The following is a 72,089-nucleotide window of genomic DNA, read 5'->3' on the forward strand; positions in this document are numbered from 1 at the left end:
TCCCTGGTGTATATATCCCTGGTGTATATATCCCTGGTGTATATATCCCTGGTGTATATATCCCTGGTGTGTATATCCCTGTGTTTCCCTGGTGTATATATCCCTGGTGTATATATCCCTGTGTTTCCCTGGTGTATATTTCCCTGGTGTATATATCCCTGGTGTATATATCCCTGTGTTTCCCTGGTGTATATATCCCTGGTGTATATATCCCTGTGTTTCCCTGGTGTATATATCCCTGGTGTATATATCCCTGGTGTATATATCCCTGGTGTATGTAACCCTGGTGTATATATCCCTGGTGTGTATATCCCTGTGTTTCCCTGGTGTATATATCCCTGGTGTATATATCCCTGTGTTTCCCTGGTGTATATATCCCTGGTGTATATATCCCTGTGTTTCCCTGGTGTATATATCCCTGGTGTATATATCCCTGGTGTACATATCCCTGGTGTATTTATCCCTGTGTATATATCCCTGGTGTATATATCCCTGGTGTATATATCCCTGGTGTATTTATCCCTGTTGTATTTATCCCTGTTGTATTTATCCCTGGTGTATATATCCCTGGTGTATATATCCCTGGTGTATATATCCCTGGTGTATGTATCCCTGGTGTATATATCCCTGTGTATATATCCCTGGTGTATATATCCCTGGTGTATGTATCCCTGGTGTATATATCCCTGTGTATATATATCCCTGGTGTATATATCCCTGGTGTATATATCCCTGGTGTATATATCCCTGGTGTATATATCCCTGTTTCCCTGGTGTATATATCCCTGGTGTATATATCCCTGGTGTATATATCCCTGGTGTATATATCCCTGGTGTTTATATCCCTGGTGTATATATCCCTGGTGTACATATCCCTGGTGTACATATCCCTGGTGTATATATCCCTGTGTATCCATGGTGTATATATCCCTGGTGTATATATCCCTGTGTTTCCCTGGTGTATATATCCCTGGTGTATATATCCCTGTGTTTCCCTGGTGTATATATCCCTGGTGTATATATCCCTGTGTTTCCCTGGTGTATATATCCCTGGTGTATATATCTAAAACACAACCAAATGTAAAACTGTAAGCTTCACTGTCCAAACACATATGGTGTGGACTATGTGTGTCTGGTAAACAAATGTGGATCTGGTGAACAGTTACCACTTGTTGACCAACTACAGGAATACTGACCTCAGAGTCTCCAGTTTACAGTGGGGATTCCCCAGTCCAGCAGAGAGCAGCTTCACTCCTGAATCCTTCAGGTCATTGTTACTCAGGTCCAGCTCTCTCAGGTGTGAGGGGTTTGACTCCAGAGCTGAGACCAGAGAAGCACAGCCTTCCTCTGTGACTAGACAGCCTGACAGCCTGCAAAGAGTCAAATCATATTAAAATCACACTGCTATTCTTCGGTGGTGAAAATAGTGACAGTATATTTGTTATCAAATGACAAGTCATCAAAGTGTTGCTTATAGAGAAAAAAATCTATGTTACAAATATTATCATTGCACAGTATTATCATTGCACAGTATTATCATTGCACAGTATTATCATTGCACAGTATTATCATTGCACAGTATTATCATTGCACAGTATTATCATTGCATAGTGTTATCATTGCACAGTATTATCATTGCACAGTATTATCATTGCATAGTGTTATCATTGCATAGTGTTATCATTGCAAAGTGTTATCATTGCATAGTGTTATCATTGCATAGTGTTATCATTGCATAGTATTATCATTGCATAGTATTATCATTGCATAGTGTTATCATTGCATAGTGTTATCATTGCAAAGTGTTATCATTGCATAGTGTTATCATTGCATAGTGTTATCATTGCATAGTGTTATCATTGCATAGTGTTATCATTGCATAGTGTTATCATTGCATAGTATTATCATTGCATAGTATTATCATTGCATAGTATTATCATTGCATAGTGTTATCATTGCATAGTGTTATCATTGCATAGTATTATCATTGCATAGTGTTTTCATTGCATAGTGTTATCATTGCATAGTATTATCATTGCATAGTATTATCATTGCATAGTGTTATCATTGCATAGTGTTATCATTGCATAGTGTTATCATTGCATAGTATTATCATTGCATAGTATTATCATTGCATAGTGTTATCATTGCATAGTGTTATCATTGCATAGTGTTATCATTGCATAGTGTTATCATTGCATAGTGTTATCATTGCATAGTGTTATCATTGTTATCAACAAAACATGCTAACCTCTCACCATTACCAATAACAGAGACTACAACAAAACATGCTAACCTCTCACCATTACCAATAACAGAGACTACAACAAAACATGCTAACCTCTCACCATTACCAATAACAGAGACTACAACAAAACATGCTAACCTCTCACCATTACCAATAACAGAGGCTACAACAAAACATGCTAACCTCTCACCATTACCAATAACAGAGACTACAACAAAACATACTAACCTCTCACCATTACCAATATCAGAGGCTACAACAAAACATGCTAACCTCTCACCATTACCAATAACAGAGGCTACAACAAAACATACTAACCTCTCACCATTACCAATAACAGAGGCTACAACAAAACATGCTAACCTCTCACCATTACCAATAACAGAGGCTACAACAAAACATGCTAACTTCTCACCATTACCAATAACAGAGGATACAACAAAACATACTAACCTCTCACCATTACCAATAACAGAGGCTACAACAAAACATGCTAACCTCTCACCATTACCAATAACAGAGGCTACAACAAAACATACTAACCTCTCACCATTACCAATATCAGAGGCTACAACAAAACATGCTAACCTCTCACCATTACCAATAACAGAGGCTACAACAAAACATGCTAACCTCTCACCATTACCAATAACAGAGGCTACAACAAAACATACTAACCTCTCACCATTACCAATAACAGAGGCTACAACAAAACATGCTAACCTCTCACCATTACCAATAACAGAGGCTACAACAAAACATGCTAACCTCTCACCATTACCAATAACAGAGGATACAACAAAACATGCTAACCTCTCACCATTAACCTCAAATAAAAGGTGACATTCTGTACTGTCCCCTAATATGAAACATTATATCTCAAACACAAAATGCTGGAGCACCAAATTTAAAACTGTAAGCTTCACTGTCCAAACACATATGGTGTGGACTATGTGTGTCTGGTAAACACATGTGGATCTGGTGAACAGTTATCACTTGTTGACCAACTACAGGAATACTGACCTCAGAGTCTCCAGTTTACAGTGGGGATTCTCCAGTCCAGCAGAGAGCAGTTTCACTCCTGAATCCTTCAGGTCATTGTTACTCAGGTCCAGCTCTCTCATGTGTGAGGGGTTTGACCTCAGAGCTGAGACCAGAGAAGCACAGCCTTCCTCTGTGACTCCACAGCCTGACAGCCTGACAAAGAGATCATCATGACTTCACAAACACACTGTTCATTTAACACCAGTAGTGTAGAAGGACAATGGGAGATGCATTTGGTTTATTCTCTCAAATAACATATAGATTAATCTTAGATTTCCTAGAATTGTATGGTCTTATTGTTACACTAATGTGAATTTGTTCAATATGTTTTTCAATATAATATTATATACACGTTATAATACATATTTTTCTCTAAACTGAATATTTCTTCCTGATGATTAGTTCTTATATGTCATTTTATTTACTCACAGAACAGCTCTGGAGGCTTTGACCACTGGCAGCAGCCTCAGAAGACCTTCCTCTGATCTGGAGTATTTCTTCAGGTCAAACACATCCAGCTCCTTTTCTGAAGTCAGCAACACAAAGACCAGAGCTGACCACTGTGCAGGTGACAGGTTGGCTTCTGAGAGACTTCCTGATCTCAGGTAGCTTTGGATCTCCTCCACTAGAGAATGGTCATTCAGTTCATTCAGACAGTGGAACAGATTGATGCTCCTCTCTGGAGAGAGATTCTCCCTGATCTTCTCCTTGATGTACTTGACTGTTTCTTCATGGCTCTGTGAGCTGCTTCTTGTCTTCGTCAGTAGACCTCGTAAGTGCTTCTGATTGGACTCCAGTGAGAGTCCCAGTAGGAAGCGGAGGAAAAGGTCCAGGTTTCCTGTCTCACTTTGTAAGGCTTTATCCACAGCACTCTTGTAGAAAATAACTGCAGACTCGTCGTTTGTTTGCAGTTTGTCCAACATTGATTGAGGTTCGTCCATTAGATTCTCATTGTTGTTGATGAATGAGAGGAACACATATACAGCAGCCAGAAACTCCTGAATGCTCAGATGTACAAAGCAGTACACCGTGTCCTGGTACAGCCCACATTCCTCTTTAAAGAGCTGTGTGCACAATCCTGAGTACACTGAGGCTTCATTGACATCAATGCCAGCCTCTTTCAGGTCTTCTTCATAGAAAATCAGATTGCCCTTCACAAGCTGTTGAAAAGCCAGTTTTCCCAGTGACAGAATGCTCTCTTTATTCCAGTGTGGACCTGTCTCTTCTTTCCCAAGATACTTTTCATTCTTCTGTTTGGTATGAAACTCCACAAGGTGTGTGTACATCTCAGTCAGAGTCTTGGGCATCACTTCTCTCTTATGTTTCAGCATGTGTTCAAGGACTGTTGCAGAAATCCAACAGAAGACTGGAATGTGGCACATGATGTGGAGGCTCCTTGATGTCTTAATGTGTGAGATGATTCTGCTGGCCAGGTCCTCATCACTGAATCTCTTCTTGAAGTACTCCTCCTTCTGTGGGTCATTGAACCCTCGTACCTCTGTCACCTGGTCAACACATCCTGAAGGGATCTTATTGGCTGCTGCAGGTCGGGTAGTTATCCAGAGGAGAGCAGAGGGAAGCAGATTTCCCTTGATGAGATTTGTCAGCAGAACATCCACTGAGGTTGACTCTGTGACGTCCCAACAGATCTTGTTCTTCTGGAAGTCTAGGGGCAGTCGGCACTCATCCAGACCATCAAAGATGAACAGAACTTTGTACTTGTTGTTGATGGAGATTCTTGATTGTTTGGTTTCCATTGAGAAGTGATGAAGAAGTTCAATGAAAGTGTGTTTGTCCTCTTTCATCAAATTCAGCTCCCGGAAAGGGAATGAAAATACAAATTGGACATCCTGATTAGCTTTTCCTTCAGCCCAGTCCAGAATGAACTTCTGCACAGAGACTGTTTTTCCAATGCCAGCGACTCCCTTTGTCAGCACAGTTCTGATAGGTTTGTCTTGTCCAGTTAAGGGTTTGAAGATGTCGTTACATTTGATTGCAGTCTCTGGTCTTGCTTGTTTCCTGGTTGTTGTCTCAATCTGTCTCAGCTCATGTTCATTATTGACCTCTCCTGTTCCACCCTCTGTGATGTAGAGCTCTGTGTAGATCTTATTGAGAAGTGTTGGGTTTCCTTGTTTAGCGATCCCCTCAAATACACATTGAAACTTCTTCTTGAGATTAGATTTGAGTTCACGTTGGCAAATCACAGCAAACTCATCTGAATGAAGAAATAACACAGAGGATATTAATATTAATCTGTTTTAATGCCTACAGTATTGTAGGACTGTTATAAAGTTGTACATTATAATAATTTATTCTCTTAACTGGCTGTATAAATGTGTAAATGTTTTCATAATGCATTACAGACTGGTGTGACTGATTATATTATTATTGGTATTATTGATGGTATTATTAATGTTCTCTCTCTCTCTAAATTAATCACCACAACACATCCCTGCTGCTACTTGATGAGGTCACTAGGTGTTGTGTTAAGGCTGCTACAATATCATTGAGTTACACAGCTACTTTAGCTGGACTTTAGCTACAGCTTTAAAATGTTATAAAACATCATTCAACATGAGGCAGACAGATCTTACATTTCTCCAGTGTGTCAGCAAGCTCCTTCTGGTTCATTTTCCTCAGGATGTGCAGTGTGATCTTCAGAGCCCCCTCTCTGGCACTGCTCTCCTGCTTCTCATCTTCAGCATCCACCACTTCCTTATCCTGCTTCTGACTCTCAAAGCCTTCTGGGAGTTCTGGACTAAGAATCCTCTTGAACATCTTCAGCTCGTTCTTCACAAATGTCATGATTTTCTCTTCAAGCATCTGAAATAAATAAAGTAAATAAGTTAAGCAAGAGAAGAAATGCTTTCTCATTAACACATGAATGAATGATTGACCGATCAACTTTACTTGAGGTAAACAAAAACAAATGGACACAACAGGACCACATACACTGAATATGGAGGCCAGGTCTGTTTGATGACTCTGGGAAGACTGACCACTGAGAATCTCTGACTCTGATCTCTCCTGTTGGTATCTGTGGACAAAACATGAGATTACATCTCCTCATCCAGGGAGTACACACACACACACACACACACACACACACACACATACACACATACACACGCACTCACACACAGGGAGGGAACATTGTGTTTGTTTAATATTGTTTTAGGACTATGAAAATGGACAAAATGATTAGCCTATGGATTCTGAAAACAACAAAAATAAATTACAAAATGGGAGAGGAGAAATGACTAGAGACAGTGTTGTTTAACTCACTGACCAGGACCCATGAGTTCTTCTTACCTTTGTTCAGTAGAAAAGTCTCCCTCTCTAAACTTTATAGGAGGATCCATAGACCCGTCACTCTTCATGGACACACAGCTGGGAACAGGGGAGGCTGGTTTCTCCTGCTGGATTGGTCTTCAACACAACAGAGACAAACATTACATCTCTCATCTACTCTGAGCTCAGATGGGGAAACATAAGAAGAGTTTCATTCCAAAACGATATATATCACTTTTCAGAAATGTTAGTAAATTAGCTTTTATTGTTTTAAGCATTTCTGAAAGAGTTTGGTGTGTTTTTTCACTATCTAATCATGGTATGGGATTGATATGTACAGATATGTATTTGTTTATAATCACTTGATGTCTTCATTTCAGAGAGACAAATAATCATTTTTTTTTCCGCTAAATGCTATATATTTGCCTCACTCTCAAATGTTACCGACCGGAATAATGAGGCTATAAGGAGTACCAGTACTGAGTCAATGTGCAGGGTACCAGGTAGTTGAGGTAATAATGAGGCTATAAGTAGTACCAGTACTGAGTCAATGTGCAGGGTACCAGGTAGTTGAGGTAATAATGAGACTATAAGGAGAACCAGTACTGAGTACTGAGTCAATATGCAGGGTACCGAGTAGTTGAGGTAATAATGAGGATATGAGGAGTACCAGTACTGAGTACTGAGTCAATGTGCAGGGTACCAGGTAGTTGGGGTAATAATGAGGCTATAAGAGTACCAGTACTGAGTCAATGTGCAGGGTACCAGGTAGTTGAGGTAATAATGAGACTATAAGGAGAACCAGTACTGAGTCAATGTGCAGGGTACCAGGTAGTTGAGGTAATAATGAGACTATAAGGAGAACCAGTACTGAGTCAATGTGCAGGGTACCAGGTAGTTGAGGCAATAATGAGACTATAAGGAGTACCAGTACTGAGTCAATGTGCAGGGTACCAGGTAGTTGAGGTAGTAATGAGACTATAAGGAGAACCAGTACTGAGTCAATGTGCAGGGTACCAGGTAGTTGAGGTAATATGTACATGTAGGTAAAGGTAAAAGTGACTAGAAAATCAGGATAGAGATTACCACTCCTCATCCAGGGAGTGCACACACACACACACCACACACACGGAAGGAATGTTGTGTTTGTTTAATATTGTTTTAGGACTATGAAAATGGACAAAATTATTAGCCTATGGATTATGAAAACAACACAAATAAATGGGAAAATGGGAGAGGAGAAAATACTAGAGACAGTGTTGTTTAACTCACTGACCAGGACCCATGAGTTCTTCTTACCTTTGTTCAGTAGAAAAGTCTCCCTCTCTAAAGTATAGAGGTTGATCCATAGACCCGTCACTCTTCATGGACACACAGCTGGGAACAGGGGAGGCTGGTCTCTCCTGCTGGATTGGTCTTCAACACAACAGAGACAAACATTACATCTCTCATCTACTCTGAGCTCAGATGAAGAAACATAAGAAGAGTTTCACAAATAGAACTGACTTCCAGACGTTAGTTAATGGCGCGAGAGCAGTGTGTCATTTTTAATAACGACATTAATTTAGCGTCGCGAGCGTTGTAGTCAGTCTGTCAGCCCCGCTAAAAGGCTGGTGTCGTTACTCTGCCTTCTCCGGGGGATGTTGAGGTAAATTTACTAACCGGGAGGGTTGAATGATGTAATTAATTGGAGGGCTGGAAGACGCACTCTCGAGGTTGTTTACTCACAATATCAGATAATAAGATGATTTTTATAATGAATGTATACTGAGGTTGAGGTTCTGACTAGTGATTATTTACCCGGCGTTCAATACCTGCTATTGAGGCGCCCTGAAAATAATATTCAAAAGTTCGGTCCTTGGACACAGACGGGTTAAACACTAAAGTTACCGTCCATCTAGTGAAGAGAGGAGAACCGGACAGAGGTAGACAGCATCCGTCAACGAGAGAGGGAGAAGCCTCACCGGGATTTAACAGGTGGAAGAAACAACCGGGGGGCTCCATCGGTCCACAAGAAATGCAGACAGCCGGTGACGATGTAGTGGTAGCTACGGTAACTAGGATGCTGCTGGTAGAGTAGCTAGCTAGCTTACCGAGCTGTACCGACTAGCTAGGATAACTAGGATGCTGCTGGTAGAGTAGCTAGCTAGATTACCGAGCTGTACCGACTAGCTAGGACAACTAGGATGCTGCTGGTAGAGTAGCTAGCTAGATTACCGAGCTGTACCGACTAGCTAGGATAACTAGGATGCTGCTGGTAGAGTAGCTAGCTAGCTTACCGAGCTGTACCAACTAGCTAGGATAACTAGGATGCTGCTGGTATAGTAGCTAGCTAGCTTACCGAGCTGTACCGACTAGCTAGGATAACTAGGATGCTGCTGGTAGAATAGCTAGCTAGCTTACCGAGCTGTACCGAATAGCTTGGTTAGTTAGCAGGTCGTTCGTCTGTCCCTCGTCTCGATGATGAATCCGGTGAACCACAAAATGAAACAAGGATAGAGAGTGAAAGGGATCTGGCTACACTCACACTGTCCCTGACCGTAAAGAAAAAAGCAAATTGAACAGTAAACTTCGGTGTCTCAACACTGTAACAAACTCCGTCGTTATTCCCCAAGATCACCTCAGTCCACTCTGCGCGTAACCGGCTTGGCGCCACACCGAACGTGGACGCGGACAGTTCTGTACGGGGACGCGGACAGTTCCAGAACGCGGACATGAGCAGTGCCAGTCAAACCCAGTCTTGACAGTGGGTAACATTGGTAATATTCATTTTTTATCATTATGTAAAACAAACATTCTGTTTTTTTATAACAATATGTTGAGATCAGGGACCATACCCACAAAGTGTCTCAGAGTAGAACATTGGTCGTATAAGTGCTGAGAATAAAGACAGTTTACACTTATGGGTATAAATTAAAGCTATGCATGAAGTCTCTAGTCCCACCTAGTCAGCAGATATTTAGGACACCACGTGAGCTGTCCTAAGTAGTTAAGAGTTAACAGCAGGTGTCTTGATAATACTATAGAATAATGCAGTGAGTCAGTGGTTCCTGAGCCACATGTAATTGCTTTGGAGTAGTTTAAAATAATGTTTTGATATTTGATATGATCAATCCATTAATAATATATGTCTTGTGCTTTTGGCAATGATTTATGTGTAATAATGATGTATAACAAGTGATACCATGTATGTCTGCATAGCATTTTGTCTTCATTTTGTCAGATTAACTCATGCTTATTCCCCAAGATTAACTCAGGTTTTCACCCAGTGGCTAAGGAGTTGGACCTGTGGCCTAAAGTTGGCTGGTTCAAATCCCGATGGAAAATTTGCTAACTGCTAGGGTTGCGTGATGTCATTTATATTCCGAGGTTGTTTACTCGCAATATTAGATATTAAGGTGATTTTTTATAATGCATGTATACTAAGGTTGAGGTTTTGACTAGTGATTATTTACCTGGGATTCAATACCTGCTATAGTCACTTGTTTTTCTCACCCAATAGCAACACAGCCCTAATAGGAGATATACAGCTAACTAAAGTAATGAGACCATTTTAGAAAATCATGAGACATATGGGCTGTGGTTGCTGCTATTTTATGTCAATCATATTGCTGCTTGTAGACTATAACTGATGCTTCATGGTCCATCATATTGCTGCTTGTAGACTATAACTGATGCTTCATGGTCCATCATATTGCTGCTTGTAGCCTATAACTGATGCTTCATGGTCCATCATATTGCTGCTTGTAGACTACAACTGATGCTTCATGGTCCATCATATTGCTGCTTGTAGACTATAACTGATGCTTCATGGTCCATCATATTGCTGCTTGTAGACTATAACTGATGCTTCATGGTCCATCATATTGCTGCTTGTAGACTATAACTGATGCTTCATGGTCCATCATATTGCTGCTTGTAGACTATAACTGATGCTTCATGGTCCATCATATTGCTGCTTGTAGACTATAACTGATGCTTCATGGTCCATCATATTGCTGCTTGTAGACTATAACTGATGCTTCGTGGTCCATCATATTGCTGCTTGTAGACTATAACTGATGCTTCATGGTCCATCATATTGCTTCTTGTAGCCTATAACTGATGCTTCATGGTCCATCATATTGCTGCTTGTAGCCTATAACTGATGCTTCATGGTCCATCATATTGCTGCTTGTAGACTATAACTGATGCTTCATGGTCCATCATATTGCTGCTTGTAGACTATAACTGATGCTTCATGGTCCACCATATTGCTGCTTGTAGCCTATAACTGATGCTTCATGGTCCATCATATTGCTGCTTGTAGCCTGTAACTGATGCTTCATGGTCCATCATATTGCTGCTTGTAGCCTATAACTGATGCTTCATGGTCCATCATATTGCTGCTTGTAGACTAAAGCTGATGCTTCATGGTCCATCATATTGCTGCTTGTCAACTATAACTGATGCTTCGTGGTCATATGCTCCCATCTATTGGACATTTTGCAATTAAAAGTTATTAATTCACCTACAGACATTGGTGGGGCTGCTGAGAAATAAAGTGTATTTTTCTGGTTAATTCCTTAGATCTCAAACCTGCCCCACCTTTCCCAGGCCAATTGCTCGACTTTCACATAGAGGTTACCAGGTCACCCAGTTCAAACCACATTTGAAAAATAAAACACGTGACTTGTTGATCAAGTGTTCTGCCTTGCAATAATAAAATAACAAAACAAAAACAGCAAAATGCTGAGACAGGTTTTGATTAACAAAATAATCTAAATGCTATTTAGTACCATAATGGTATTTACTAACATAATATTATTACTAAAACAATTTCTAAAATAATTTGGGTTAAGGTTAATGCTAAAATAGGTAATACGTAGGGTTATATACTGATGTAAAAAGGGCTTTATAAATACATTTGATTGATTGTTAGGTTCAGGGTTTATAAGGAAAAAACAGTATGGGTTTATAGCTCTCTTGCTCCTCCCTGTGGCCTCTGGGTACTACATAACTAATTCAAGACATAATCTGAGGAAGCAACTGCTTCAGATCTACAAATCAATGAGCGAGACCTGCCCATTTGTTTTCTAACTCAGTGAAACTGCGCAGCTTTCACTCAATCCGATGTCTACGAACGAACATTTCGATGCATATCAAATTACCCAGCAGTCATTTAGTAACAACAAGTCATCAAAAAAAGTGTTGTTTCTTAATTTAAAAAATGTCTTCTGGATTTTTAAATCGGCCACGTCTTGAAAAAGAGGACAGGGACATATGTTTTAGTTAGGTGGTATACCTTTTCCTGAAAACAAATATGGTTAACCATGACCAGAAAATGTTTAAGGTTTAGCACTGTGCGTCACCACAACGTGTATCCAGGCGAACGGTAATCACGCTCACCAAGTAGCTGTAACCCTGTTGATAATAAGTAACCTGACGTCAGCGTTCAAGCTTCATGCCGGCAGGTGTCACTGATAAAATAGTGAAGCTGCCATTGTGACGCAGAACAATGAGTTGGGAATAGAACGTTCAGAAGGTGAGTTGATTCCACGGAGCTCAATAGAACTAATAGGAGCTGGCAGGAAGAAGAATGACCTAAAATAACGCCTGTTTTTTTAGCGATACTATATAACATAACATAATATTATGAAACTGGGCACCATGGCGGATGCAATTAACTAGTTATCAGGAAAAAACGTTGTTGTAAATGTCATGTTTCCAGCCTACTTAAGGTGCAACGAAAATAATATTCAAAAGTTTGGTCCTTGGACACAGAGGGGTTAAACACTAAAGTTACCGTCCATCTAGTGAAGAGAGGAGGGGTTAAGAATGGAGCAGAAGAGACATGTTTGCTGTAACTAATGGTCAACGTTGTATTATAATGTATGTATTGTAATGCCAGTGTTGACATGGGCCATCGTTCAAACAAAGAGATGCCTCCCTGACCACCAGTGTGTTTGGATATAATGAAGATCAATTCAGTGAAGAAGAACCTCTAGAGTTCTGACCAAAGAGCCCTATAAAGGGTTAAATATATACTGTATACTCAGACACTACCTAACCTCCTATAAAGGGTTCTATATATATTCTATATATACTGTATATTCAGACACTACCCAACCTCCTATAAAGGGTTCTATATATATTCTATATATACTGTATACTCAGACACTACCTAACCTCCTATAAAGGGTTCTATATATATTCTATATATACTGTATATTCAGACACTACCCAAACTCCTATAAAGGGTTCTATATATATTCTATATATACTGTATACTCAGACAGGCTAACCTCCTATAAAGGGTTCTATATTTATTCTATATATACTGTATACTCAGACAGGCTACCCTCCTATAAAGGGTTCTATATATATTCTATATATACTGTATACTCAGACACCTCCTAACCTCCTATAAAGGGTTCTATATATATTCTATATATACTGTATACTCAGAGAGGCTAACCTCCTATAAAGGGTTCTATATATATTCTATATATACTGTATACTCATACACTTCCTAACCTCCTATAAAGGGTTCTATATAGAACTTTAGTGGTTCTGTATATTGTAGGAAGATAGAACCCTTTTTGGTTTCAACAGGAGTGAAGAGTGTGTTGATATAACGGATATATTGTCAGAATTCAGCTTGTAACAACGATCAGAATAAAAACTAGAAAGTTATGCCTGCCAACATATTAGATCATAATTAAGAGGCTAAATGATTGTGTCATGCTAAAATTTTATAGAGGTGTGTGTGTGTGTGTGTGTGTGTGTGTGTGTGTGTGTGTGTGTGTGTGTGTGTGTGTGTGTGTGTGTGTGTGTGTGCGTGTGCGTGCGTGCTCGTGTGTGTGTGTGTGCGTGTGTGTGTGTGTGCGTTTTGCGAAACAAAAATTCATACAAACAAACATTGTAATCTCACCTCTTAGCTTTGGTGTCATGTTCCCCAGAGAGTCTCATTTTAGAGGCAGGGCCCCCCTCCACTCTCTCCCCAGAGAGACTCATTTTAGAGCACTGACCCCTAAACAGAGATACAACATGCTGGTTGTGGTTAACACAGTGACAACTAAACAGAGATCCAACATGTTGGTTGTGTTTAACACAGTGACAACTAAACAGAGATCCAACATGTTGGTTGTGGTTAACACAGTGACAACTAAACAGAGATCCAACATGTTGGTTGTGTTTAACACAGTAATTCTTGAAGGTCATATCTTCTCTTTTAATCAGTATCTCTTAGAAAACAAACATTTACTAACAGACACATCTAGACAGTCAGGTGATTTAATGCATCACATGAATATGTAGTCGTGATTTATATTTTTCACCTTTTGTCCATAATAATAATAATAATAATACAATAATAACAATATAATAATATTATTAATAATAATAATAATATAATATATAATAATATTAATAATAATGTAATAATAATAATATAATATATGATAATATTAATAATAATGCTATATAATAACAATAATAATAATAATACTATAATATATAATAATATTAATAATAATGTCTCACTTTCTATTTTAATGATTTCTCTCATTCTAGTGTGTTGCTGTGTTCAACAGGTATGATATTATGATGCTGTTACTGAACTCAGTTCATAATATTAATGTTAAGAAAAGTCTGTTCAGTGGTTTCATACCAAATTACACAGGAAGCAGGAGCTCATTGGAATTTAGAAAACAACTAATGTTTTGATATTCTGAAAGACGACTTACAATTTTTACATAAAACATATACAAATTGTAAAATAACCGCGATATAGGAATATATGAACAACATGTTATTGAATGTGACTTGACTACACCCAGTTAGCTATATGAACAATATGTTTTTGAATGTGACTTGACTACACCCAGTTAGCACCATTTTGTATGATTGAACTGTCACGTAGCTGTCCCAGGTGAAATGGACTGTTAGATCTGAGTGTTTTACTGTCATTCACAATACTAAAATAACACCGGACATTTAATTTCTCTACACACTTTACAATAATCACTGGGAAGATTCTTACCTTGCAGCCTGAATTCACAACCAGAACATGTCAAGTCATTGAGATATTTTCCGTTGTGCTGAGAGATCACCTTCCTGATGACAAGTGTCTCTGTATCTATGTTCTAGGTTCAGTTGATCTTTGGATGCAATAATATCTGGTCAAAGTCTAGTGACACAACACCATAGTATTTCATAACCATAACAGCAGTTTAACCTTTGGCCAGTAAAGGCCATGGCATATTATAACATGTAGAGTCATTATGATGATCCAGGTTCATACTATAACATGTAGAATCATTATGATGATCCAGGTTCATACTATAACATGTAGAATCATTATGATGATCCAGGTTCATACTATAACATGTAGAATCATTATGATGATCCAGGTTCATACTATAACATGTAGAATCATTATGATGATCCAGGTTCATACTATAACATGTAGAATCATTATGATGATCCAGGTTCATATTATAACGTAGAATCATTAAGATGATCCAGGTTCATACTATAACATGTAGAATCATGATGATGATCCAGGTTCATATTATAACGTAGAATCATTAAGATGATCCAGGTTCATACTATAACATGTAGAATCATTATGATGATCCAGGTTCATACTATAACATGTAGAATCATTATGATGATCCAGGTTCATACTATAACATGTAGAATCATTATGATGATCCAGGTTCATACTATAACATGTAGAATCATTATGATGATCCAGGTTCATACTATAACATGTAGAATCATTATGATGATCCAGGTTCATACTATAACATGTAGAATCATTATGATGATCCAGGTTCATACTATAACATGTAGAATCATTATGATGATCCAGGTTCATATTATAACATGTAGAATCATTATGATGATCCAGGTTCATACTATAACATGTAGAATCATTATGATGATCCAGGTTCATATTATAACGTAGAATCATTAAGATGATCCAGGTTCATACTATAACATGTAGAATCATTATGATGATCCAGGTTCAACATATCTCTAACTTTGAAGTATACAATGGGGTCCCACATTATTGACCCTCAAACCAACTCTTAGTTTCCTGATTCAGATCTGTCTAAATCAACTCTTAGTTTCCTGATTCAGATCTGTCTAAATCAACTCTTAGTTTCCTGATTCAGATCTGTGTAAACCAACTCTTAGTTTCCTGATTCAGATCTGTTTAAACCAACTCTTAGTTTCCTGATTCAGATCTGTTTAAACCAACTCTTCGTTTCCTGATTCAGATCTGTTCTAACCAACTCTTAGTGTCCTGATTCAGATCTGTTCAAACCAACACCAACTCTTAGTTTCCTGATTCAGATCAGTTTTAACCAACTCTTAATTTCCTGATTCAGATCTGTTCAAATCAACTCTTAGTATCCTGATTCAGATCTGTTTAAACCAACTCTTAGAGTCCTGATTCAGATCTGTTCAACTCCTCTGACTGTCATTGTCATGCCCTGTATATCTAAAGGAGTTGTCTAAAGCACACACAGCTCTGGGACCAGACTAATGTATCCGTGGCTGTGTCTAATCCTTCTACCTGCTGTTTTCCCTCATTATCCCTGAAATTCTTATGCATTTGTCTGATCATGGCATCTAACTGATCTGTGTCTAAATGTGCAGTGAACCCGTACCTCTTTCTCCATTTGGGGCCATAATATACATGTTCCTATTATCCTTGGATTCCATATAAAGTACCTCTCATCCCCGGTTAATTCCAGAACCTCCTGTGAGGATTTACTACCCACATTATTCAATGACTTTCCTTGTTATTATGCTTATTCTCACAATCTATGTGTGTGCTCTTATTCTCATTCATTTTTAATAGTCCCAGACTATTTCCCATATTCCTCTAATAGTCCCAGACTATTTCCCATATTCCTCTAATAGTCCCAGACTATTTCCCATATTCCTCTAATAGTCCCAGACTATTTCCCATATTCCTCTAATAGTCCCAGACTATTTCCCATAGCCCTCTAATAGTCCCAGACTATTTCCCATATATTTTAATAGTCCCAGACTATTTCCCATATTCCTCTAATAGTCCCAGACTATTTCCCATATATTTTAATAGTCCCAGACTATTTCCCATATCCCTCTAATAGTCCCAGACTATTTCCCATATCCCTCTAATTGTCCCAGACTATTTCCCATATATTTTAATAGTCCCAGACTATTTCCCAAATTCCTCTAATAGTCCCAGACTACTTCCCATATATTTTAATAGTCCCAGACTATTTCCCATAGCCCTCTAATAGTCCCAGACTATTTCCCATATATTTTTAATAGTCCCAGACTACTTCCCATATCCCTCTAATTGTCCCAGACTATTTCCCATATTCCTCTAATAGTCCCAGATTACTTCCCATATATTTTAATAGTCCCAGACTATTTCCCATATCCCTCTAATTGTCCCAGACTATTTCCCATATCCCTCTAATTGTCCCAGACTATTTCCCATATATTTTAATAGTCCCAGACTATTTCCCAAATTCCTCTAATAGTCCCAGACTACTTCCCATATATTTTAATAGTCCCAGACTATTTCCCATAGCCCTCTAATAGTCCCAGACTATTTCCCATATATTTTTAATAGTCCCAGACTACTTCCCATATCCCTCTAATTGTCCCAGACTATTTCCCATATTCCTCTAATAGTCCCAGATTACTTCCCATATATTTTAATAGTCCCAGACTACTTCCCATATTCCTCTAATAGTCCCAGACTATTTCCCATATATTTTAATAGTCCCAGACTACTTCCCATATATTTTAATAGTCCCAGACTACTTCCCATATTCCTCTAATAGTCCCAGACTATTTCGATACGGGGTAGTTTCTTTTGGTAATGGCTTCAACTACTTTGAGTCATTGTGGACCCAATTTCGTTCAATTCTCAGCCCCCCATTTTATATTTCTCTAGATACTTTGGTACTTTTGAACTAAGTCTATATAAACGTCTGAAAAAGGTATTCTGAATATGAATCCTCCTGGACTTTAGTGATTATCACCCAGACAGGATTTATACCAATGTATACGTCTAATGCAAGTTTAGATCCTTCCCCGAAAATCCATGAATAAAGACTACTGACCTTATTCTTGCAGCTGAGACTTCAATGTAGATTGGATCTCATCACTGCCTCTGTCGTGTACCAGTTCACCACTGGCCTGAAGTAGACCCTCAATCTTAGAGGTCAGGTCTTTGTCTTACGGATCCGTGATCCGCCCGTGCATGGTTATCAGCAGTTCCTTGGGACGACAAGCAGGTATTGAGATCCGGCTCGAAAGGACCAAGCTGTCATGAGAATTGTCAATCTCAATGATGATAACAATCACTATAGCTTTGACCAATTCCCCCAGGTTGTAAAGCTAGGGTTAATAAGAATTAGGCAAAGACTCAGATTCTGCAAAAGGTTTGTTGTAGTTTATTCATTAGAGCTCTAAATATCATATAATGCGAATAGCCTTTTATATAACTCCTACAAGCACCTACAAGTCTACAAGCACATCTGTTCCTCCCTGGGTGGAGGAACTTTATCTCCTGTCCTTGGTCTCATAGTACCATAACATGTCTGTTGTCAGGTCCTCTTTATCACACACAAACACAATGTTCCCACTGTCTCACAATATTATAGTATTATTAAACACATTGTCTGAGCTTCTGTAACTATTAGGGTGAAATACTTTAGTCATTACCCTTAATGTCATTCAGATTCTCTTATTATTACTTTAAACATATACATTCACTTATCACTGACAGGCCAGGTACAGTAGGTTATTAAAACACCCTGTTATTTCACTATTTAACCAGAACTGACGAACAGGTCAGACTAACAGTAGGTTATAAACACACCCTGTTATTTCACTATTTAACCAGAACTGACTAACAGGTCAGACTAACATACCTTAAGGGAACATTTTGACATTTGATGTATGGTTAGTGAGAAAGACCATATTGCAAATGTACGGCCCCTTACTAGACGTCCGAAAAAGTTTATAAAATTCGCGGACGGCATCGGGCCGAGCGGCAGGGCCGGACCTACCGGGAAGTCATCAAACAAACTTTTTCGGACATTCGTTTTTTTTATAAAATAATAAAATTTTGGTCATTTTTCCACTGTCCCGGAAAATCCCACAAGAGGGAATAAGCAATCATATTGCAAATGTACAAAACATCACGAATCACGAAGGGGCCTTATCTCCAAAACGGAAAATATTTTGAAGCCGAAACTTGGTGAGCGTAGGTTTGGCATAATGGGCAGTTGGCCCCGAACAAGATGGCGTCTAGGCCTCAACGGTTTTTGAGTTATGGCCATTTTTCTGTGATTAAAGGTCCAAAATGAAAATAGAGAAATAATTTTTCCGCTTCACGTCAAAGTCAAGGAGCCTCGGGTGTCAATAAAAAAAGAACCAGCCATTTATCTATCGTCATTTAAGAGAAATCATACAATGACAAATTGGTGTTGTTCACAAATAGCTGTTTAAAAAAAAACAGTTACAGATCCAGTTGCAGGTCGTTCATACAAATCTTTTTAATGTGTGATGCGGAGCTCTGCGAGATTTCTGTGATATTCTGAAATAACAGACACTCACTAAACCCTCCGTAAATAACTCAGTTCTTAACGTAAAAACTTAAAACTCAGGATTCTGTAAAGGCATACCCCAATCAGGATATGAGTTTATTTATAGCTTCCTGTGCCAACCGGAAGTGCCTTAAATGGTGTCATAGTGGCTGTTTCCAAGGGTTAAAAAGGTCAGATCTTTTCAAAACTTCATGTGTGATTAGGCAACCCCCATGAACAGTAAGTCAGTCATTTCTCCCAACAGATGTCAAAGAAAAGCTCTCTCTCTCACACACACGGCAAGGATGGAGTGACAAAGTGCGGTGCTTAAAGACACACAGAGCCTGCAATGGCATTTCCATATTCTCTAGGCCGTGCCGAGTTCAACGAGATGCCCCGCTTGACCGTAGCTCGCTCTGATGGACACTGACTTGCTAGTTGACTTGTGTGCATTTGCAATATGTTTAAACGGAGAGGGACCATCACCAAAATGTCATTCTGAAATCAACACAAAAAATGGCATCACCATAATCTCCAGACTGCCGAGTTCAACGAGACGCCCCGCTTGACCGTAGCTCGCTCTGAGTGCAGCGACCGTGAAAAAGAGTAGGCCCAAAATGAAGCCTGGCCTTAAATGTCATTTGCTTTTGGGTGACAGTGAGAGAACCGTTAGGGTGAGAAGCACAATTCGACCTCAGGTACGATCCTGAGGTCCTCCCGATCTGTGCAAGCCTAACCTTGACCATGTGGCATTAACCCTTAACAGTTAAGAAACAGTTTGCATTGACTTCTCGCCCCATAGGAATACATTGCCAGCACCCTTAAATTCAACCTGAAGCCTATGTGGGTTATGAATGCCGTATGAACCTGTCTTCGGTGACAGTCCATCAGGCCACTATGAGGTCTACCTGTGTTGATTCTAAGCTTCCTGGACCAACCGGAAGTGGTTAAAATCACCCTAAAAATGTATATCCATACCCTGCCTACAGTTTTTGATAAATAGTGCATTTAACCCTGTGTAAATCAGTCAGTTCTTAACGTAAAGACTTAAAACTCAGGATTCTGTAATAGAATACCCCAATGAGGATGTGTGTCGAGTTATAGCTTCCTGTGCCAACCGGAAGTGCCATAATTGGTGTCTCATGGGCTGTTTCGAGGGGTTAAAAAAATCTGATCTTTCCAAAACTTCATATATGTGATTAGGCAACCCCCATGAACTGTAAATCAGTCATTTCTCCCATAAAATTTCAAAGGAAAACTAAATCACACACACACAGCTTGGAAGTAGGGACCCATTGGGGTGCGTAGAGACATACACTCCATGCATTAGTTAACCTTGTTGGAACTTTTAAAGAACCGTCAGACCTAGAGTTCCGAAACTTTAGAATCCTGTTCTAGACCCCAGGTCGATAGTGGTGAGTTAGGTGGATCTAGAAGGTTCTCGGAACGAGAAACAGCATCGTACATTTGCAATGACTTCAATTCATTTTTGCGTCACGAAAATGTCGACATTTAGAAATGTCTCAGAGTCACAGGACTAGGTGCATTGTGACCGTCTCGGCCCATAGAGACAGAACCCAACGTTTCTGTCCGATAGCTCATTCAAGGACCCCGTAGCAAGTCATGGAAAAAAGTGGATTTCCAGCACCAATTAGGGTTTTGCTCGGACACCAAATGACCTATCGAGCCGAAACTTGGGATTCGGGGTCGCCTCAGCTAGGCCTACACATAACACAAGAAATGGACCCGCAGCTAGAACGTAACTACGTGTTTTATGTTTTTTTTATGGTTTGAACCGAAGGCGTTGTGAATTTTGGGCCAGCTCTGAAGTATGTGATACTTGGCTACTAAGCGAGTTGGGAAAAGTGGGTTTGGTGTCAGTTTGTATCAGTTTGGTGTCAGAATGATATCTAATTGACTGATGGACGGTGACTTGCTGGTGACTCTTGTCCATTTGCAATATGTTTAAACAGTGAGGTACCATCACCAAAAGTGACATTCTGAAATCAACCCTAACGAGCGATGGAGAGGTACCAGAATCACCGCCCAGCCATCCCGAGTTCATTGGGCCAGTCAATTTTGCATTCCTGCATGATTTTTATAGCATGACAAATTCGTGATGGTGAATGCCCATTGAACCATATTGCAAATGCACAGTGACTTTGCAAAAGTGAGAAAACATTTGCAATTTGTTTAAACAGTAAGGTACCATCACCAAAAGTAACATTCTGCAATCAACCCTAACGAGCGATGGAGAGGTAACAGAATCACTGCCCAGCCATCCCGAGTTCATCGGGCCAGTCAATTTGGCATTCCTGCACGATTTTTATAGCATGACAAATTCGTGATAGTGAATGCCCATTGAACCATATTGCAAATGCACAGTGACTTTGCAAAAGTGAGAAAACATTTGCAATATGTTTAAACAGTGAGGTACCATCACCAAAAGTGACATTCTGAAATCAACGCTAACGAGCGATGGAGAGGTACCAGAATCACTGCCCAGCCATCCCGAGTTCATCGGGCCAGTCAATTTTGCATTCCTGCACGATTTTTATAGCATGACAAATTTGGGATGGTGAATGCCCATTGAACCATATTGCAAATGCACAGTGACTTTGCAAAAGTGAGAAAACATTTGCAAAATGTTTAAACAGTGAGGTACCATCACCAAAAGTGACATTCTGAAATCAACGCTAACGAGCGATGGAGAGGTACCAGAATCACTGCCCAGCCATCCCGAGTTCATCGGGCCAGTCAATTTTGCATTCCTGCATGATTTTTATAGCATGACAAATTCGTGATGGTGAATGCCCATTGAACCATATTGCAAATGCACAGTGACATTGCAAAAGTGAGAAAACATAAACAAATGGACATAAAGTGGGTTTGGTGTCCATTTGTATCAGTTTGGTGTCAGAATGATATCTAATTGACTGATGGACGGTGACTTGCTGGTGACTCTTGTCCATTTGCAATATGTTTAAACAGTGAGGTACCATCACCAAAAGTGACATTCTGAAATCAACCCTAACGAGCGATGGAGAGGTACCAGAATCACTGCCCAGCCATCCCGAGTTCATCGGGCCAGTCAATTTTGCATTCCTGCACGATTTTTATAGCATGACAAATTCGTCATGGTGAATGCCCATTGAGCCATATTGCAAATGCACAGTGACTTTGCAAAAGTGAGAAAACATCACCAAATGGACACGATGAAATCAACACCACGAGTGATGGAAAGGAACAACAATCACTGCCCGGCCATCCCGAGTTCATCAGGCCAGTCAATTTTGCATTTCTGCAGGATTTTTGAGCATGTCAAATTTCTTATGACATTTGGCCCCACAAAACATATGCCTTATGCACAAGTAAAAAAAAAAAATTATGATAATAAAATATGACTAAAGTATGTTGATAGAGTTCTTATATGTGTGTAATTGACATAAAATTCGAAAGAATTTCGAAAAATGGTCCAGAAAGCACTTTTTAAGTGTGTGTGAAGTTTTTTATAAAATGTAGCTATTTTTGACTTTTGACTTCCTATGAAATCATATTCCAAATGGAGAAAACATATGCCTAATGCACAAGTAAAAAAAATAATGATAATAAAATATGACTAAAGTATGTTGATACAGTTGTTATACGTGTGTAATTGACACAAAATTCGAAAAATCTTCGAAAAACGGTCCAGAAAGCCCTTTTTTGTGGTGTGTGAAGTTTTTATGACATTTTGCAATTTTTGACTTTTGACTTTTGACTTCCTATGAAATCATATTGCAAATGGACAAAACACATGCCTTATGCGCAAGTAATAAAAAAATAATAATTATGATAATAAAATTGGACAAAAGTATATTCATACAGTTCTTACACATGTGTAATTGACAAAAAAAAGCGAAAGAATTTCGAAAAACGGTCCAGAAAGCACTTTTTTAAGGGGTGATAAGTTTTTGACAAAAAATCCATTTTTCAAAATTTGGCTTTTGGATGTTGACTTGGGGTCCATTTCCTATATGAAAAACCACGGTGGAGCGCACACGCCACCTGTTGAAGTGTTACAACTGGCAATTGCCATATGGCATTTGCAAAACATTTTGCATGAATCAACGTTGAATTGGGTGGTATTGGCCATCGTGTACATGGTTTGCCCTATGCCAATGTTTTCCCATTCATTTTTGTCCATTTCAGGGGGGTATTCCCTTACTGTTTTAGAGAAACATCATGACCAACTTTAGTGTTCTGTGTTTCAGAGAAACATCATGACCAACTTTAGTCTTTACTGTTTTAGAGAAACATCATGACCAACTTTAGTCTTTACTGTTTCAGAGAAACATCATGACCAACTTTAGTCTTTACTGTTTCAGAGAAACATCATGACCAACTTTAGTCTTTACTGTTTCAGAGAAATATCATGACCAACTTTAGTCTTTACTGTTTCAGAGAAACATCATGACCAACTTTAGTCTTTACTGTTTCAGAGAAACATCATGACCAACTTTAGTCTTTACTGTTTTAGAGAAACATCATGACCAACTTTAGTCTTTACTGTTTCAGAGAAACATCATGACCAACTTTAGTCTTTACTGTTTCAGAGAAACATCATGACCAACTTTAGTCTTTACTGTTTCAGAGAAATATCATGACCAACTTTAGTCTTTACTGTTTCAGAGAAACATCATGACCAACTTTAGTCTTTACTGTTTCAGAGAAACATCATGACCAACTTTAGTCTTTACTGTTTCAGAGAAATATCATGACCAACTTTAGTCTTTACTGTTTCAGAGAAACATCATGACCAACTTTAGTCTTTACTGTTTCAGAGAAATATCATGACCAACTTTAGTCTTTACTGTTTCAGAGAAACATCATGACCAACTTTAGTCTCTACTGTTTTAGAGAAACATCATGACCAACTTTAGTCTTTACTGTTTCAGAGAAACATCATGACCAACTTTAGTCTTTTCTATTTTAGAGAAACATCATGACCAACTTTAGTCTTTTACTGTTTCAGAGAAATATCATGACCAACTTTAGTCTTTACTGTTTTACAGAAACATCATGACCAACTTTAGTCTTTACTGTTTCAGAGAAACATCATGACCAACTTTAGTCTTTACTGTTTCAGAGAAACATCATGACCAACTTTAGTCTTTACTGTTTCAGAGAAATATCATGACCAACTTTAGTCTTTACTGTTTCAGAGAAACATCATGACCAACTTTAGTCTTTACTGTTTCAGAGAAACATCTTGACCAACTTTAGTCATTACTGTTTCAGAGAAACATCTTGACCAACTTTAGTCTTTACTGTTTCAGAGAAACATCTTGACCAACTTTAGTCTTTAATGTTTTAGAGAAACATCATGACCAACTTTAGTCTTTACTGTTTCAGAGAAATATCATGACCAACTTTAGTCTTTACTGTTTTACAGAAACATCATGACCAACTTTAGTCTTTACTGTTTCAGAGAAACATCATGACCAACTTTAGTGTTCTGTGTTTTAGAGAAACATCATGACCAACTTTAATGTTCTGTGTTTCACAGAAACATCATGACCAACTTTAGTGTTCTGTGTTTTAGAGAAACGTCATGACCAACTTTAGTCTTTACTGTTTCAGAGAAACATCATGACCAACTTTAGTGTTCTGTGTTTCAGAGAAACATCAAGACCAACTTTAGTGTTCTGTGTTTCAGAGAAACATCATGACCAACTTTAGTCTTTACTGTTTCAGAGAAACATCATGACCAACTTTAGTCTTTACTGTTTCAGAGAAACGTCATGACCAACTTTAGTCTTTACTGTTTCAGAGAAACATCATGACCAACTTTAGTGTTCTGTGTTTCAGAGAAACATCAAGACCAACTTTAGTGTTCTGTGTTTCAGAGAAACATCATGACCAACTTTAGTGTTCTGTGTTTCAGAGAAACATCATGACCAACTTTAGTGTTCTGTGTTTCAGAGAAACATCATGACCAACTTTAGTCTTTTCTATTTTAGAGAAACATCATGACCAACTTTAGTCTTTACTGTTTCAGAGAAACATCATGACCAACTTCTAACCGTGAAGCAGTTCAGAACATTCTTCTTCTTCTTCCTTCTTTCTCTCTTTCTGACATTTTCCAAAAGCAGTAATGGTTCATGAATCACATGTCGCTATTCCACTAAGACCTAATTGAAACACAAAGCAGAAAATGGAATAAGGGCTGCGTGTGTCATTCTTATCGAAAGTCCCGTTAACTCTCTCACAAAAACACACACGTAAAAACGCTTGTATGCACACACACACACACACCTCGAGCTCAATCTAGCCATCTCTGGTCACTGTCAGCAGCTAGTTAATGAGAAGGGGACTAATCAATGCACACACCATGGGAGGAATTCCTGATTACCTAACCCTCGTGTTTGTGTGTGTATGTGTGTGTGTCTGTGTGTGCGAGTGTCTGTGTGTGTGTATGTGTGTGTTTGTGTCTGTGTCGGTGTGTTTGTGTGTGTCTGTGTGTCCTTCATCTTCCTCAGTGGGGAAAGAGAGAAATAAAGAAGTACATTTAAAGACGAACGTCGTCCTGAATAATTACTGCTGACTAATCTCTTCCTCCCTCCTCTCTCTGCTCTCCCTCCACAGCAACTCATACCTCTCAGAGAGTCACTGATGTCACCCAGCCCATCAGGGCTCAAATGCCCCCAATTACCAAACATAAAGCAACTTCCACACATCCTCTCTCTCTTTCCTCTCTGTTCTGACTCTCTACCCTCCCTCTCTCTCTCTTTCCTCTCTGTTCTGACTCTCTATCCTCCCTCTCTCTCTCTTTCCCTCTGTTCTGACTCTCTACCCTCCCCCCTCTCTCTCTTTGCCTCTGTTCTGACTCTCTCCCCCCTCTCTCTCTTTGCCTCTGTTCTGACTCTCTCCCCCCTCTCTCTCTTCCCCTCTGTTCTGATTCTCTCCCCTCCCTCTATTCTGACTCTCTACCCTCCCTCCCTCTCTTCCCTCTGTTCTGACTCTCTACCATCCCTCTCTCTCTCTCTCTCTCTCTTTCCCCCTCAGGGCTCCAGATCCTCTATCTGTTCTGACTCTCTATCCTGCCTCTCTCTCTCTTTCCCTCTGTTCTGACTCTCTACCCTCCCCCCTCTCTCTCTTTGCCTCTGTTCTGACTCTCTACCATCCCTCTCTCTTCCCCTCTGTTCTGACTCTCTACCCTCTCTCTCTCTCCCCCTCAGGGCTCCAGATCCTCTATCAGTGCTGACTCTCTATCCTCCCTCTCTCTCTCTTTCCCTCTGTTCTGACTCTCTCCCCTCCCTCCCTCCCTCTCTTCCCTCTGTTCTGACTCTCTACCATCCCTCTCTCTTCCCCTCTGTTCTGACTCTCTACCCTCTCTCTCTCTCCCCCTCAGGGCTCCAGATCCTCTATCTGTTCTGACTCTCTATCCTCCCTCCCTCTCTTCCCTCTGTTCTGACTCTCTACCCTCCATCTCTCTCTTCCCTCTGTTCTGACTCTCTACCATCCCTCCCTCTCTCTCGTTCCCTCTGTTCTGACTCTCTACCATCCCTCCCTCTCTCTCTTCCCCTCTGTTCTGACTCTCTACCCTCCCTCTCTCTCTTTCCCCCTCAGGGCTCCAGATCCTCTATCTGTTCTGACTCTCTATCCTCCCTCCCTCTCTTCCCTCTGTTCTGACTCTCTACCCTCCATCTCTCTCTTCCCTCTGTTCTGACTCTCTACCATCCCTCCCTCTCTCTCTTCCCCTCTGTTCTGACTCTCTACCATCCCTCCCTCCCTCTCTTCCCTCTGTTCTGACTCTCTATCCTCCCTCTCTCTCTTCCCTCTGTTCTGACTCTCTACCCTCCCTCTCTCTCTCCCTCTGTTCTGACTCTCTCTACCCTCCCTCTCTCTCTTTCCCCCTCAGGGCTCCAGATCCTCTATCTGTTCTGACTCTCTACCCTCCCAGTATAGTATTCACAGACTGGACAACAGGACAATGATCCTAAGCCCGGACTTGAACCCGAACGAACATCTCTGGAGAGACCTGAAAATAGCTGTGCAGCGACGCTCACCATCCAACCTGACAGAGCTTGAGAGGATCTGCAGAGAAGAATGGGAGAAACTCCCCAAATACAGGTGTGCCAAGCTTGTAGCATCAAACCCAAGATGACTCAAGGTTGTAATCATTGCCAAAGGTGCTTCAACAAAAATAACAATTGAATCCATTTTAGAATCAGGCTGTGACGTTACAAAATGTGGATGAAATTAAGGGGTCTGAATACTTTCTGAATGCTGCTGTATATCAGTATATTAGACTCTCTCTCTCTGCAGTGATGTTGTTTTCATCACTTCTGGTTTAACACTGCCATCAAGTGGTGATTGTCCAAACTACACCCGTTAACCTCTTGATGCTATGGGGGCGCTATTTCATTTTTGGATAAAAAGACGTGCCCGTTTTAAGCGCAATATTTTGTCACAAAAAGATGCTCGACTATGCATATAATTGGTAGCTTTGGAAAGAAAACACTCTGACGTTTCCAGAACTGCAAAGATATTCTCTGTGCGTGCCCTAGAACGTGTGCTACAGGCAAAACCAAGATGAAACGGCATCCAGGAAATGAGCAGGATTTTTGAGGCTCCGTTTTCCATTGTCTCCTTATATGGCTGTGAATGCGAGAGGAATGAGCCTGCCCTTTCTGTCGTTTCCCCAAGGTGTCTGCAGCATTGTGACGTATTTGTAGGCATATCATTGGAAGATTGACCATAAGAGACTACATTTTCCAGGTGTCCGCCCGGTGTCCTCCGTCGAAATTGGTGCGTCTTTTTCAGCTGCTGGTATTTTTCCATGCGATTCTGAGGGGAAAGCAGGCTTCCACGAACTGCATATCAATGAAGAGATATGTGAAAAAACACCTTGAGGATTGATTCTAAACAACGTTTGCCATGTTTCGGTCGATATTATGGAGTTAATTCGGAAAAAGTTTGACGTTGTTGGTGACTGAATTTTCGTTTCGTTTCGGTAGCCAAATGTGATGTACAAAACGGAGCGATTTCTCCTACACAAAGATTCTTTCAGGAAAAACTGAACATTTGCTATGTAACTGAGAGTCTCCTCATTGAAAACATCCGAAGCTCTTCAAAGGTAAATGATTTTATTTATTTGGTTATCTGGTTTTTGTGAAAATGTTGCGTGCTAAATGCTAAGCTAGCTTAGCATACTCTTACACAAATTAGTGAATAGCTATGGTTCAAAAGCATATTTTGAAAATCTGAGATGACAGTGTTGTTAAGAAAAGGCTAAGCTTTAGAGCAGGCGCTTTATTTTCATTTTATTTGCGATTTTCAGAAATCGTTAACGTTGCGTTATGCTAATGAGCCTGAGGCTTTATTCACGATCCCGGATCCGGGATGGGGAGTATCAAGAGGTTTTAACACATTGTGTTAACACAGGCTGGGCCAACTATCATCACAATACATTGTGTTAACAGAGGCTGGGCCAACTATCATCACAACACATTGTGTTAACACAGGCTGGGCCAACTATCATCACAACACATTGTGTTAACATAGGCTTGGCCAACTATCATCACAATACATTGTGTTAACACAGGCTGGGCCAACTATCATCACAATACATTGTGTTAACACAGGCTGGGCCAACTATCATCACAATACATTGTGTTAACATAGACTTGGCCAACTATCATCACAACACATTGTGTTAACATAGACTTGGCCAACTATCATCACAACACATTGTGTTAACACAGGCTTGGCCAACTATCATCACAGCACATTGTGTTAACACAGGCGTGACCAACTACAGTGGGGCAAAAAAGCATTTAGTCAGCCACCAATTGTGCAAGTTCTCCCACTTAAAAAGATGAGAGAGGCCTGTAATTTTCATCATAGGTAGACTTCAACTATGACAGACAAAATGAGGAAAGAAAATCCAGAAAATCACATTTTTTATTAATTTATTTGCAAATTATGGTGGAAAATAAGTATTTGGTCAATAACAAAAGTTTACACAGCAACTCGTATCTCTCAGAGAGTCACTATTCCACTGAGACCTAATTGAAACACAAAGCAGAAAATGGAATCAGAGATGTGTGTGTCATTCTTATCTAAAGTCCTGTTAACTCTCTCACAAAAACACACACGTAAAAACGCTTGCAAGCACACACACACACACACACACACACGCTCAATCTAGTCATCTCTGGTAACTGTCAGCATCTAGTTAATGAGAAGGGGACTAAAATCAATATACACCTTGGGAGGAATTCCTGATTACCTAGCCCTCCTGTCTGTCTGTCTGTCTGTCTGTCTGTCTGTCTGTCTGTGTGTCTGTCTGTGTGTCTGTCTGTGTGTCTATGTGTGTGTGTGTGTCTGTCTGTCTGTCTGTCTGTCTGTGTGTCTATGTGTGTGTGTGTGTGTCTGTCTGTCTGTCTGTCTGTCTGTCTGTCTGTCTGTCTGTCTGTGTGTCTATGTGTGTGTGTGTGTGTCTGTCTGTCTGTCTGTCTGTCTGTCTGTCTGTCTGTCTGTCTGTCTGTCTGTCTGTCTGTCTGTCTGTCTGTCTGTCTGTCTGTCTGTCTGTCTGTCTGTCTGTCTGTGTGTGTGTGTGTGTGTGTGTGTGTGTGTCTGTGTGTGTGTGTCATTGTGTGTGTGTGTGTCCTTTATCTTCCTCAGTGGGGAAAGAGAGAAATGAAGAAGTACATTTAAAGATGAACGTCGTCCTGAATCATTTCTGTTGACTAATCTCTCCCTCCTTCTCTCTCTCTCCTCTCCTCTCCCTCCACAGCAACAGTAATCTCTCTCTCCCTCTCTCTCTCTTGCTCTCCCTCCACAGCAACAGTAATCTCTCAGAGTCACTGATGTCACCCAGCCCATCAGGGCTCAAAGGCACCCAATTACCAAACATAAAGCAACTTCCACACATCCTCTCTCTCTTTCCCTCTGTTCTGAGTCTCTCCACTCCCTCTGTTCTGACTCTCTCCCCTCTCTCTCTCTCTTTCTCTCTGTTCTGAGTCTCTCCACTCCCTCTGTTCTGACTCTCTCCCCTCTCTCTCTCTCTTTCTCTCTGTTCTGAGTCTCTCCACTCCCTCTGTTCTGACTCTCCCCTCTCTCTCTCTTTCCCTCTGTTCTGACTCTCTACCCTCCCTCTCTCTCTCTTTCCCTCTGTTCTGACTCTCTACCCTCCCTCTCTCTCTTTCCCTCTGTTCTGACTCTCTCCCCTCCCTCTCTCTCTTTTTCCATCTGTTCTGACTCTCCCCCTCCTCTGTTCTGACTCTCTCCCCTCCCTCTCTCTCTCTTTCCATCTGTTCTGACTCTCACCCCTCCCTCTGTTCTGACTCTCTACCCTCCCTCTCTCTCTTTCCCTCTGTTCTGACTCTCTCTCTTTCACTCTGTTCTGACTCTCTACCCTCCCTCTCTCTCTCTCTTTCCCTCTGTTCTGACTCTCTACCCTCCTCTACCCTCCCTCTCTCTCTTTCCCTCTGTTCTGACTCTCTACCCTCCCTCTCTCTCTCTTGTCCTCTGTTCTGACTCTCTACTCTCCCTCTGTGATATCTACGTTTTTTTTAAATAAAAGTGTTCACACAAAGTGAACCGTTTTTGCTTTGTAATCATGGGTTATTGTGTGTAGATTGATGAGGGGAAAAACACATTTAATCAATTTTAGAATAAGGCTGTAAACGTGACAAAATGTGTAAAAAGGGGTCTGAATACTTTCTGAATGTTTCTGCATATCAGTATATTAGAGAGAGAGAGAAGAGAGGGCAGAGAGCATTAGAGAGAGAGAGAGAGAGAGAGAGAGAGGGGGAGAGAGGGAGAGAGCGGAGAGCAGGCTGAGAGAGCAGTGAGAAGAGAGAGAGAGCAGAGAGAACAGAGAGAAGAGAGAGAGCAGAGAACAGAGAGAAGAGAGAGCAGAGAAAGCAGAGGGAGAGAGAGAGCAGAGAGAAGAGAGAGAGCAGAGAGAAAAGAGAGCAGAGAAAGCAGAGGGAGAGAGAGAGAGCAGAGAGAACAGAGAGAAGAGAGAGAGCAGAGAACAGAGAGAAGAGAGAGCAGAGAAAGCAGAGGGAGAGAGAGAGAGCAGAGAGAACAGAGAGAAGAGAGAGAGCAGAGAACAGAGAGCAGAGAACAGAGAGAGAGCAGACAGAGCAGAGGGAGAGAGAGAGCAGAGGGAGAGAGAGAGCAGAGGGAGAGAGAGCAGAGAACAGAGAGAGCAGAGAGAAGAGAGAGACAGCAGATAATGAGAGCAGAAAGAGAGAGAGCAGAGAGAGAGCAGGGAAAAGCAAGAGAGCAAATAGAGAGGGCAGAGGGCAGAGGGAGAGAGAAGAGAGCAGAGAGCAGAGGGAGAGAGAAGAGACCAGATAGGGAGAGCAGAGAGAGCAGAGTGAGCAGAGAGAGGAGAGAACAGAGATAGAGAAGAGAGAGAGCAGGCAGAGAGCAGGCTGAGAGAGCAGCGAGAGAAGAGAGAGAGCAGAGACAGCAGAGAGAGCGAGCAGAGAGAGAGAGAAAGAGAGAGGGCAGAGAGGGCAGAGAAAGAGAGAGAGCAGAGAGGAAGAGCAGAGAGCAGAGAGAGCAGATAAAATAGAGAGCAGCAGAGCAGAGAGTCAAGAGAGCAGAGGGAGCAGAGGGAGGGAGAGAGAGCAGAGAACAGAGAGATAGCAGAGAGCAGATAGAGCAAATGGAGGAAGAGCAGAGAGAGCAGAGAACAGAGAGAAGAGAGATAGCAGAGGGAGAGAGAGAGCAGAGGCAGAGAGAGCACAGAGAGAGCAGAGAGAGAAAGAGAGAGAGCATATAGCAGAGAGAGCAGAGGGAGAGAGAGAGCAGAGAATAGATAGCAGAGAGAGCACAGAGAGCAGAAAGAGAGCAGAGAGCAGGCTGAGAGAACAGAGAGTGCAGAGTGAGCAGAAAGAGAGCATAGAAGAGAGAGCAGAGAGAGAGAGCAGAGAAAAGAGAGAGCAGAGCAGAGAACAGAGAGAAAAGAGTGATAGAACAGAGAGGGAGAGAGAGAGAGGGCAGAGAGAGCTGAGAGCAGAGAGACAGATCAGGGAGAGCAGAGGGAGAGAGAGAAAGCATAGAGAGAGAGCAGAGAGATCAGAGGAAGTGAGAGAGCAGAGAGCGAGAGAGAAAGCAGAGGGAGAGAGCAGAGAGGGCAGAGAGAGAGAACAGAGAGGGCAGAGAGAGAGAACAGAGAGAGCTGAGAGCAGAGAGACAGATCAGGGAGAGCAGAGAGAGAGCGCAGAGAGAGAGAGCAGAGAGAGAGAGCAGAGAGATCAGAGGAAGTGAGAGAGCAGAGAACATAGAGAAGAGAGAGCAGAGAGCAGGCTGAGAAAGCAAAGAGAGAGAACAGAGAGAGCAGACAGAGACAGAGCAGAGTGCAGAGAAAAGAGCAGAGAACAGAGAGATATAGTGACCGTGCATCACAACACTCTGTTGCTATAGTGAACCTGCATCACAACTCTGTTGCTATAGTGACGCTGCATCACAACACTGTTGCTATAGTGATCGTGAATCACAACACTGTTGCTATAGTGACCCTGCATCACAACACTCTGTTGCTATAGTAACCATGCATCACAACACTCTGGTGTACTAATTGTACAATTTGTTTAATTATATTCCACATATTTAATTGTTTCGTATTCCATTTCATATTTGTTTCATGTTTCAACCAGTCGCAGGTTAACATCAACCTGACAGAGGAAACATAAAATCAATAAACAAACTGTTTTCACAAGTAACAAGCCTTTTCTTGTTTCAAGTGTGTTTTATTATGAAAAGTACAATATATCCTTGTATACTTGTACAACTATGGAGCGTATGTCCATATATAATTGTATGTAATTGTACAATGTGTTATTCAACATAAAATACATGTTATTGTAAGAGGTCCTGGGTCAAGGTCACAATTTTAGGAAGAAGAGTGTGTGTGTTTGTCCAGTGTGTGTGTTTTTGTCCAGTATGTGTGTGTGTGTGTGTGTGTGTTCAGTGTGTGTGTCAAGTGTGTGTGTGTGTGTTCAGTGTTTGTGTGTGTGTGTGTGTGTGTCCAGTGTGTGTGTGTCCAGTGTGTGTGTGTTCAGTGTGTGTGTGTGTCTAGTGTGTGTGTGTGTTCAGTGTGTGTGTGTGTAGTGTGTGTGTGTGTGTCCAGTGTGTGTGTGTGTCTAGTGTGTGTGTGTGTGTGTGTGTGTGTGTGTGTTCAGTGTGTGTGTGTTTGTGTCCAGTGTGTGTGTGTTTGTGTCCAGTGTGTGTGTGTGTGTGTCTAGCGTGTGTGTGTGTTCAGTGTGTGTGTGTCTGTGTTTGTGTGCTTGTCCAGTGTGTGTGTGTGTGTGTGTGTGTGTGTGTGTGTGTGTGTGTGTGTGTGTCTAGCATGTGTGTCTTTGCCCAGTGTGTGTGTGTTCAGTGTGTGTGTTTGTGTCCAGTGTGTGTGTGTGTGTGTGTTTGTCCAGTGTGTGTGTGTGTTTTTGTCCAGTGTGTGTGTGTGTGTCCAATTGTGTGTGTGTGTGTGTGTGTGTGTCTTTGCCCAGTGTGTGTGTGTTCAGTGTGTGTGTGTTAAGTGTGTATGTGTCTGTCCAGTGTGTGTGTGTGTGTCTGTCCAGTGTGTGTGTGTGTGTGTGTGTCTGTCCAGTGTGTGTGTATGTGTGTCTGTCCAGTGTGTGTGTGTGTGTCTGTCCAGTGTGTGTGTTTATGTGAGTGTGTCCAGTGTGTGTGTGTTGTTCCAGTGTGTGTGTGAGTGAGTCCAGTGTGTGTTCAGGGTGTGTGTGTGTGTGAGTGAGTCCAGTGTGTGTGTGTGTGTGTGTGAGTCCAGTGTCTGTGTGTGTCTAGTGTGTGCGTGTGTTCAGTGTGTGTGTGTGTCTAGAGTGTGTGTGTGTGTGTGTTCAGTGTGTGTGTGTGTGTCCAATTGTGTGTGTGTGTGTGTCGTTGCCCAGTGTGTGTGTGTCCAGTGTGTGTGTGTGTGTGTGTTTGTGTCCAGTGTGTGTGTGTGTGTGTGTCTAGCGTGTGTGTGTGTTCAGTGTGTGTGTGTCTGTGTTTGTGTGCTTGTCCAGTGTGTGTGTGTGTGTGTGTGTGTGTGTCTAGCATGTGTGTCTTTGCCCAGTGTGTGTGTGTGTGTGTTCAGTGTGTGTGGGTCTGTGTTTGTGTGTGTGTGTGTGTGTGTGTGTGTGTGTCTAGCATGTGTGTCTTTGCCCAGTGTGTGTGTGTGTGTGTTCAGTGTGTGTGGGTCTGTGTTTGTGTGTTTGTCCAGTGTGTGTGTGTGTCCAATTGTGTGTGTGTGTGTGTGTCTTTGCCCAGTGTGTGTGTGTTCAGTGTGTATGTGTTTGTCCAGTGTGTGTGTGTGTCTGTCCACTGTGTGTGTCTCTATCCAGTGTGTGTGTGCGTGTCTGTCCAGTGTGTGTGTGTCTGTCCAGTGTGTGTGTGTGTGTGTGTCTAGCGTGTGTGTGTCTAGCGTGTGTGTGTTTGTTTGTGTCCAGTGTGTGTGTGTGTGTGTGTGTGTGTGTGTGTTTGTCCAGTGTGTGTGTGTGTGTGTTCAGTGTGTGTGTGTGTCAAGTGTGTGTGTGTGTGTTCAGTGTGTGTGTGTGTTCAGTGTGTGTGTGTGTGTGTGTGTGTGTGTGTTCAGTGTGTGTGTGTGTCTAGTGTGTGTGTGTGTGTGTTTGTCCAGAATGTGTGTGTGTGTTTGTGTCCAGTGTGTGTGTTTGTCCAGCATGTGTGTGTTTGTCCAGTGTGTGTGTGTGTTCAGTGTGTGTGTGTGTGTGTGTCAAGTGTGTGTGTGTGTGTTCAGTGTGTGTGTGTGTGTGTGTGTGTTCAGTGTGTGTGTGTGTGTGTGTGTGTTCAGTGTGTGTGTGTGTGTGTTTGTCCAGTATGTGTGTGTGTGTTTGTGAGTCCAGTGTGTGTGTTTGTCCAGCATGTGTGTGTTTGTCCAGTGTGTGTGTGTGTTCAGTGTGTGTGTGTGTGTGTCAAGTGTGTGTGTGTGTGTGTTCAGTGTGTGTGTGTTCAGTGTGTGTGTGTGTATCTAGTGTGTGTGTGTGTGTGTTCAGTGTGTGTGTGTGTGTGTGTCCAGTGTCTGTGTGTGTTCAGTGTGTGTGTGTGTGTGTGTTTGTGTGTGTGTGTGTGTGTGTGTGAGTCCAGTGTGTGTGTGTGTCGTTGCCCAGTGTGTGTGTGTGTGTTCAGTGTGTGTGTGTGTGTGTCCAGTGTGTGTGTGTGTGTGTCCAGTGTGTGTGTGTGTGTGTTTGTGTCCAGTGTGTGTGTGTGTGTGTCTAGCGTGTGTGTGTGTTCAGTGTGTGTGTGTGTCTGTGTTTGTGTGCTTGTCCAGTGTGTGTGTGTGTGTGTGTGTGTCTTTTCCCAGTGTGTGTGTGTTCAGTGTGTGTGTTTGTGTCCAGTGTGTGTGTGTTTTTGTCCAGTGTGTGTGTGTGTCCAATTGTGTGTGTGTGTGTGTGTGTCTTTGCCCAGTGTGTGTGTGTTCAGTGTGTGTGTGTTCAGTGTGTATGTGTCTGTCCAGTGTGTGTGTGTGTGTGTCTGTCCAGTGTGTGTGTATGTGTGTCTGTCCAGTGTGTGTGTGTGTGTGTGTGTCTGTCCAGTGTGTGTGTGTGTGTGTGTGTCTGTCCAGTGTGTGTGTTTATGTGAGTGTGTCCAGTGTGTGTGTGTGAGTGCAGTGTGTGTTCAGGGTGTGTGTGTGTGTGTGTGAGTGAGTCCAGTGTGTGTTCAGGGTGTGTGTGTGTGTGTGTGTGAGTGAGTCCAGTGTGTGTGTGTGTGTGTGTGAGTCCAGTGTGTGTGTGAGTGCAGTGTGTGTGTGTGAGTCCAGTGTGTGTTCAGTGTGTGTGTGTCCAGTGTGTGTGTGTTCAGTGTGTGTGTTCAGTGTGTGTGTTCAGTGTGTGTGTTCAGTGTGTGTGTGTGTCCAATTGTGTGTGTGTGTTTGTCCAGCCTGTGTGTGTTTGTCCAGCCTGTGTGTTTGTCCAGTGTGTGTGTGTGTGTGTGTCTTTGCCCAGTGTGTGTGTGTGTGTGTCTTTGCCCAGTGTGTGTGTGTGCAATGTGAGTGTGCGTCCAGTGTGTGTGTGTTTCCAGTGTGTGTTTATGTGTGTGTTCAGGGTGTGTGTGTCGGTCCAGTGTGTGTGAGTGTGTGTGTGTGTGTGTGAGTCCAGTGTGTGTGTGAGTCCAGTGTGTGTGTGAGTGTTTTTGTCCAGTATGTGTGTGTGTGTTCGTGAGTCCAGTGTGTGTGTGTGTGTGTGTGTGTGTGTGAATCCAGTCTGTGTCCAGTGTGTGTATCTATTTCAGGGACACTGAGGAGTCAACATTATAAATCCTAAACCCTGGATAGAGGGGCTCAGTGAATGTGGAGGTGAATGTGATCAGGTGGGTCAGTGTGTCAGAGGAGGCTCTATAGAAGGACAGAGTGCCGGCTGGCCAGTCCAGATACACTCCTACTCTGTGGGAGCTGGAGGGGGGGACGTCTATGGTAGTGAGATTATTATTGTGACAGGCAATGTAACGGTTGTCAGAGCAGAACAGACTCCAGGACTTGTCATTCCATCCAAGACAACATTCATCACCCCTTCCTCTCCTGTTGATTCCTTTATATGTCACTCCTATATCAGCCCCTCTCCCACTCCACTCTACCTCCCAGTAACAGCGCCCAGTCAGACCCTCTCTACACAGCACCTGTCCCCAGTCCTCAAATCTCTCTGGGTGATCAGGATACGGCTGCTCCTCTGTCCTCCATGTCACCTTTCTGTTCTCCTCAGACAGAGAGAGGTGTCTGTTTACTGTGTTTGGGTCCAGTGTGAGATCACAGACATCTGATGGATGAAACCAGACACAATATTAGAAATCATCATCATTCACATTAGAATGTTAACTCACTTTCCACTAATTAATTTAATGTAGATGTTTCTAGGTATCAAAAGGAGAAGTTAAGGTAACTTGAGACTTGTTGAATGATCATGTTATACTGTATGGTAATATAAAACACACTTATTCACATTAATCACACACACACACACACACACACACACACACACACACACACACACAAAGCAACTCTTTGTAAACGTTGGTGTCCCTGATTTCTGCTTCTGTAGAACTACAGCTGATATTTAATATGACCAAGTAAGTAATGATGATGGTCTTTGACTTAACTTGAATTAAGACTTATTCTTAGTCATATTCTTCACAGCAGTCAACACTCACATTTTCTAAGTCCAGGTTTCATTCTGTTCTCTCCACCATGTTCCACACTGTAGCGGTAAGCAGAAGAACAGACAGTCATTGAGGGATACACACACACACACACACACACACACACACACACACACACACACACACACACACACACACACACACACACACACACACACACACACACACACACACACACACACACACACACACACACACACACACACACACACACACACAGTCAGTAACTTTGTCCAAGTGGTGGTCAGAATGTTTGTCTTAACCAGCCTGATAAGTCCAACATGTCTGATATGAACATTGACATAAACCCTCTACATACTTGAGTTTCTCCAGTCTGCAGTGTGGATCCTCCAGTCCAGCAGAGAGCAGTCTGACTCCTGAGTCTCCTGGGTGATTGTAGCTCAGGTCCAGCTCTCTCAGGTGTGAGGGGTTTGACCTCAGAGCTGAGACCAGAGAAGCACAGCCTTCCTCTGTGACTAGACAGCCTGACAGCCTGCAAAGAGTCAAATCATATTAAAACCACACTGATATTCTTTGGTGGTGAAAACAGCGGCAAGATATTTTTTTTAAATGTTTAGATATATCAGTGTCCTTTCAAATAAAGTGTGACATTCTGTCATCATGAATAATAATGAAAGAAAACAATAAGGGACTACAACAAAACATACTAACCTCTCACCATTACCAATAACAGAGACTACAACAAAACATGTTAACCTCTCACCATTACCAATAACAGAGACTACAACAAAACATGCTAACCTCTCACCAATACCAATAACAGAGGATACAACAAAACATGCTAACCTCTCACCATTACCAATAACAGAGACTACAACAAAACATACTAACCTCTCACCATGACCAATAACAAGAGACTACAACAAAACATGCTAACCTCTCACCATTACCAATAACAGAGGCTACAACAAAACATACTAACCTCTCACCATTACCAATAACAGAGGATACAACAAAACATGTTAACCTCTCACCATTACCAATAACAGAGGATACAACAAAACATGCTAACCTCTCACCATTACCAATAACAGAGACTACAACAAAACATACTAACCTCTCACCATTACCAATAACAGAGACTACAACAAAACATACTAACCTCTCACCACTACCAATAACAGAGGATACAACAAAACATACTAACCTCTCACCACTACCAATAACAGAGGATACAACAAAACATGCTAACATCTCACCATTACCAATAACAGAGACTACAACAAAACATACTAACCTCTCACCATTACCAATAACAGAGACTACAACAAAACATGCTAACCTCTCACCAATACCAATAACAGAGGATACAACAACACATGCTAACCTCTCACCATTACCAATAACAGAGACTACAACAAAACATACTAACCTCTCACCATGACCAATAACAGAGACTACAACAAAACATGCTAACCTCTCACCATTACCAATAACAGAGGCTACAACAAAACATACTAACCTCTCACCATTACCAATAACAGAGGATACAACAAAACATACTAACCTCTAACCAATACCAATAACAGAGACTACAACAAAACATACTAACCTCTCACCATTACCAATAACAGAGACTACAACAAAACATACTAACCTCTCACCATTACCAATAACAGAGACTACAACAAAACATGCTAACCTCTCACCAATACCAATAACAGAGGATACAACAAAACATACTAACCTCTCACCACTACCAATAACAGAGGATACAACAAAACATGCTAACATCTCACCATTACCAATAACAGAGACTACAACAAAACATACTAACCTCTCACCATTACCAATAACAGAGACTACAACAAAACATGCTAACCTCTCACCAATACCAATAACAGAGGATACAACAAAACATACTAACCTCTCACCACTACCAATAACAGAGGATACAACAAAACATGCTAACATCTCACCATTACCAATAACAGAGACTACAACAAAACATACTAACCTCTCACCATTACCAATAACAGAGACTACAACAAAACATGCTAACCTCTCACCAATACCAATAACAGAGGATACAACAAAACATGCTAACCTCTCACCATTACCAATAACAGAGACTACAACAAAACATACTAACCTCTCACCATGACCAATAACAGAGACTACAACAAAACATGCTAACCTCTCACCATTACCAATAACAGAGGCTACAACAAAACATACTAACCTCTCACCATTACCAATAACAGAGGATACAACAAAACATGTTAACCTCTCACCATTACCAATAACAGAGGATACAACAAAACATGCTAACCTCTCACCATTACCAATAACAGAGACTACAACAAAACATACTAACCTCTCACCATTACCAATAACAGAGACTACAACAAAACATACTAACCTCTCACCACTACCAATAACAGAGGATACAACAAAACATACTAACCTCTCACCACTACCAATAACAGAGGATACAACAAAACATGCTAACATCTCACCATTACCAATAACAGAGACTACAACAAAACATACTAACCTCTCACCATTACCAATAACAGAGACTACAACAAAACATACTAACCTCTCACCATTACCAATAACAGAGACTACAACAAAACATGCTAACCTCTCACCATTACCAATAACAGAGACTACAACAAAACATACTAACCTCTCACCATTACCAATAACAGAGACTACAACAAAACATGCTAACCTCTCACCATTACCAATAACAGAGACGACAACAAAACATGCTAACCTCTCACCATTACCAATAACAGAGACGACAACAAAACATGCTAACCTCTCACCATTACAAATAACAGAGGCTACAACAAAACATACTAACCTCTCACCATTACCAATAACAGAGACTACAACAAAACATGCTAACCTCTCACCATTACCAATAACAGAGGATACAACAAAACATGCTAACCTCTCACCAATACCAATATCAGAGGCTACAACAAAACATACTAACCTCTCACCATTACCAATAACAGAGACTACAACAAAACATGCTAACCTCTCACCATTACCAATAACAGAGGATACAACAAAACATGCTAACCTCTCACCAATACCAATATCAGAGGCAACAACAAAACATACTAACCTCTCACCATTACCAATAACAGAGACTACAACAAAACATGCTAACCTCTCACCATTACCAATAACAGAGGATACAACAAAACATGCTAACCTCTCACCAATACCAATATCAGAGGCTACAACAAAACATACTAACCTCTCACCATTACCAATAACAGAGGATACAACAACACATGCTAATCTCTCACCATTACCAATAACAGAGACGACAACAAAACATGCTAACCTCTCACCATTACCAATATCAGAGGCTTCCACAAAACATGCTAAACTCTCACCATTACCAATAACAGAGACGACAACAAAACATGCTAACCTCTCACCATTACCAATATCAGAGGCTTCCACAAAACATGCTAAACTCTCACCATTACCAATAACAGAGACGACAACAAAACATGCTAAACTCTCACCATTACCAATAACAGAGGATACAACAAAACATGCTAACCTCTCACCATTACCAATAACAGAGGATACAACAAAACATGCTAACCTCTCACCATTACCAATAACAGAGACTACAACAAAACATGCTAACCTCTCACCATTACCAATAACAGAGGATACAACAAAACATGCTAACCTCTCACCATTACCAATAACAGAGGCTACAACAAAACATGCTAACCTCTCACCATTACCAATAACAGAGGCTACAACAAAACATGCTAACCTCTCACCATTACCAATAACAGAGGATACAACAAAACATGCTAACCTCTAACCATTACCAATAACAGAGGCTACAACAAAACATGTTAACCTCTCACCATTACCAATAACAGAGGCTACAACAAAACATGCTAACCTCTCACCATTACCAATAACAGAGGCTACAACAAAACATGCTAACCTCTCACCATTACCAATAACAGAGGCTACAACAAAACATGCTAAACTCTCACCATTACCAATAACAGAGGATACAACAAAACATGCTAACCTCTAACCATTACCAATAACAGAGGCTACAACAAAACATGTTAACCTCTCACCATTACCAATAACAGAGGCTACAACAAAACATGCTAACCTCTCACCATTACCAATAACAGAGGCTACAACAAAACATGCTAACCTCTCACCATTACCAATAACAGAGGCTACAACAAAACATGCTAACCTCTCACCATTACCAATAACAGAGGGGGTCTGATCTTTCTGCCTCTGTAACTTTCTCATTCATCATTATTCTTGATTCATTCCTGATTATTCATCATCATAGTAGCATCCACATGAATGTAGAAGTGTTCAGAAACATCTTCTATTCTTACTGACAATACAAGTGAAGTGACTCCAAAATGACAGGACATTATTCACCATTTAGTTTCTATTAGGAAAACATCCAAAACACAACCAAGACAAACTGCAAATGAATTCAACAAGTTAGTAGAATCATAAGCTTGATGTAATCACTGTTGGCATGGAATATGGGACCAAATACTAAACTTTTGACAAAAATAATTTATGACTTTTTCAAATGGGAGAACTAGATACATAAAGTTTTTTATTTTATAAACTGTAAAATATATATGTATGAAAATACCTTTAAATAAAAGGTGACATTCTACAGTCAATTAATATGAAACATTATATCTCAAATCCAAAATGCTGGAGCAGAGCACCACATTTAAAACTGTAAACTTCACTGTCCAAACACATATAGTGTGGACTATGTGTGTCTGGTAAACACATGTGGATCTGGTGAACAGTTATCACTTGTTGACCAACTACAGGAATACTGACCTCAGAGTCTCCAGTTTACAGTGGGGATTCCCCAGTCCAGCAGAGAGCAGCTTCACTCCTGAATCCTTCAGGTCATTGTTACTCAGATCCAGCTCTCTCAGGTGTGAGGGGTTTGAACTGAGAACTGAGGCCAGAGAAGCACAGCCTTCCTCTGTGACTAGACAGCCTGACAGCCTGCAAAGAGTCAAATCATTTTAAAATCACACTGCTATTCTTTGGTGGTGAAAATAGTGGCAGTATATTTCTTCAACATATTCAGATACATCAGTGTCCTGAAACCTGCCATATCTATTTATAAATGAATGTATCATTATTATAATTGACAAATGATCAAAGTGTTGCCTGCAGATGTCTGCCCTGACCTTAGTTAACTTTGTTTTCTTTATTATTTTAGTTAGGTCAGGGTGTGACGAGGGCTTGTTTAGTTTTTGTACATCTATGGGGTTTGGCTAGTCTAGGTGTTTATATGTCTATGGTTGCCTGGATTGGTTCTCACTCAGAGGCAGCTGTTTATCGTTGTCTCCGATTGGGAACAATATTCCTTGGTTTATTTGTGAGTTATAATTCTATGTTTAGTTGTTTAGTATTGCTTCACGGTTCATTTGTGATAGAAACATTCTTAGGTGGTGAAAATCGTAGCAGTATATTTTTTTAAATATTCAGATGTAAAAACTATTCAGATATATCTGTGTCCTGAAACCTGCCATATCTATTTATAAATGAATGTTTCATTATTAGAAATAACAAATGATCAAAGTATTGCCTGCAGATAGAAAAATGTATTGTACAAATATGTGAGTAGACTGACCAGACCAGTTTAAAAAGCAGAATCAGTCAGAAGACAGACAGTGAGGTATCAGATTTAGATTGTATTGAGTATACAGTCCACACTATATCTATTTAGACAGTGAGGAATCAGATTTAGATTGTATTGAGTATACAGTCCACACCATATCTATTTAGACAGTGAGGTATCCGATTTAGATCGTATTGATTATACAGTCCACACCATATCTATTTAGACAGTGAAGCTAACATTTTAAATGTGTCTCTATACTCCAACATTTTGGATTTGAGATAAAATGTTTCATATGAGGTGACAGTATATAATGTCACCTTTTATTTGAGGATATTTTAATACATATCTGTTTCACGATTAAAAATGTAAAAACTATGTTTCCAGTCTCCACATTAGTAGAAGACATAAGTAATCTACCAATTTACTTATAGTGTATTAAAGAAGTCAACGTTTAGTATTTGGTCATGAACTCGTTGGTTGCATTTGCAGTTTGTTTGGATTTTGGTTGTGTTTTGAGCAATAATAAAATGGTGCATGATGAGTGGAGAAATGTTCTGTCTAAGAGAGTAGATAACATGTTTCTAAACAATAATAAATTAATCCTGATTATGCCATGAATAAAACATATAAGAAAAATCATGACTGAATCATGAATAATAATGAATGAGAAAGTTACATAGGCTACAACAAAACATGCTAACCTCTCACCATTACCAATAACAGAGACTACAACAAAACATGTTAACCTCTCACCATTACCAATAACAGAGGCTACAACAAAACATACTAACCTCTCACCATTACCAATAACAGAGGATACAACAAAACATGCTAACCTCTCACCATTACCAATAACAGAGGCTACAACAAAACATACTAACCTCTCACCATTACCAATAACAGAGGCTACAACAAAACATGCTAACCTCTCACCATTACCAATAACAGAGGCTACAAAAAAACATACTAACCTCTCGCCATTACCAATAACAGAGGCTACAACAAAACATGCTAACCTCTCACCATCACCAATAACAGAGGCGACAACATAACATGCTAACCTCTCACCATTACCAATAACAGAGACTACAACAAAACATGCTAACCTCTCACCATTACCAATAACAGAGGCTACAACAAAACATACTAACCTCTCACCATTACCAATAACAGAGGCTACAACAAAACATGCTAACCTCTCACCATTACCAATAACAGAGGCTACAACAAAACATACTAACCTCTCACCATTACCAATAACAGAGGCTACAACAAAACATGCTAACCTATCACCATTACCAATAACAGAGGCTACAACAAAACATGCTAACCTCTCACCATCACCAATAACAGAGGCTACAACAAAACATGCTAACCTCTCACCATTACCAATAACAGAGGCTACAACAAAACAGACTAACCTCTCACCATTACCAATAACAGAGGCTACAACAAAACATGCTAACCTCTCACCATCACCAATAACAGAGGCGACAACATAACATGCTAACCTCTCACCATTACCAATAACAGAGACTACAACAAAACATGCTAACCTCTCACCATTACCAATAACAGAGGCTACAACAAAACATACTAACCTCTCACCATCACCAATAACAGAGGCGACAACATAACATGCTAACCTCTCACCATTACCAATAACAGAGGCTACAACAAAACATACTAACCTCTCACCATTACCAATAACAGAGGCTACAACAAAACATGCTAACCTCTCACCATTACCAATAACAGAGGATACAACAAAACATACTAACCTCTCACCATTACCAATAACAGAGGTGACAACATAACATGCTAACCTCTCACCATTACCAATAACAGAGGCTACAACAAAACATACTAACCTCTCAGCATTACCAATAACAGAGGCTACACAAAACATGCTAACCTCTCACCATTACCAATAACAGAGGCTACAACAAAACATACTAACCTCTCACCATTACCAATAACAGAGGCTACAACAAAACATGCTAACCTCTCACCATTACCAATAACAGAGACTACAACAAAACATGCTAACCTCTCACCATTACCAATAACAGAGGCTACAACAAAACATGCTAACCTCTCACCATTACCAATAACAGAGGCTACACAAAACATGCTAACCTCTCACCATTACCAATAACAGAGGATACAACAAAACATACTAACCTCTCACCATTACCAATAACAGAGGCTACAACAAAACATACTAACCTCTCACCATGACCAATAACAGAGGATACAACAAAACATGTTAACCTCTCACCATTACCAAAAACAGAGGATACAACAAAACATGCTAACCTCTCACCATTACCAATAACAGAGACTACAACAAAACATGCTAACCTCTCACCATTACCAATAACAGAGGCTACAACAAAACATACTAACCTCTCACCATTACCAATAACAGAGGCTACAACAAAACATGCTAACCTCTCACCATCACCAATAACAGAGGCGACAACATAACATGCTAACCTCTCACCATTACCAATAATAGAGGCTACAACAAAACATACTAACCTCTCACCATTACCAATAACAGAGGCTACAACAAAACATGCTAACCTCTCACCATCACCAATAACAGAGGCGACAACATAACATGCTAACCTCTCACCATTACCAATAACAGAGGGGGTATGATGTTTGTACCTCTGTAACTTTCTCATTCATCATCATTCATGATTCATTCCTGATTATTCATCATCATAGTAGCATCCACATGAATGTAGAAGTGTTCAGAAACATCTTCTATTCTTACTGACAATACAAGTGAAGTGACTCCAAAATGACAGGACATTATTCACCATTCAGTTTCTATTAGGAAAAACATCCAAAACACAACCAAGACAAACTGCAAATTAATTCAACAAGTTAGTAGATGTACAAGCTTGATGTAATCACTGCAGGCTTGGAATATGGGACGAAATACGAAACTTTAGACTAAAATAATTTATCCAAAATATTTTGACTTTTTCAAATGGGAGAACTAGATACATAAAGTGCTTTCATTTCTAAACAGTAAAATATCTATGTATGAATACCTTTAAATAAAAGGTGACATTCTGTACTGTCTCCTAATATGAAACATTATATCTCAAATCCAAAATGCTGGAGCAGAGCACCACATTTAAAACTGAAACCTTAACTGTCCAAACACATATGGTGTGGACTATGTGTGTCTGGTAAACACATGTGAATCTGGTGAACAGTTATCACTTGTTGACCAACTACAGGAATACTGACCTCAGAGTCTCCAGTTTACAGTGGGGATTCCCCAGTCCAGCAGAGAGCAGCTTCACTCCTGAATCCTTCAGGTCGTTGTTACTCAGGTCCAGCTCTCTCAGGTTTGAGGGGTTTGACTCCAGAGCTGAGACCAGAGAAGCACAGCCTTCCTCTGTGACTAGACAGCCTGACAGCCTGCAAAGAGTCAAATCATATTAAAATCACACTGCTATTCTTTGGTGGTGAAAATAGTGGCAGTATATTTCTTCAACATATGGAACCTTCCATGTCTATTCGTAAAATAGTGTATCATCATGATAAATGACAAATGATCAAATTATTGACTCCAGATAGAAACATGTATAGTACAAATATTATAGTAGACTGACCAGACCAGTTTAAAAAGCAGTATCAGTTAGAAGACAGACAGTGAGGTATCAGATTTAGATTGTATTGAGTATACAGTCCACACCATATCTATTTTGACAGTGAAGCTAACATTTTAAATGTGGCTCTATACTCCAGCATTTGGATTTCAGATCAGATGTTTCATATAAGGTGACAGTATATAATGTCACCTTATATTTGAGGATATTTTAATACATATCTGTTTCACTATTAAAAATTAAAACACTTTATGTTTCCAGTCTCCCTATTAGAAGAATACATAAGTAATCTGACCAATTTACTTATAGTGTATTAAAATAGTAAAAAGTTCAGTATTTGGTCGTAAACTCGTTGGTTGCATTTGCAGTTTTTTTGGTTGGGTTTTGACCAATAATAAAATGGTGGATGATGAGTGGAGAAATTTTCTGTCTAAGAGAGTAGATAACATGTTTCTAAACAATAATAAATTCATTCCGATGATGCCTTGATTAAGAAAAATCATGACTGAATCATGAATAAGAATGAGTGAGAAAGTTACAGAGGCTACAACAAAACATGCTAACCTCTCACCATTACCAATAACAGAGACTACAACAAGACATGCTAATCTCTCACCATCACCAATAACAGAGGCGACAACATAACATGCTAACCTCTCACCATTACCAATAACAGAGGATACAACAAAACATGCTAACCTCTCACCATTACCAATAACAGAGGAAACAACAAAACATACTAACCTCTCACCATTACCGATAACAGAGAGTACAACAAAACATGCTAACCTCTCACCATTACCAATGACAGAGGATACAACAAAACATGCTAACCTCTCACCATTACCAATAACAGAGGTTACAACAAAACATGCTAACCTCTCACCATTACCAATAACAGAGGATACAACAAAACATGCTAACCTCTCACCATTACCTATAACAGAGGGGGTATGATGTTTGTACCTCTGTAACTTTCTCATTCATCATCATTCATGATTCATTCCTGATTAGTCATCATCATAGTAGCATCCACATGAATGTAGAAGTGTTCAGAAACATCTTCTATTCTTACTGACAATACAAGTGAAGTGACTCCAAAATGACAGGACATTATTCACCATTCAGTTTCTATTAAGAAAACATCTAAAACACAACCAAGACAAACTGCAAATTAATTCAACAAGTTAGTAGATGTACAAGCTTGATGTAATCACTGCAGGCTTGGAATATGGGACGAAATACGAAACTTTAGACTAAAATAATTTATCCAAAATATTTTGACTTTTTCAACTGGGAGAACTTGATACATAAAGTGCTTTCATTTCTAAACAGTAAAATATATTTGTATGAATACCTTTAAATAAAAGGTGACATTCTGTACTGTCACATAATATGAAACATTATATCTCAAATCCAAAATGCTGGAGCAGAGCACCACATTTAAAACTGAAACTTTCACTGTCCAAACACATATGGTGTGGACTATGTGTGTCTGGTAAACACATGTGGATCTGGTGAACAGTTATCACTTGTTGACCAACTACAGGAATACTGACCTCAGAGTCTCCAGTTTACAGTGGGGATTCCCCAGTCCATCAGAGAGCAGCTTCACTCCTGAATCCTTCAGGTCGTTGTTACTCAGATCCAGCTCTCTCAGGTGTGAGGGGTTTGACCTCAGAGCTGAGACCAGAGAAGCACAGCCTTCCTCTGTGACTCCACAGCCTGACAGCCTGACAAAGAGATCATCATGACTTCACAAACACACTGTTAAATTAACACCAGTAGTGTAGAAGGACAATGGCAGATGCATTTGGTTTATTCTCTCAAACAACATATAGATTCATCTTCCATCTCCAATTATTGTATGGTCACAATGTTGTAATAATGTAAAAATCTATGCATTTATTCAGTATGTTTTCTCTCAAATAAGTCATATTGGTATACTAATATGAAAATCAATGCATTTATTCAATATGTTTTTCAATATAATAGTATATACATATTATAATACATATTTTTCTCTAAACTTAATCTTTCTTCCTGATGATTAGTTCTTATATGTCATTTTATTTACTCACAGAGCAGCTCTGGAGGCTTTGACCACTGGCAGCAGCCTCAGAAGACCTTCCTCTGATCTGGAGTATTTCTTCAGGTCAAACACATCCAGCTCCTTTTCTGAAGTCAGCAACACAAAGACCAGAGCTGACCACTGTGCAGGTGACAGGTTGGGTTCTGAGAGACTTCCTGATCTCAGGTAGCTTTGGATCTCCTCCACTAGAGAATGGTCATTCAGTTCATTCAGACAGTGGAACAGATTGATGCTCCTCTCTGGAGAGGGATTCTCCCTGATCTTCTCCTTGATGTACTTGACTGTTTCTTCATGGCTCTGTGAGCTGCTTCCTGTCTTTGTCAGTAGACCTTGTAAGTGCTTCTGATTGGACTCCAGTGAGAGGCCCAGAAGGAAGCGGAGGAAAAGGTCCAGGTTTCCCGTCTCACTTTGTAAGGCTTTATCCACAGCACTCTTGTAGACAGTAACTTCAGGCTTGTCTCTGAAGAGCGACGAAAATAATCTGAATATTGATTGAGGTTCGTCTATTAGATTCTCATTGTTGTTGATGAATGAGAGGAACACATATACAGCAGCCAGAAACTCCTGAATGCTCAGATGAACAAAGCAGTACACCTTGTTCTGGTACAGCCCACATTCCTCTTTAAAGAGCTGTGTGCACAATCCTGAGTACACTGAGGCTTCATTGACATCAATGCCAGCCTCTTTCAGGTCTTCTTCATAGAAAATCAGATTGCCCTTCACAAGCTGCTGAAAAGCCAGTTTTCCCAGTGACAGAATGCTCTCTTTATTCCAGTGTGGACCTGTCTCTTCTTCCCCAAGATACTTTTCATTCTTCTGTTTGGTATGAAACACCACAAGGTGTGTGTACATCTCAGTCAGAGTCTTGGGAATCTCTTCTCTCTTATGTTCCAGCATGTGTTCAAGGACTGTTGCAGAAATCCAACAGAAGACTGGAATGTGGCACATGATGTGGAGGTTCCTTGATGTCTTTATGTGTGAGATGATTCTGCTGGCCAGGTCCTCATCACTGAATCTCTTCCTGAAGTACTCCTCCTTCTGTTGGTCATTGAACCCTCGTACCTCTGTCACCTGGTCAACACACCCTGAAGGGATCTTATTGGCTGCTGCAGGTCGGGTAGTTATCCAGAGGAGAGCAGAGGGAAGCAGATTTCCCTTGATGAGATTTGTCAGCAGAACATCCACTGAGGTTGACTCTGTGACGTCCCAACAGATCTTGTTCTTCTGGAAGTCTAGGGGCAGTCGGCACTCATCCAGACCATCAAAGATGAACAGAACTTTGTACTTGTTGTTGATGGAGATTCTTGATTGTTTGGTTTCCATTGAGAAGTGATGAAGAAGTTCAATGAAAGTGTGTTTGTCCTCTTTCATCAAATTCAGCTCCCGAAAAGGAAATGAAAATACAGATTGGACATCCTGATTTGCTTTTCCTTCAGCCCAGTCCAGAATGAACTTCTGCACAGAGACTGTTTTTCCAATGCCAGCGACTCCCTTTGTCAGCACAGTTCTGATAGGTTTGTCTTGTCCAGTTAAGGGTTTGAAGATGTCGTTACATTTGATTGGAGTCTCTGGTCTTGCTTGTTTCCTGGTTGTTGTCTCAATCTGTCTCAGCTCATGTTCATTATTGACCTCTCCTGTTCCACCCTCTGTGATGTAGAGCTCTGTGTAGATCTTATTGAGAAGTGTTGGGTTTCCTTGTTTAGCGATTCCCTCAAATACACATTGAAACTTCTTCTTGAGATTAGATTTGAGTTCACGTTGGCAAATCACAGCAAGATCATCTGAATCTAGAAATATCACAGAGGATATTAATATTACGTCTGTTTCAATACTTACAGTATTGTAGGACTGTTATAAAGTTGTACATTATAATAATTTATTCTATTAACTGACTGTATAAATGTGTAAATCTTTTCATAATGCATCACAGACTGGTGTGACTGATTATATTATTATTGATATTATTGATGGTATTATTAATGTTGTCTCTCTCTCTCTCTCTCTCTCTAAATAAATAAATCAGTACAACAAATTGATGGTATTAATAATGTTGTCTTTCTCTATCTAAATTAATCAACACATCCCTGCTGCTACTTGATGAGGTCACTAGGTGTTGTTTTAAGGCTGCTACAATATCATTGAGTTACACAACTACTTTAGCTGTACTATAGCTACAGCTTTTAAATGTTATAAAACATCATTCAACATGAGGCAGACAGCTCTTACATTTCTCCAGTGTGTCAGCAAGCTCCTTCTGGTTCATTTTCCTCAGGATGTGCAGTGTGATCTTCAGAGCCCCCTCTCTGGCACTGCTCTCCTGCTTCTCATCTTCAGCATCCACCACTTCCTTATCCTGCTTCTGACTCTCAAAGCCTTCTGGGAGTTCTGGACTAAGAATCCTCTTGAACATCTTCAGCTCGTTCTTCACAAATCTAATAATATTCTCTTCAAGCAACTGAAATAAATAAAGTAAATGAGTTAAGCATGATAATAAATGCTTTCTCATTAACACATGAATGAATGATTGACAGATCAACTTTACTTGAGGTAAACAGATACAAATGTACATAACAGGACCACATACACTGAATATGGAGTCCAGGCCTGTTTGATGACTCTGTGAAGACTGACCACTGAGAATCTCTGACTCTGATCTCTCCTGTTGGTTTCTGTAGACAAAATATGAGATTACATCTCCTCATCCAGGGAGTGCACAAACACAGACACACACACGCACGCACGCACGCACGCACGCGCGCGCACACACACACACACACACACACACACACACACACACACACACACACACACACACACACACACACACACACACACACAGGGAATGTTGTGTTTGTTTAACTGTGTTTTAGGACTATGGAAATGGACAATATGATTAGCCTATGGATTATGAAAACAACAACAATAAATGGGAAAATGGGAGATGAGAAATGACCAGAGACAGTGTTGTTTAACTCACTGACCAGGACCCATGAATTCTTCTTACCTTTGTTCAGTAGAAAAGTCTCCCTCTCTAAAGTTTAGAGGAGGTCCCATAGACTTGTCACTCTTCATGGACACACAGCTGGGAACAGGGGAGGCTGGTCTCTCCTGCTTGATTGGGCTTCAACACAACAGAGACAAACATTACATCTCTCATCTACTCTGAGCTCAGATGGGGAAACATAAGAATTGTTTAATTCCTAAACACTATATATCACTTTTCAGTAATGTTAGTAAATTAGCTTTTATTTTTTAAAGCATTTCTTAAAGAGATTGGTGTGTTTTTTCACTATCTAATCATGGTATGGGATTGTGCAATGACAGATATGTATTTGTTTAAAATCACTTGATGTTTTCATTTCAGAGAGACAAATCATCATGTTTTTTTTCCGGAAAATGCTACATATTTGCCTCACTCTCAAATGTTACCGACCGGAATAATGAGGCTATAAGGAGTACCAGTACTGAGTCAATGTGCAGGGTACCGAGTAGTTGAGGTAATAATGAGACTATAAGGAGAACCAGTACTGAGTCAATGTGCAGGGTACCAGGTAGTTGAGGTAATATTGATACTATAAGGAGTACCAGTACTGAGTCAATGTGCAGGGTACCAGGTAGTTGAGGTAATAATGAGACGATAAGGAGTACCAGTACTGAGTCAATGTGCAGGGTACCAGGTAGTTGAGGTAATATTGAGACTATAAGGAGTACCAGCAGTACTGAGTCAATGTGCAGGGTACCAGGTAGTTGAGGTAATAATGAGACGATAAGGAGTACCAATACTGAGTCAATGTGCAGGGTACCAGGTAGTTGAGGTAATAATGAGACTATAAGGAGAACCAGTATTGAGTCAATGTGCAGGGTACCAGGTAGTTGAGGTAATAAGGAGACGATAAGGAGTACCAATACTGAGTCAATGTGCAGGGTACCAGGTAGTTGAGGTAATAATGAGACTATAAGGAGAACCAGTATTGAGTCAATGTGCAGGGTACCAGGTAGTTGAGGTAATAATGAGACGATAAGGAGAACCAGTACTGAGTCAATGTGCAGGGGTACCAGGTAGTTGAGGTAATAATGAGACTATAAGGAGTACCAGTACTGAGTCAATGTGCAGGGTACCAGGTAGTTGAGGTAATAATGACACTATAAGGAGTACCAGTACTGAGTCAATGTGCAGGGTACCAGGTAGTTGAGGTAATAATGAGACTATAAGGAGTACCAGTACTGAGTCAATGTGCAGTGTACCAGGTAGTTGAGGTAATAATGAGACTATAAGGAGTACCAGTACTGAGTCAATGTGCAGGGTACCAGGTAGTTGAGGTAATATGTACATGTAGGTACACACACACACACACACACACACACACACACCCACACACACACACACACACACACACACGCATACACACACACACACACACACACGCATACAGAGGGAATGTTGTGTTTGTTTAATATTGTTTAAGGACTATGAAATGGACGAAAGGATTAGCCTATGGGTAATGAAAACAACAACAATAAATGGGAAAATGGGAGAGGAGAAATGACTAGAGACAGTGTTGTTTAACTCACTGACCAGGACCCATGAGTTCTTCTTACCTTTGTTCAGTAGAAAAGTCTCCCGCTCTAAAGTATATAGGTTGCATCATAGACCAGTCACTCTTCATGGACACACAGCTGGGAACAGGGGAGGCTGGTCTCTCCTGCTGGATTGGTCTTCATCACAACAGAGACAAACATTACATATCTCATCTATTCTAAGCTCAGAAGGGGAAATGTAAGAAGAGTTTCATTCTAAAAAGCTACCTATCCATTTCCATAAATGTTGGTAAATAAGCTGTCATTGTTTACAGGAATCGGTGTGTATTTAATCTAATCATGGCATTGTGTTGTTCAGTGACAGTACTACTGTTATATTTTGCAATTCTAAGCAATTCTAAGTAATTACTACTTTTGTAAGGAATTACACATTATTCAGTACTACTGCAGTTGCTACATAATTCCAATAGATGGCAGCATAAGACCACTAATGACATTTCAGAAGATTAGTTGAGTTTCCTCCCTGGATACACCACCCCTCCCCTCACAGGAAAACTCCTGTGTGCTTCTTCCTGTCCCTTTCCACACTGCTAACACAAGAGGAAGCACTGAAACAGTATTTAACAGATTACTGTGAAGTAATATAATGATGATTCATGTTTATTATTACCTGGTTTTATGCTCATGTTTTGAAATTATACTTCATTAACATAACAATTATCAATAAGCCTGAACATTAATTCAGTTACCTCTGGTTGAGAAAAACTAAAATAGGTTTTTAAAGTGTTCTAGGCTACCCTACCATAGAATTAGGGTTCAAATAGGTTATACCTACGGTTAGGGGTTAAGTTAAAAATAGGTTAATCTGTTAGGGGTTAAGGGTTAAGTTTAAAATAGGTTATACCTAGGTTTAGGGGTTAAGGGCTAAGGTTGAAATAGGTTATACCTAGGGTTAGGGGTTAAAATAGGTTATATCTAGGGTTAGGGGTTAGGGGTTAAGGTTAAAATAGGTTATACCTTGGGTTAGGGGTTAAAATAGGTTATATCTAGGGTTAGGGGTTAGGGACACGGACAGTTCTGTACGGGGACACGGACAGTGCTGTACGTGGACAGTTCTGTACGGGGACGTGGACAGTTCCAGAACGCGGACATGAGCAGTGCAACACAATCAACTAAACCCAGTCTTGACAGTGGGTTACATTAGTAATATTGATTTTTTTATTATTGTGTAAAACAAACATTCAAAGTCGTATAAGTGCTGAGAATAAAGACATTTTACACTTATAAGTGGATGGGTAACTATGCATGAAGTCTCTAGTCCCACCTAGTCGGCAGATATTTATGACACCACGTGAGCTGTCCTAAGTAGTTAAGAGTTAACAGCAGGTGTCCTGAGTAGTTAAGAGTTAACAGCAGCTGTCCTAAGTAGTTAAGAGTTAACAGCAGGTGTCTTGATAATACTATAGAATAATGCAGTGAATCAGTGGTTCCTGAGCCACATGTATTTGCTTTGAGTAGTTAGAAATAATGTTTTGATATTTGATATGATCAATACATTAATAATATAGACCTACATTAGAATAATGTTTTGATATTTGATATGATCAATCCATTAATAATATAGACCTACATTAGAATAATGTTTTGATATTTGATATGATCAATACATGAATAATATAGACCTACATAAGAATAATGTTTTGATATTTGATATGATCAATACATTAATAATATAGACCTACATTAGAATAATGTTTTGATATTTGATATGATCAATACATTAATAATATAGACCTACATTAGAATAATGTTTTGATATTTGATATGATCAATACATTAATAATATAGACCTACATTAGAATAATTTTCTGATATTTGATATGATCAATCCATTAATAATATGTCTTGTGCTTTTGGCAATGATTTATGTGTAATAATTATGTATAACAAGTGATACCATGTGTGTCTCTAAAGCATTTTGTCTTCATTTTGGCAGATTAACTCATGTTTATTCCCCAAGATTAACTCAGGTTTTCACCCAGTGGCTAAGGAGTTGGACCTGTGGCCAAAAGGTGGCTGGTTTGAATCCCTGGCCGGGTGCTGGAAAATGTGCTATTTGCTAACCGCTAGGGTTGCAAGATGTAATTTATTGACTGGCTGGAAGTATATCAGATATTAACATGATTTTTTATAATGCATTTATACTAAGGTTGAGGTTTTGACTAGTGATTATTTACCTGGGATTCAATACCTGCTATAGCCAGTTTTTTTCTCACCCAAAAGCAACACAGCCCAAATCTGAGATAAATAGCTAAAATGATGAGTGACCATTTTAGAAAATAATGGGACATATAGTCTGTGGTTGCTGCTATTTTATGTCAATCATATTGCTGCTTGTAGCCTGTAACTAATGCTTTGTGGTCATATGCTCCCATCTATTGGACATTTTGCAATTAAATGTTATTAATTCAAATACATTGGTGGGGCAGCTGAGAAATAAAGTGTATTTTTCTGGTTAATTCCTTAGATCTCTAACCTGCCCAATCTATCCCACGCTTGCTGAAACTTTCACATAGAGGTTACTTGGTCACACAGTTCAAACCACATTTGAAAAATTAAACAGATGTGGCTTGTTGATCAAGTGTTCTGCCTTGCAATAATAAATATAATAAAATAACAAAACAAAAACAGCAAAATGCTGAGACAGGTTTTGATTAACAAAATAATCAAAATGCTATTTAGTACCATAATGGTATTTACTAACATAATATTATTACTAAAACAGTTTCTAAATAATTAGGGTTAAGGTTAATGCTAAAATAGGTAATAAGTAGCGTTATATACTGATGTAAAAATGGCTTTATAAATACATTTGATTGATTGTTAGGTTTAGGGGTTTTAAGGTAAAAAAAACAGTATGTGTTTATAGCTCTCTTGCTCCTCCCTGTGGCCTTCTGTGGGTACTACATAACTCATTCACGACACCTGCTGGGCTCATAATCTGAGGTAGCGACTGCGTCAGATCTACAAATCAATGAGCTACACCTATCCATTTGTTTTCTAACTCAGTGAAACTGCGCAGCTTTCACTCAATCTGATGACTACGAACGAACATTTCGAAGCATATCAATTTACCCTTGCAGCCATTTAGAAACAACAAGTCACAAAAAAGTGTTGTTTCTTAATTAAAAAAATGACTTCTGGCTGTTTAAATCGGCCACATCTTGAAAAAGAGGACAGACATTCGTTTTCGTTAGGTGTTGCTGTAACCCTGTTGATAATAAGTAACCTGACGTCAGCGTTCAAGCTTAATGCCGGCAGGTGTCATTGATACAATAGTGAAGCTGCCATTGTGACGCAGAACAATGAGTTGGGAATAGAACGTTCAGAAGGTGAGTTGATTCCACGGAGCTCAATAGAACTAATAGGAGCTGGCAGGAAGAAGAATGACCTAAAATAAGGCCTGTTTTTTAGCGATTACTCTATAACATAACGTAATGTTATGAAACTGGGCACCATGGCGGATGCAATGAACTAGTTATCAGAAAAAAAATGTTGTTGTAAATGTCATGTTTCCAGCCTAGTTGAGGCTCACTGAAAATAATATTCAAAAGTTTGGTCCTTGGACACATAAGGGTTAAACACTAAAGTTATACTGTCCATCTTGTGAAGAGAGGAGGGGTTAAGAACGGAGCAGAAGAGACATGTTTGTTGTTTGCTGTAACTAATGGTCAACGTTGCATTGTAATGTATGCAGTGGTGGGCCGTCAGGGCCAGCAAGGCCTTCTCTGATGGCCTAAACATCATCAGAATATATATATTTTTTAAATATATTTTCCCACAAATATGTATTAAATTATTCCCCAGAGTAAGAGTTATACTCTTCATTTCATAGCTTTCCTCTTGGTTGCACTGCTTCCAGCCCCACGTTGAGATTTGGAGGGCTGGTCTTTATGTTAGATCTTTTATCCAATCCTATTCAGCCATCATGTGTTGCCAGGGGTCTAAAATCTGCCCCCAGGCCTTCAGAATCAACAGTGCGGGCGCTTGTAGCTTAAAGTGAATGGAAATTAAAATTTAGTGTCAATCAATCAGCTTTAGAGTTGGCTATTGTACGCCTGCTGGCTGGCTCCAGTGTTACACAGGAGCCAGCTAGCAGGCATAGTGCGTGCACGTATTTTGATTGGATTACCAATATTGAGAGGCAGGTCCTATATGGGCAGGTCTCAGAACTAGGAAACTGAAATTGATAAATTCATTAATTTGCGTACTACTAAGCTGTTTTTTCAACCCACAATGGCGGAAGGAGAAGATATCGATTTGGTCGAGGATATAATTATAACGCCATCCTCAAGACAAACTTTTCAAGAAATTTTTAATTTTGCACGCCCAATTTTTCAGTTTTTGATTTGTTAAAAAAGTTTGAAATATCCAATAAATGTCATTCCACTTCATGATTGTGTCCCACTTGTTGTTGATTCTTCACAAAAAAATACAGTTTTATATCTTTATGTTTGAAGCCTGAAATGTGGCAAAAGGTCACAAAGTTCAAGGGGGCCGAATACTTTCGCAAGGTACTGTAGCATTTTGCAAAACAAAAATTCATACACAAAAATCTATGAATTCAATTCTAATAACAACAATATTTTACAGCCACATGAAGGTTCCCATAAACAATCATTTCTGATGAAAAATAACAATTGTGAAAAAATTGTGGAAATAATTATTTAGAAATTAACTCTTTATATGTTCCTATACAACATCGTCATCTCACCTCTTATCTTTGGAGTCATGTTCCTCACAGAGACTCATTTTAGAGGCAGGGCCCCCTCCTCTTTTTCACCAGAGAGACTCATTTTCAAGCACTGACCCCTGAACAGAGATCCAACATGTTGGTTGTGGTTAACAAAGTGACACCTAATTATTGAAGGTCAATTGTTCTATTTAATTACTGATCTCTTATAAATAAAACATTTACTAACAGACACAAACAGTCAGGTGATTTTTTGCATCACATGAACATGCAGTCGTGATGATATTTTTCACCTTTTATCCATATAGTGTAACTAATAATATTAATAATAATAATAAAATAATAATAATATAATATAATAATAACAATATAATATATAGTAATATTAATAATAATGTCTCACTTTCTCTTCTAATAATTTCTCTCATTCTAGTGTGTTGCTTTGTTCAACAGGTATGATATTATGATGCTGTTACTGAATTCAGTTCATAATATCGATGTTAAGAAAAGTCTGTTCAGTGGATTCATACCAAATTACACAGGAAGCAGGAGCTCATTGGAATTTAGAAAACATCACATGTTCTGATATTCTGAAAGACGACTTACAATTTATACATAAAAAATATACAAATTGTAAAATAACCGCGATATAGGAATATATGAACAACATGTTTTTGAATGTGACTTGACAACACCCAGTTAGCGCCATTTTGTATGATTGAACTGTCACGTAGCTGTCCCAGGTGAAATGGACTGTTACATCTGAGTGTTTCCCTGTCATTCACTATACTAAAATAACACCAGACATTGAATGTCTCTACACACTTTCAATAATCCCTGGGAAGATTCTTACCTTGTAGCCTGAATTCACAACCAGAACATGTCAAGTCATTGAGATATTTTCCATTGCGCTGAGAGAGCACCTCCTGATGACAAGTGTCTCTGTATCTATGTTCTAGGTTCAGTTGATCTTTGGATGCAATAATATCTGGTCAAAGTCTAGTGACACAGCACCATAGTATATCATAACCATAACAGCAGTTGGCCAGTAAAGGCCATGGAATACTATTAAACAGGGTTCGTCAACTAGGTTTGGCTTCGGGACAATTGTTTTCTGAGTTAAAGTCGACTGGCAAGAACATAATTTGCATATAATATTAGCACAATTGATAAGTCTACACGACAAATTTAACGACATGCTTAATATATTTGATTACTACACAATACATTCATTCATTTCATTGACAAATATAATTTTGATTTAGATTTAGTTTATAAAATCACCAATATCTTTATTCAATTATAATTTTTTGTTTATTTCTCTGTGCATTGATTGGTGGGTAAAAACAGGTCCAGGTAGCCTACTGTAGTCTACACTACTTTATTAATGGGTAAAACCGGTCTATGTAGCCTAGTGTAGTCTACACTACTTTATTAATGGGTAAAACAGGTCTACGTACCCTACTGTAGTCTACACTACTTTATTAATGGGTAAAACAGGTCTATGTAGCCTACTGTAGTGTACACTACTTTATTAATGGGTAAAACAGGTCTATGTAGGCTACTGTAGTCTACACTACTTTATTAATGGGTAAAACAGGTCTATGTAGCCTACTGTAGTCTACACTACTTTATTAATGGGTAAAACAGGTCTATGTAGTCTACTGTAGTCTACACTACTTTATTAATGGGTAGAACAGGTCTACGTAGCCTACTGTAGTCTACACTACTTTATTAATGGGTAAAACAGGTCTACGTAGCCTACTGTAGTCTACACTACTTTATTAATGGGTAAAACAGGTCTACGTACCCTACTGTAGTCTACACTACTTTATTAATGGGTAAAACAGGTCTACGTGGCCTACTGTAGTCTACACTACTTTATTAATGGGTAAAACAGGTCTACGTACCCTACTGTAGTCTACACTACTTTATTAATGGGTAAAACAGGTCTACGTACCCTACTGTAGTCTACACTACTTTATTAACAACCCTAGCTCACGAATTGGCTGAGAACTCTGGGGTCGATAATTCTCTAACAAATTGGTTTGACAGTGTGTTTGGGAAATGGAAACATGTCATTATCACAGTGTTGTGGGCAACCGTCACCTGTATGAGTGTTTTGGTTCTGTGTGGGGTTCTGTGTGGGGTTCTGTGTGGGGTTTGTTTGGTACCTTGTGTGACAGTCTTGCTTATCAAGACTCTGGAGAGGTCGGTAGGGCAACAGATGGTGATGAGGTATGGACCGATTTTGAGCTTCAAGGTCCAGCAGAGGATTCCCTTTCTTTCAGCTATGAGGAGCCAGTGTTGGATGAGACTGTTATTTCTGAGGGATAAGACCGTATTGTTATGAAGCTTGTAATAAAAATCCTAACGGAAGTGTTACAATTGGATTTAGACCGATAACAGTCATGAATGAATATCTGATGTACATTATATTCCCTTGTATTAATTAGGATTATTTGTTATGTTTCCTTGTAGGATATTAGTTTCAGGATGTATCATCTAGTCATTTAAGGGTGGATTGATAAGGAAATGTGTTTTAATAAATGATTAGAATGTTACAGCCCTGAAACCATAGGTCTGATACCATGTGATCGTATGAAACCATAGGTCTGATACCATGTGATCGTATGAAACCATAGGTCTGATACCATGTGATCGTATGAAACCATAGGTCTGATACCATGTGATCGTATGAAACCATAGGTCTGATACCATGTGATCGTATGAAACCATAGGTCTGATACCATGTGATCGTATGAAACCATAGGTCTGATACCATGTGATCGTATGAAACCATAGGTCTGATACCATGTGATCGTATGAAACCATAGGTCTGATACCATGTGATCGTATGAAACCATAGGTCTGATACCATGTGATCGTATGAAACCATAGGTCTGATACCATGTGATCGTATGAAACCATAGGTCTGATACCATGTGATTGTATGAAACCATAGGTCTGATACCATGTGATCGTATGAAACCATAGGTCTGATACCATGTGATCGTATGAAACCATAGGTCTGGTACCATGTGATCGTATGAAACCATAGGTCTGCTACCATGTGATCGTATGAAACCATAGGTCTGATACCATGTGATCGTATGAAACCATAGGTCTGATACCATGTGATCGTTTGAAATGAATTTGAATCATTAGATTATTATAACACATGTGTGTAAGTGTTAGACTCATTCGAGGATTATATTATAAAATTGTGTCTCCCTATCTTATTGTTGTGTGAGGGACTCTCCCTATCTTATTGTTGTGTGAGGGTCTCTCTCTATCTTATTGTTGTGTGAGGGTCTCTCCCTATCTTATTGTTGTGTGAGGGTCTCTCCCTATCTTATTGTTGTGTGAGGGTCTCTCTCTATCTTATTGTTGTGTGAGGGTCTCTCCCTATCTTATTGTGGGTGAGGGTCTCTCCCTATCTTATTGTGGGTGAGGGTCTCTCCCTATCTTATTGTTGTGTGAGGGACTCTCCCTATCTTATTGTTGTGTGAGGGTCTCTCCCTATCTTATTGTTGTGTGAGGGTCTCTCCCTATCTTATTGTTATGTGAGGGTCTCTCCCTATCTTATTGTTGTGTGAGGGTCTCTCCCTATCTTATTGTTGTGTGAGGGTCTCTCCCTATCTTATTGTTGTGTGAGGGACTCTCCCTATCTTATTGTGGGTGAGGGTCTCTCCCTATCTTATTGTGGGTGAGGGTCTCTCCCTATCTTATTGTTGTGTGAGGGTCTCTCCCTATCTTATTGTTGTGTGAGGGTCTCTCTCTATCTTATTGTTGTGTCTCTGTCCCTGTTACTCCGCCTTTTCTTTCTAATCTGCTTTTTAATCTTCAATCCTTCATTCAGGGGAGAAATAGAATAGCACTCTCTCTCTCTCTCTCTCTCTCTCTCTGTGGACACATTCCCTGTTTCATCTGAGAGCATCTTCAGTCCTTCATTCAGGGGAGAAATAGAATAGCACTCTCTCTCTCTCTCTCTCTCTCATGGATTTAGCCTCAGATATGAAAGACAGGGAACGGTAACACTTTACAATAAGGGTACATTAGTTAATGCATTAGTTCACCTGAATAAATAAATAATTCATTGAATATCTACTAAGTATTTATTAATTTTATGCATAATTACTAAACCATAAAAAATGCATTAATAAATTATTTTAAAAAGGTGATAATTCATGTTAATTGTTATATAACTGGAATTTCCTGCATCTAAACCATTCAGAAACGAATGGCCTGTTAGGAAGAGAGTTAATCATTATAAACAGTATGATAAGGTTTTATCATGTATCAATTATTGTTAGTGATGCAGGTTCATGTTATTGAGAGATTAACAGTGTTGAGAGCATTGGACTAGTAACCGAAAGGTTGCAAGTTCAAATCCCCGACCTGACAACGTCTGATCTGTCATTCTGCCCCTGAACAAGGCAGTTTTAACCCTCTGTTCCTAGGCCGTCATTGAAAATAAGAATTTGTTCTTAACTGACTTGCCTGGTAAAATAAAAAAAATGTATCAATTATTTTTAGTGATGCAGGTTCATGTTATTGAGAGATTGTCTTTATTCTAGTTTATAATATCTTACCATTGACTAACTGATGTGCCATGACAACTAGTTAAGCAATAGGAAATGAAGAAAAACTATTCAGTCATTTATCTTTAATTTCAAAAGCAGGATTAGCAACATCACACAGTTTCATCACAAGTTTAGGTAATGGTGAGCTGCAGTGAGTGACAGATCTTGGTTTGAGTATTGAAGTGTAGACTGTTGACTCCTGGAGGTGAGAGGTGAAGTAGACTGTTGACCCCTGGAGGTGAGAGTTGAAGTGGCTGGGTCATTTCCTAGCCTACATTCTTCTGGAACAGAGAGATGTAAACTTCCACTCACAGGGCACATCGAACCAGAGCTTCTCACTTGCAGCGTTCATCTGCAGACAGTCCTCTCCTTCTCCAGCGTTATTGGGCTCACCAATGTTCCAGTTAGTGAAGTCAAATCTGGACCCATCTGACCACATCCATAAGCCCTCCTTGACTGCATCAAAACCTCCAATCCAGGTATCAGGTAAGTGGCCATAGGTATTCTTTGTTAGTGCTTGCATGAACTGGTACTCTAAAAGGTTATTCACGGATGCTAGGTTTCCACCAAGTGCCAAACAGTTTTGCTCAGAATCTGACCATGACTGTGGAATGCTGACAAACCTGAAACAGCGTGATCCATATGGGTGCCAGTCTGAGGGACATGACATTTCCTTTGTCCCCTGCTGTACTGCTGCTACCTGAGCCCCGACAGGAGGAGTCTGTTCCACCTCAGTCTTCAGTAAGGGTTCTAAACCAAGCAGCTGGGTCAGGTTTGCGTCGCCCAGTGCAATGGCAGCACTCAGAAGCAGAAGGACGGCCAACTTCTCCATGGCAATCGTTTCCTGTCAGAGAAGGAATCACAGGTGGTCTGTAGGTTCTGTTCAGCTTGAGAAAGAGGAACATTTTTATACATGCAGCTCACCAAGCCACAAGGACGAAGCACAAAAAACATGTTGACACTGATTCCAATGTACCAAAAAACATGTTGACACTGATTCCAATGTGCCAAAAAACATTTTGACACTGATTCTATATCATGTTGGCAAATGTATCCTAATCCTTTTGGCAAATATACACTGAGTGTACAAAACATTAAGGTCACCTGCTCTTTCCATGACCTAGACTGACCAGGTGAATCCACTTTAATCAGTGTAGATAAAGGGGAGGAGACAGGTTAAAAAAATATTTTGGAGCCTTGAGACAACTGAGTCATTCAACTGAGTCATTGTGCCATTCAGAAGGTGAAGACAGTAGATTTAAGTGCCTTTAAACAGGGTATGATAGTAGGTGCCAGATGCACATGTTTTTGTCAAGAACTGCAACGCTGCTGGGTTTTCACGCTCAACAGTTTCCAGTGTGTACAAAACCATAACAACACCTTCCTAATATTGAGTTGCAGCTCCCCCCACCGAATACGAAGAATCAACATGATTGTCTAGGCATTAACAAAATCCCATAATTAAAATTGCTCAAACATACAAGTATTTTACACCATTTTAAAGATAAACTTCTTGTTAATCCAACCAGTGTCCAATTTCAGATAGGCTTTACAGCGAAAGCACGACAAACGATTACGTTCGGTCACCGTCAAGTCACAGAAAAACACAGCCATTTTTCCAGCCAGAGAGGAGTCACAAAATTCAGAAATAGAGAGAATTAATCACTAACCTTTGATGATCTTCATCAGATGACACTCATAGGACTTCATGTTACACAATACATGTATGTTTTTGTTTGATAAAGTTCATATTTACATTAAAAAATCTCAGTATACATTGGCACGTTATGTTCAATAGTTCCAAAAACATCCGGTGATTTTGCAGAGAGCCACATCACTTTACAGAAATACTCATAATAAATGTTGATCAAAGATACAAGTGTTATGCATGGAATTTTAGATCCAATTCTCCTTAATGCAACCGCTGTGTCAGATTTCAAAAAAGCTTTACGGAAAACGCAAACCATGCAATAATCTGAGTACGGCGCTTAGAGACCAAACAAGCCAAAAAGATATCCGCCATATTGTGCAGTCAACAGAAGTCAGAATTAACATTATAAATATTAATTTACCTTTGATGATCTTCATCAGAATGCACTCCGTGTCACGCCCTGGCCATAGAGGCTTTTATTCTCTATTTTGGTTAGGCCAAGGTGTGACTAGGGTGGGCATTCTATGTTCTTTTTTCTATGTTTTTGTATTTCTTTGTTTTTGGTAGGGTATGGTTCTCAATCAGGGACAGCTGTCTATCGTTGTCTCTGATTGGGAACCATACTTAAGTAGCTCTTGCCCACGGGTTTTGTGGGTAGTTAATTTCTGTTTAGTGTTTTTCACCTTTCAGGACTGTTTTGGTTATTCCCTTTGTTATTTTTGTATTTAGTGTTCAGTGACAATAAACAAATATGATGTACAACGCTGCATCTTGGTCCTCACCTTCTACCACAGAAAGCCGTTACACTCCCAGGAATCCCAGTTTGTTTTGTTCGACAATGTCCATCATTCAAGTCCAAATAGCTTCTTGTGTTAGCGCATGTGGTAAACAAATCCAAACTCAAGAAGCGCGTTCACCAGTTGCAGACAAAGTCCAAAAGTTACGTTACAGTCCATAGAAACATGTCAAACGAAGTGTAGAATCTTTAGGATGTTTTTATCATAAATCTTCTATAATGTTCCAACCGGAGAATTCCTTTGTCTGTAGAATTGCAATGGAAACCAGGTCGCTCTCACGTGAATGAGAAGGGGCAAAAAAAAGAAGAAATGGAACGCAGCTACAACACGTGAAATGCGCGTGACCAGCTCGTGGCGCTCTGCCATACACCTGACTCATTCCCCTCTCATTCGGTTTACATGATCAATATCCCACTGTATCAATAGGGAATGATTTGAAAAACGACCAACCTCCGATTTCCCACTTCCTGGTTGGATTTTTTCTCTGCCAAATGATTTCTGTTATACTCACAGACATACTCACAGATATCAATCAAACAGTTTTAGAAAGTTCCGAGCATATATTAGCAACTGGGACTGAGTAGCAGGCAGTTTACTCTGGGCACCTTATTCATCCAAGCTACTCAATGCTGCCCCCAGCAAAACAATTCCTGACATTTAATCCTAGTAAAATTCCCTGTCTTAGGACGGTTAGGATCACCACTTTTTTTAAAGAATGTGAAATGTCAGAATAATAGTAGAGAGAATGATTTATTTGAGCTTTTGTTTCTTTAATCAGAAAAAAACAAAATGTAAGTGTAATGTTTATTTAACTAGGCAAATCAGTTATGAACAAATCATTATTTACATTGACGGCCTACCCCGGCGGGGTATGTGCATCGCCCTATGGGACTCAGGGACAGATGTGATGCAACCTGGATTTGAACCAGCGACTGTAGTGGTGCCTCTTGTACTGAAATGCAGCGCCTTAGACCACTGCAGCACAACTCAGGGGCCCAGTGTGTGTGTGTGTGTGTGTGTGTGTGTGTGTGTGTGTGTGTGTGTGTGTGTGTGTGTGTGTGTGTGTGTGTGTGTGTGTGTGTGTGTGTGTGTGTGTGTGTGGTGTGTGTGTGTGTGTGTGTACCACTTAAGGGAGGGATTAGCAGTGTGGTTGGGGTTGAGGTTAGGATTACAATCTGATTTTATTACTTTGTGCCTTCTCTTATTCCAGGCTTCATCAAACAAATTGGCTTGAATATAAATTGGCTTGAATATAGACAAAACAACTTTCAGGTTTTCCTCTTCGATCAGCCAAATAATGTTCTCCCCGGCCCTCCCATCTAGTGGGCTGTCTGGAATAGAAACACCTGTATATAGAATAATGCCAGGGTTCTCCCCGACCCTCCCACCTAGTGGGCTGTCTGGAATAGAAACACCTGTATATAGAATAATGCCAGGGTTCTCCCAGGCCCTCCCACCTAGTGGGCTGTCTGGAATAGAAACACCTGTATTTAGAATAATGCCAGGGTTCTCCCAGGCCCTCCCATCTAGTGGGCTGTCTGGAATAGAAACACCTGTATATAGAATAATGCCAGGGTTCTCCCAGGCCCTCCCACCTAGTGGGCTGTCTGGAATAGAAACACCTGTATATAGAATAATGCCAGGGTTCTCCCAGGCCCTCCCACCTAGTGGGCTGTCTGGAATAGAAACACCTGTATATAGAATAATGCCAGGGTTCTCCCAGGCCCTCCCATCTAGTGGGCTGTCTGGAATAGAAACACCTGTATATAGAATAATGCCAGGGTTCTCCCAGGCCCTCCCACCTCGTGGGCTGTCTGGAATAGAAACACCTGTATATAGAATAATGCCAGGGTTCTCCCAGGCCCTCCCACCTAGTGGGCTGTCTGGAATAGAAACACCTGTATATAGAATAATGCCAGGGTTCTCCCAGGCCCTCCCACCTAGTGGGCTGTCTGGAATAGAAACACCTGTATATAGAATAATGACAGGGTTCTCCCAGGCCCTCCCACCTAGTGGGCTGTCTGGAATAGAAACACCTGTATATAGAATAATGCCAGGGTTCTCCCAGGCCCTCCCACCTAGTGGGCTGTCTGGAATAGAAACACCTGTATATAGAATAATGCCAGGGTTCTCCCAGGCCCTCCCACCTAGTGGGCTGTCTGGAATAGAAACACCTGTATATCGTCTTTTAAAGGCCAATAGAGTATTGAGTGAATTTCATTCTCTACCTCTTCTTGGTCACGGTAGTTACAAAGTCTCTCCTCTACCATTCTAATACTGTTGACACATGTAGGGGCAATGTCCCAGTTCTTACCTGTATACATAGTGATCTCCGGCTGTACGGTGGCCATAAGCTTTAACCGCAGGGTAAATGTTCCTGTGTGAGGGGGGGGGTGCAGGGTAAATGTTCCTGTGTGTGAGGGGGGGGGGGGGGTGCAGGGTAAATGTCCCTGTGTGAGGGGGGGAGGGGGGTGCAGGGTAAATGTTCCTGTGTGTGAGGGGGGGGGGGGTGCAGGGTAAATGTTCCTGTGTGAGGGGGGAGGGGGGGTGCAGGGTAAATGTCCCTGTGTGAGGGGGGGGAGGGGGGTGCAGGGTAAATGTTCCTGTGTGAGGGGGGGGGGGGTGCAGGGTAAATGTCCCTGTGTGAGGGGGGGGGGGGGTGCAGGGTAAATGTTCCTGTGTGTGAGGGGGGGGCTGCAGGGTAAATGTCCCTGTGTGAGGGGGGGGGGGGTGCAGGGTAAATGTTCCTGTGTGAGGGGGGGGGGGGTGCAGGGTAAATGTTCCTGTGTGAGGGGGGAGGGGGGTGCAGGGTAAATGTTCCTGTGTGTGAGGGGGGGGCTGCAGGGTAAATGTTCCTGTGTGTGAGGGGGGGGCTGCAGGGTAAATGTCCCTGTGTGTGAGGGGGGGGCTGCAGGGTAAATGTCCCTGTGTGTGAGGGGGGGGCTGCAGGGTAAATGTTCCTGTGTGTGAGGGGGGGCTGCAGGGTAAATGTCCCTGTGTGTGAGGGGGGGGGGGCTGCAGGGTAAATGTTCCTGTGTGTGAGGGGGGCTGCAGGGTAAATGTTCCTGTGTGTGAGGGGGGTGCAGGGTAAATGTTCCTGTGTGTGAGGGGGGGGTGTGTGCAGGGTAAATGTTCCTGTGTGTGAGGGGGGGGGGGGGTGCAGGGTAAATGTTCCTGTGTGGGGGGGGGGGGGGCTGCAGGGTAAATGTTCCTGTGTGTGAGGGGGGGGGGCTGCAGGGTAAATGTTACTGTGTGTGAGGGGGGGGGGTGCAGGGTAAATGTTCCTGTGTGTGAGGGGGGGGGTGCAGGGTAAATGTTCCTGTGTGTGGGGGGGGGGGGGTGCAGGGTAAATGTTCCTGTGTGGGGGGGGGGGGGTTCCTGTGTGTAGGGGGGGTGCAGGGTAAATGTCCCTGTGTGTGAGGGGGGGCTGCAGGGTAAATGTTACTGTGTGTGAGGGGTTCCTGGTGTGTGGGGGGGGTGCAGGGTAAATGTTACTGTGTGTGAGGGGGGGTGTGCAGGGTAAATGTTACTGTGTGTGAGGGGGGGGGTGCAGGGTAAATGTCCCTGTGTGTGAGGGGGGGGGGCTGCAGGGTAAATGTTCCTGTGTGTGGGGGGGGGGGGGTGCAGGGTAAATGTTCCTGTGTGTGAGGGGGGGGGTGCAGGGTAAATGTCCCTGTGTGTGAGGGGGGGGCTGCAGGGTAAATGTTCCTGTGTGTGGGGGGGGGGGGGGTGCAGGGTAAATGTCCCTGTGTGTGAGGGGGGGGGGGTGCAGGGTAAATGTTCCTGTGTGTGGGGGGGGGGGTGGGGTAAATGTCCCTGTGTGTGAGGGGGGGGGGGCAGGGTAAATGTTCCTGTGTGTGAGGGGGGGGGGTCTTGCAGACACTCTGAGTCCGTATCCATGGACTGCTGCTTTCAAGGTAAGGAAACAAATACCTAAATATATTCAAATGGCTGAACTGTCACTTTAATGTCATGGTATAAATTGTAACCTTTCTGTTGTACATTTAAATGTTCTAATTAACCCTCCCTGTGAGTTCCACTGAATCTTTTCAGCAGTCAATAAGAGTATTAAGTTAATAAGTTAGACCAGGAAGTCTGGTAAGACAGACTGAGTGGGTGAGAAGCTCACCTTGACTAAAGGTTCTTTGAAAACTCCTGTGTGATGCAACATGGACGCAGTGTTGCAATGAGACGAGGTCAATTTGCTGATACACAAACAAGTCAAACATCGACATTGAATGCAAAGGGTGGCAGGTAACCTAGTGGTTAAGAGTCCGAATCCCCTGCCGGTGTGCCCTTAATCAAGGCACTTAACCCTAATTGCTCCTGTCACTCTGAATAAGAGCGTCTGCTAAATGACTAAAATCATTACTAAAAATAAACATCCAATCCTGTCAGACACTGAGTGGACAGAACATTATGAACACCTACTTCCATGACAGACTGACCAGGTGGAAGCTTTGACCCCTTATTGGTGTCACTTTCTAAATCCACTTCCATCAGTGTAGATGAAGGAGAGGAGACGGGTTAAATAATGATTTTGGAGCCTTGAGACAATTGAGACATGGATTGTGTTGCCATTCAGTGGGTGAGTGAGCAGAACAACAGATTTCAGTGATTTGAACGGGGGATGGTAGTCTACCAGGCACATCGGTTTGTGTCAAGAACTGCAATGCTGCTGGGTTTTTCACACTCAACTGTTTCCTGTGTGTATCAAGAATGGTCCACCACCCAAAGGACATCCAGCCAACTGGACACAACGCAGCTGAGCCGTTGTTGCTCCAAGACGTTTCCAACTTTGCAATAACAGCACTTACAGTTGACCAGGGCAACTCTAGAAGGGCAGTAAGTTTGACAAACTGACTTGTTGGAAAGGTGGCATCCTATGACGGTGCCACGTTGAAAATCAATGAGCTCTTCAGTACTGGTCATTCTACTGACAATGTTTGTCTATGGAGATTGCATGGCTGTGATCAGTTTTATAGACCTGTCAGCAACGGGTGTCTGAAATTGCCGAATCCACTAATTTGAAGGGGTGTCCACATACTTTTGTATATATAGTGTATTTTCAGTGCCTTTGAACGGGGTATGGTAGTAGGTGCCAGGCGCACTGGTTTGTGTCAAGAACTGCAATGCTGCTGGGTTTTTCACGCTTAACCGTTTCCTGTGTGTATCAAGAATGGTCCACCACCCAAAGGACATCCAGCCAACTGGACACAACTGTGGAAAGCATTAATTAAAGTCAACATGGGCCAGCATCCCTGTGGAACGCTTTCAACACCTTGTAGAGTCAACATGGGCCAGCATCCCTGTGGAACCCTTTCAACACCTTGTAGAGTCAACATGGGCCAGCATCCCTGTAGAACCCTTTCTACACCTTGTAGAGTCAACATGGGCCAGCATCCCTGTGGAACCCTTTCAACACCTTGTAGAGTCAACGTGGGCCAGCATCCCTGTGGAACGCTTTCAACACCTTGTAGAGTCAACGTGGGCCAGCATCCCTGTGGAACGCTTTCAACACCTTGTAGAGTCAACATGGGCCAGCATCCCTGTGGAACACTTGCCAACACCTTGTAGAGTCAACATGGGCCAGCATCCCTGTGGAACACTTGCCAACACCTTGTAGAGTCAACGTGGGCCAGCATCCCTGTGGAACACTTGCCAACACCTTGTAGAGTCAACATGGGCCAGCATCCCTGTGGAACACTTGCCAACACCTTGTAGAGTCAACATGGGCCAGCATCCCTGTGGAACGCTTTCAACACCTTGTTGAGTCAACATGGGCCAGCATCCCTGTGGAATGCTTGCCAACACCTTGTAAAGTCAACATGGGCCAGCATCCCTGTGGAACCCTTTCAACACCTTGTAGAGTCAACATGGGCCAGCATCCCTGTGGAACCCTTTCAACACCTTGTAGAGTCAACGTGGGCCAGCATCCCTGTGGAACACTTGCCAACACCTTGTAGAGTCAACATGGGCCAGCATCCCTGTGGAACACTTGCCAACACCTTGTAGAGTCAACATGGGCCAGCATCCCTGTGGAACACTTGCCAACACCTTGTAGAGTCAACATGGGCCAGCATCCCTGTGGAACCCTTTTAACACCTTGTAGAGTCAACGTGGGCCAGCATCCCTGTGGAACACTTGCCAACACCTTGTAGAGTCAACATGGGCCAGCATCCCTGTGGAACACTTGCCAACACCTTGTAGAGTCAACATGGGCCAGCATCCCTGTGGAACACTTGCCAATACCTTGTAGAGTCAACATGGGCCAGCATCCCTGTGGAACGCTTTCAACACCTTGTAAAGTCAACATGGGCCAGCAACCCTGTGGAACCCTTTCAACACCTTGTAAAGTCAACATGGGCCAGCATCCCTGTGGAACCCTTTCAACACCTTGTAGAGTCAACATGGGCCAGCATCCCTGTGGAACCCTTTCAACACCTTGTAGAGTCCATGACCCAACGGATTGAGACTGTTCTGAGTGCAAAATGGGGGGCGGGGTAACTCAATATTAGGAAGGTGTTGTTTTTTGTACACTTAGTAGAAACATAATTAGTATAATACAGTCAGGAAGACAGAGAGGTGATCTAGATAATACAGTCAGGAAGACAGAGAGGTGATCTAGTTAATACAGTCAGGAAGACAGAGAGGGGATCTAGTTACTCAGGAGAAACATAATTAGTATAATACAGTCAGGAAGATAGAGAGGTGATCTAGTTATATCAGTCAAGAAGACAGAGAGGTGATCTAGTTATATCAGTCAGGAAGACAGAGAGGTGATCTAGTTACTACAGTCAGGAAGACAGAGAGGGGGATCTAGTTATATCAGTCAGGAAGACAGAGAGGTGATCTAGTTATATCAGTCAGGAAGACAGAGAGGTGATCTAGTTACTACAGTCAGGAAGACAGAGAGGGGATCTAGTTATATCAGTCAGGAAGACAGAGAGGTGATCTAGTTACTACAGTCAGGAAGACAGAGAGGTGATCTAGTTATATCAGTCAGGAAGAGAGAGAGGTGATCTAGTTACTACAGTCA

The 72,089-nt window shown here is 40.9% G+C and overlaps 2 protein-coding genes across 2 annotated transcripts; both read right to left on the reverse strand.

Annotated features, from left to right (window-relative positions):
* Positions 1-1,180: 1,180 nt before the first annotated feature.
* LOC135535053 (uncharacterized) lies at positions 1,181-58,976 on the reverse strand. The gene is made up of 22 exons (XM_064961785.1): positions 58,870-58,976; positions 58,038-58,135; positions 53,324-53,440; positions 51,729-51,845; positions 51,309-51,393; positions 50,951-51,179; positions 48,714-50,511; positions 48,192-48,365; positions 46,268-46,441; positions 42,199-42,372; positions 37,667-37,840; positions 37,339-37,385; positions 36,421-36,947; positions 14,607-14,614; positions 13,497-13,595; positions 7,883-7,999; positions 6,605-6,721; positions 6,245-6,329; positions 5,887-6,115; positions 3,722-5,507; positions 3,272-3,445; positions 1,181-1,370 (listed from the first exon to the last, which is right to left on the reverse strand). Exons 2-22 carry the CDS (start codon positions 58,073-58,075, stop codon positions 1,181-1,183), a joined length of 6,459 nt encoding a protein of 2,152 aa, XP_064817857.1. The 5' UTR covers positions 58,076-58,135; positions 58,870-58,976.
* Positions 58,977-62,670: 3,694 nt separating this feature from the next.
* On the reverse strand, positions 62,671-63,494 carry LOC135535060 (ladderlectin-like). The gene has a single exon (XM_064961793.1). The coding sequence runs from the start codon at positions 63,432-63,434 to the stop codon at positions 62,874-62,876; it is 561 nt and encodes a 186-aa protein (XP_064817865.1). The 5' UTR covers positions 63,435-63,494; the 3' UTR covers positions 62,671-62,873.
* Positions 63,495-72,089: the final 8,595 nt, after the last annotated feature.

The sequence above is a fragment of the Oncorhynchus masou genome, unplaced genomic scaffold (genome assembly GCF_036934945.1).
Source record: "Oncorhynchus masou masou isolate Uvic2021 unplaced genomic scaffold, UVic_Omas_1.1 unplaced_scaffold_439, whole genome shotgun sequence".
NCBI lineage: Eukaryota > Metazoa > Chordata > Actinopteri > Salmoniformes > Salmonidae > Oncorhynchus > Oncorhynchus masou.

Bases quoted from the DNA above. Each gene is read 5' to 3' on its own strand.
- LOC135535053 (XM_064961785.1), bottom strand. From the start codon at position 58,075: ATGAGTCTCTGTGAGGAACATGACTCCAAAGATAAGAG. The intron at 50,512-50,950 runs GTAAGAGCTGTC...TGATATTTCTAG, and splicing joins TGCTGACACACTGGAGAAAT to ATTCAGATGATCTTGCTGTG. The intron at 6,330-6,604 runs GTAAGAAGAACT...TTTTGTCCACAG, and splicing joins GACTTTTCTACTGAACAAAG to ATACCAACAGGAGAGATCAG.
- LOC135535060 (XM_064961793.1), bottom strand. From the start codon at position 63,434: ATGGAGAAGTTGGCCGTCCTTCTGCTTCTGAGTGCTGCCATTGCACTG.